The sequence below is a fragment of the Salvelinus namaycush genome, chromosome 15 (genome assembly GCF_016432855.1).
Source record: "Salvelinus namaycush isolate Seneca chromosome 15, SaNama_1.0, whole genome shotgun sequence".
Classification (NCBI taxonomy): Eukaryota; Metazoa; Chordata; class Actinopteri; order Salmoniformes; family Salmonidae; genus Salvelinus; species Salvelinus namaycush.
Genome location: NC_052321.1, coordinates 27,059,209 through 27,131,297, shown reverse-complemented (window position 1 = coordinate 27,131,297; position 72,089 = coordinate 27,059,209). Strand labels below are relative to the sequence as shown.

Here is a 72,089-nt window from a genome sequence, read left to right as displayed (position 1 = left end):
GTCAGGGTGTGAGTTGGGGTGGGTATTCTATGTTCTATTATTTGTATTTCTATGTTTTGGCCGGGTAGGGTTCTCAATCAGGGACAGCTGTCTATCGTTGTCTCTGATTGAGAACCATACTTAGGTATCCCTTTTTCACACCTGTCTATGTGGGAAGTTGACTTTGTTTATGGCACAGTCTTTAGCTTCACGGTTTGTTTTGTATTGTTTATTGTTTTGTTCGGCGTCTTTTCAAATAAAAAGAAAATGTACGCTCATCACGCTGCGCCTTGGTCCTCTTCTTTCAACGGCCGTGACATAATCAAGTTTATCATTTTAAAAGGCTAATTGATCATTAGAATGCCCTTTTGCAATTATGTTAGCACAGCTGAAAACTGTTGTCCTGATTAAAGAAGCAATAAAACTGGCCTCCTTTAGCCTAGTTGAGTATCTGGAGCATCAGCATTTGTGGGATCGATTACAGGCTCAAAATGGACAGAAACAAAGAACTTTCTTCTGAAACTCGTCAGTCTATTCTTGTTCTGAGAAATGAAGGATAGTCCTTCCAGTTTCTGGCCATGTTGAGTCTGTAATCAAACCCACAAATGCTTTTATTGCTTTAATTAGGACAACAGTTTTCAGCTGTGCTAACATCATTGCAAAAGCGTTTTCTAATGATCAATTAGCCTTTTAAAATGATAAACTTGGATTAGCTAACACAACGTGTCATTGGAACACAGGAGTGATGGTTGCTGATAATGGATAAATAATTTGATGTTATTTTAATGTATAAAATGTTTTGCTTTTATTTAAAAAACAAGGACATTTCTAAGTGACCCCAAACTTTTGAACGGTAGTGTATGTATGTGTGTGTGTGTGTGTATGTGTATGTGTATGCATTTGCGTGCTTGTGTGCATGTGAGAGGGGCAGGAAGGGTTGGTGAGGGTTTCGTGAACAGGGTGGTATTGGGGAGATGTGGATTTCTGCCCCAGCTTTCCCCCTACTCTCTATCTCCCCCTGTAGTGCATGGGGGGAAGCTGGGTGGGGGTTTTGGTGTGACCGTCTGGGCCTTGTCATGGATATACAGGTTGGGGGAACGCTTAATGTCATTCTCTCCCTCTATGTAGCCCTGCACCACCCCAGCCTCAGCCCCCAATTCAACAATACAAAATCACTACACTGCACACAAGGCGTTGTCATCGCAGGTGCAGCCCGAGATTCGCCAGGATAAATGAACGCTTCCAGCTCAAGATGGTTTTTTTCTTCTCTTTCCTTTTTTCTTCCCTCCCTATTTCTCTGAGTTGTTTCCAGGCAGGCAGGCAGGCAGGGCTTCAGTGCAGAAGGGGAACAGCAGGTCCAGATCAGCCCCACACATCACAGTGAAGCCGTCTTCTGGCTTCTTAAAACAGGTTTTTGTCATCACAAACCATCTCGACCAGGGGGCAATTTTAATACCTAGCTTCTTATGCCTGCCTCTCTGATTGCCTCTCTGCCTGCCTCTCTATCTTGCTGCCTCTCTTCCTGATTCCTTGCCTTGCCTGCCTGTCTCCTTGGCTGTCTGCCTGCCTCTGTGCCTGCCTGCATTTCTGCCTCTTTGCCCGCCTGCCTGCCCCTTGGCTCACTCCTATAAACTGTGGAGGGTAGCCAAAAGAACAGAACAGAGGAGGGTGTGAGATGGTCAATTTGCCAAAAGACTCTCCACGTATGTCCATGACTACACAGGAAGGCCTCTGAGCACCCATCCTGCGTGGTATGGTTCTCTCCCCGGTCAGGTGGTATTTTTGCTACAGGGCAAGGTGGAGGTGGGGGAGGAAGAAGGAGGTGGTGGTGTTGGGGGAGTGTACTGTAGCTGTAGCTGGTTTTCTCAGCTTGTTATAAGCTGGATCCCTTCCACACAATGCCAGCCAGGCATGAAGACCGCCGCTAACGATTCACTCCTGGGCATCTGGAAGTGAGAGAGCGATGGCCTAGCCCGGAATGCCACCCATCTCGGGGCCTGGTTAAGAAAAACAAACACCAGTGGTCAGAGAGAGGGGATTTCCGGTTAGAGTCATCTAATACCTCCCAGGAATCCCAGATTTCCCTGAATCCAGAGTGGAAGAGCCCAGGCCATCATAAGCCGCTCAGGAGCGCTATAATACCACTATAAGTTCTACCTTTCCGCATTACAGTCTGTCAGCTTAGCACCGTGCCTCCGTCTACCCCACTCTGTGCCTCTTTGGTTACCTCACATGAAGGAAAATTGAGTAGATTTCAATAGACAGGACTGGAAAGATCAAGTCAATTGCCATAAATAACTAAATTGGTCAATTCTCCATTTGCATTTTAGAATTTCTTGGCCATTTATATTTTTCCCCCCACAATTGCTTCCATTGTGTTAATCGGAGACGCGGTTGTCTGTCCCAGTATGTCTAACTAACTCTGGGGCCATGGCCCAGAGATAAGGTTGGGTTTTAAGGAGGGCATTTGGCATTGATCCCCCTCTCGGGGTCCTGAGACTGAGACTATGGTGTGAATTAGGTCGGGCAACAGGATTTAAGCGCTTAGACCCAGAGAGAGCCAGTGACAGCAGTCTGCTTGATGTCTGAGACCCGAGGTGACCGGATGATCATAGGAGAAATGGGTCGGTGACCCAGGTAGCGAGTGGCCATGTTGTAGGCCGGTGCCCTAATTATTTCACCAAGTCCTTTGCAGTGTACACTCTTAGAAAAAAAGGTGTTATCTAGAACCTGAAAGGGTTCTTCGGCTGTCTCCATAGGAGAATCCTTTGAAGAACCCTTTTGGTTCCAGGTAGAACCCTTTCCACAGAGGATTCTACATGGAATCCAAAAGGGTTCTATCTGGAACCAAAAAGGGTTCTCCTATGTTGACAGCTGAAGAACTGTTTTGGAACACTTCTTTTGGCATTATTAGGCAGACACAACCCAGACTCCTCATAAAAATCACTTACGGAACTTCCTATTGGCTGTTTAGAAAGTACAGATTCCTTTGGTGGTATTTGATGAGCTTCGGTCCAATTGCTTTTATGAGCTCTTTAGGTTTCTCTGATGAGATATCTGTGCACATTTGCAGACAGACCCGTTGCTTTGTTCAGAGCACAGTGTCCATAGCATGTCTCGTGTGCTAGGTGTGGCCCAGGCTGTTTACGTCCTTCTGGTCCTCCTGTTTTCCAGCAGAACACTATAATATAGTGTAACAGGGGTCAACATCCCACAGCTGGTTGGACTGGAGGATGATACGGTGCTGATGGAAAGCTATGGCTGGAAACAACACCTGACTCTGTACCACAGATCAAGCAGTACCAGCACTTCAGGTGAAAACCCTTTTCATTGCATGAGGTTATTCTTCTGATATAAACTTGGGAGGTGAATTGATGTTGTGCAAGGTTGTAATGTCTTCTGATTTTTTGTTGTTGTTATTCCATGTTTTACAGCTTCGATGCTCTGGAGCCTGGTGTTGTCGTCGCCATGGAGTGTTCGGACTCAGTCGGAACCAGGTTCCAGCTGCTGCGCAACGCTGACATCCTTCCTCCCATAGATGGTCTGCCTGTACAAGCACCACCTGGACTTTACACAGCTAGACAAACTTATCTTTTTGACAAGATCAGGAAGTTTTGCGACAAAGAGGCTATGGACGTCACATGCCCTGCACCAAAGTCAAGGGCAGGACAGAAACAGGCTCTCCGAATATAGATTCCCTTGTTCATGCGTGGTTCGGTGTAACGGCGTTCCTCCTCCTCTTCATCCGAAAAGGAGGAGTAGTGATTCGACCAAGATGCAGCGTTGTGACTTGACATTATATTTATTAAACAAAACCGAAAAACACGACAACACTTTAACAAACTACAAAACAATAAACAACGTAGACAGACCTGGACGACGAACTTACATGAAACACGAAGAACGCATGAACAGGAAAACTGACTACATAAAACGAACGAACAAACAAAACCGAAAACAGTCCCGTGTGGCGTAACATACACAGACACTGACACAGGAGACAACCACCCACAACAATCAATGTGAAAACACCTACCTTAATATTGCTCTCAATCAGAGGAAATGAAAACCACCTGCCTCTAATTGAGAGCCATATCAGGTCACCCTCTAAACCAACATAGAAACAGAAAACATAGACTGCCCACCCAAACTCACGTCCTGACCAACTAACACATACAAAACTAACAGAAAACAGGTCAGGAACGTGACATAACCCCCCCCTCAAGGTGCGAACTCCGGGCGCACCAGCACAAAGTCTAGGGGAGGGTCTGGGTGGGCATCTGACCACGGTGGTGGCTCAGGCTCTGGGCGAGGTCCCCACCCCACCATAGTCAATCCCAGCTTACGTCTCCCCCTTAGAATGACCACCCTCATTTTACACCCACTTAATTTAAAGGGTAACCTTAAGATAAGGGGCAGCACCAGGACAAGGGGCAGCACCAGGACAGAGAGATAGCTCAAGACAGAGAGGTAGGTCAGGATAGAGAGGTAGCTCAGGATAGAGGGGCAACTCCGGACTGAAGGGCAGCTTCGGACAGAGAGACAGCTCTGGACTGAGGGGCAGTTCTGGATTAATGACAGCTCCGGGCTGAGGGGCTGCTCATGGCTGGCTGACGGCTCTAGACGCTCATGGCTGGCTGACGGCTGACGCTCATGGCTGGCTGACGGCTCTGGACGCTCATGGCTGGCTGACGGCTCTGGACGCTCATGGCTGGCTGACGGCTCTGGACGCTCATGGCTGGCTGACGGCTCTGGACGCTCATGGCTGGCTGACGGCTCTGGACGCTCATGGCTGGCTGACGGCTCTGGACGCTCATGGCTGGCTGACGGCTCTGGACGCTCATGGCTGGCTGACGGCTCTAGACGCTCATGGCTCACTGGCGGCTCTGGACGCTCATGGCTCACTGGCGGCTCTGGCAGATCCTGTCTGGTTGGCGGCTCTGGCAGATCCTGTCTGGTTGGCGGCTCTGGCAGATCCTGTCTGGTTGGCGGCTCTGGCAGATCCTGTCTGGTTGGCGGCTCTGGCAGATCCTGTCTGACGAATGGCTCTAGCGGCTCCTGACTGACGAACGGCTCTGACGGCTCGGGACAGACGGGCGGCTCTAATGGCTCGGGACAGACGGATGGCTCAGACGGCGCTGGGGAGACGGATGGCTCAGATGGCGCTGGGGAGACGGATGGCTCAGATGGCGCTGGGGAGACGGATGGCTCAGATGGCGCTGGGGAGACGGATGGCTCAGATGGCGCTGGGGAGACGGATGGCTCAGATGGCGCTGGGGAGACGGATGGCTCAGATGGCGCTGGGGAGACGGATGGCTCAGATGGCGCTGGGGAGACGGATGGCTCTGGCCGGATAAGGCGCACTGTAGACCTGGTGCGTGGTGCCGGAACTGGAGGCACCGGGCTAAGGACACGCACCTTCAGGCTAGTGCGGGGAGCAGGGATAGGGCACACTGACCTCTCGAAGCGCACTATAGGCCTGGTGCGTGGTACCGGAACTGGTGGTACCGGGTTGAGGGCACGCACATCAGGACGAGTACGGGGAGAAGGAACAGTGTGTACAGGGCTCTGGAGACGCACAGGTGGCTTAGTGCGTGGTGCCGGAACTGGAGGCACTGGGCTGGAGACACGCACCATAGGGAGAGTGCGTGGAGGAGGAACAGGGCTCTGGAAACGCACTGGAAGCCTGGTGCGTGGTGTAGGCACTGATGGTACTGGGCTGGGGCGGGGAGGTGGCGCCGGAAATACCGGACCGTGCAGGCTTACTGGTTCCCTTGAGCATTGAGCCTGCCCAACCTTACCTGGTTGAATGCTCCCCGTCGCCCGACCAGTGCGGGGAGGTGGAATAACCCGCACCGGGCTATGTAGGCGAACCGGGGACACCATGCGTAAGGCTGGTGCCATGTAAGCCGGCCCAAGGAGACGTACTGGTGGCCAGATATGTAGAGCCGGCTTCATGGCACTTGGCTCAATGCTCAATCTAGCCCTACCAGTGCGGGGAGGTGGAATAACCCGCACCGGGCTATGCACACGTACAGGAGACACCGTGCGCTCTACTGCGTAACACAGTGTCTGCCCGTACTCCCGCTCTCCACGGTTAGCCTGAGAAGTGGGCGCAGGTCTCCTACCTGCCCTTGACCCACTACCTCTTAGCCCCCCCCAAGAAATTTTTGGGGTTTCTTCTCATGCTTCCTTGCTAGCCGCGTACCTTCATATCTCCGGTTCCCTTGTCCGGTTGCCTCTGCTCTCCTCAGTGCCTCCAGCTGTTCCCATGGGAGGCGATCCCTTCCAGCCAGGATCTCCTCCCATGTGTAGCAACCCTTGCCGTTTAATACGTCCTCCCATGTCCATTCCTGTTTCGTGTTCCACTGCTCGAACTTACGCTGCTTGGTTCTGGATTGGTGGGTGGTTCTGTAACGGTTCTCTAGCTCTTCCTCCTCCTCGGACGAGGAGAGGAGAGAGGGATCGGAAGACCAATGTGCAGCGAGGTATGATGACATGATGAATTTATTTAAACAAGACAAAAACGAACTATACTTGAATCACTAACAAAATAAATAAACGACGTAGACAGACCTAGACGACGAACTTACATGAAACACGAAGAACGCATGAACAGGAAAACTGACTACATAAAACAAACGAACAAACAAAACCGAAAACAGTCCCGTGTGGCGTAACATACACAGACACTGACACAGGAGACAACCACCCACAACAATCAATGTGAAAACACCTACCTTAATATGGCTCTCAATCAGAGGAAATGAAAACCACCTGCCTCTAATTGAGAGCCATATCAGGTCACCCTCTAAACCAACATAGAAACAGAAAACATAGACTGCCCACCCAAACTCATGTCCTGACCAACTAACACATACAAAACTAACAGAAAACAGGTCAGGAACGTGACATAACCCCCCCCTCAAGGTGCGAACTCCGGGCGCACCAGCACAAAGTCTAGGGGAGGGTCTGGGAGGGTCTCGGATGGACCAGTCATCAGCACTATCTGCAGTGCCTCTATTCAAATGACTCTCTCCTAACACACACGGCATACGTTGCTGCTACAAAAAAATATATATCCTGCTGCTCAGCCACTTTACCCCTGATTGTATGCATATAACTATCTGGTCTATCACTGATATTGATATTGTTCTGGTACATACTGCATATTATTTTATTTATATTGATGCTATTTCTGATATTGCTACTATACAATTAACCATTTGGCTGTACCGTTTACACCTTCTGTAGAGACCCATCCACTTAGCAAGACTTAGCAAAATATTGATATATAAAATTAATATTGATATGTGTGGTCATAACATGATTTTGTGACATACCACAACAATATCATGTGACTGTATCAAGAGTCCACCACATAAATATATGGCGCATGCATCTGTTTACGTACGGTTTATGTACTGTATGTACATGTGCACCTCACTCAGGTTTCAACTCAGGTTGCATGGCCTTAATGTCACGTTCCTGACCTTATTTCCCTTGTTTTGTATTTATTTAGTATGGTCAGGGCGTGAGTTGGGGTGGGCAGTCTATGTTATTTGTTTCTATGTTTAGGTTTGTTCGTTTGGCCTAATATGGTTCTCAATCAGAGACAGGTGTTTGTCATTGTCTCTGATTGGGAGCCATATTAAGGTAGGCTGTTTTCACTGGTTGTTCGTGGGTGATTGTTGCTGTGTCTGTGTTTGTTCGCCACACGGTACTGTTTCGTTCGTTCGTTCGTTCGTTCGTTCGTTTGTTCGTTCGTTCGTTCGTTCCTGTTCGTGCGTTCATGTTTTATATGTTCTCAAGTTCAGGTCTGTTCACGTCGTTTATTGTTTTGTAGTTTGTTCAAGTGTTTTTTCGTCTTCGTTTAATAAACGATAGTATGTATTCAAACCACGCTGCGCTTTGGTCCGATCCTTGCTCCTCCTCAGATGAGGAGGAAGACGAACGTTACACTTAACTTATGTATGGAATAATATGTTGTCACGACTTCCGCCGAAGTTGGTCCCTCTCCTTGTTCGGGCGGCGGTCGAAGTCACCGACCTTCTAGCCATCGCTGATCCACTTTTCATTTTCCATTGGTTTTGTCTTTTCTTCCATCACACCTGGTTACAATTCCATCAATTACATGTGTATTTAACCCTCTGTTCCCCCCCCATGTCCTTGTCCGTAATTGTTTCTTGTAGTGCTTGTGCACAGTATGCTGGTATTACCGGGTTTTGTTTAACCCATTTATTGTATTGTTCTGTTGACGGTGGTTTATGGATATTAAACGACACCGTTGTGAATCAGTTTTCGCTCTCCTGCGCCTGACTTCTCTGCCACCAGTACGCACCTCACTACAAATGTGATAAGTGCGTGTGTAACAGTATATAAAATATGCTAATGTACTGTTGTGAAGGCATTTGGGCAGGTGTGTAAAATACTACTTTTGTATTTTTTTTGGTGTATCTGTACATTACTTTACTATCTATATTTTTGGCAACTTTAACTTTTCCTTCACCACATTCCGAAGAATTTTTTAAAACTTTTTACTCCAAACATTTTCCCTGACACCCAAAGTACTTCACACACTTATCAAGAGAACATCCCTGGTCATCCCTACTGCCTCTGATCTGACGGACTCACTAAACACAAATGCTTTATTTGTAAATTATGTCTGAGTGTTGGAGTGTGCACCTGCCTATCCGTCAATAAAAAATAAAAACAATTAGGCCATCTGGTTTAATATAAGGAATTTGAAATTATTTATACGTTTACTTTTGATACTTAAGTATTTTTAAAACCAAATACTTTTAGACTTGTACTCAAGTAGTATTTTACTGGGTGACTTTTACTTCAGTCATTTTCTATTAAGGTATCTTTACTTTTACTCAAGTATGACAATTTAGTACTTTTTCCACTACTGGATGTGGCTGGGGGTTCTAGCATTTTTTCACATGACCCATCAATTTAGACAAGTGTGTCTGGGTAAGTGTCATCTAATATTTATAAAATATTTTGATCTGGACACTTTTCCTTATTGTAGGCTACTACCACTTTCAGTCTTAATCTTTACTACACTGCTCACTGTTTAGCACCTGACCTCACATGTGAATCCTTAAAGAGATGGGTGGGGCTGGCTTAAGAGGGTGTGAACAATGCTGAATGGGTGTAGACAAATGAGAGCTCTCCAGTAGGTACCAAAACATTCAAAGGCCCTTTTCTCAAAAGTAACTTTACAAGTTTAGCAACTTTAAAAGCAGATTTTTTCCCCATTGTTCCTCAGAAATGCAGTGTATGATATCACACTTTGTAGCTCTGAGTCTCTACTTTTTACCAATGTAAAAAATCTAATTTCAAATTTTGCTACAAAAGACCGAATCCAGCTGGTGAGTCACATATGTCCTGTGAGCACTCCAACCTCTCTCTAGGGTGTCTGCCCAAAGTGGGTGAAAACACACTTTGGTGATTAATTTGGTGATTATTCCTTACTTTATCAAATACATTTTACCAACACAAATATAATTCTTCATGTTCTGAATCGTTCAGTGGTGTCTTCTTTAACATATCATTAACATTATATCCAAAAAGTCGGATTTCGTAACCTAATACCCCTGGTAATAAGCACTGAGTTCTGTTGACAGAGCGATGCAGTTTACTCACAGCTACTTTTGAGGATTTTACATGTTGTGGTACCTGTCTTCAAAGTTGTTTCCGCAAGTCACAAAAAGTCAAATTAGGATGACACGAGCTGAATTAAATGAAAAAGGCTTTGAAGATAATAATCTTGCTATGCGCTCAGCGCTCTGTTGACATTTCACAGATACACTTGTTTTGTGAGAAATCTTCGAAAAAGACCAGGAATTTTTCAAATATGAAAATACTACATCATGTCTCAAAATTGATATCGAAAGATGATGAGTTCAACAGGAAAGAGAGCCTGTCATGTAGCCTTCATTCTCGTACAGCATCCAGCCTAGCTTATGCGATGCTATAGACATTTTCCTGATTTTTGACCACTTTTTTTCTCTGGTTAGTCACCCTAGTTTTAACTCCAATAACTTTTGAATGGATTATGATAGAGACATGAGTTTTGGACCATTGGTTTTCTTGGAAGATTATCTACACAATTACACAATTGTACCCATTGGTCAAAATATGCGTTTTTGATTGGACACCCTACTCTCTGGTGTCTCCAAGGCTAGACTTTAATGTGCTCTGGGGTCCCTGTGATGAGGCAGCTGTGCGAGTGTGTGTGTTAGAGTGTTTGCATTTGTGCATGCACGTGTGTGTGTGCAGACAGATGCCAGGGTGCCACTGGAGCCCATGTGACCTCTGGCCCTGGTGCTGCAGGATGGTTTGAATGAGCGAGGTCACCGCTTACCATGGCCTGATGGGAGTTGAGGCATCTGTCTCACTCATGATGAATAGAAAGCACCTGCACTGCTCACGAGAACCAGGGGGAGAGAAAGCAAGAGGGAGAGAGAGACGGAGGAGGGAGGGCAAGGGAGAACGTCCAGTTTCAATCAGCAACAAGAGACCTCACCTGCTAAGGAATGGAGCAATAAAACATACATCTAACAACCACACCACTAGCCCGACTCTACCGGCTCCCACCCATCTGCTGTCCTGCTAGCCTGAGAGGTCCAATCCTCCCTTGCATTACCACCCCCTCCCCTCTCCGCCATCTGAGATGTTTGTCTTGCTAATGTGGGGGACCTCTGGGAGAACCATGCTTAATGCAAGGAGACCGCTCGCTCTGCCGCTTGGGGGTCTTAATAATGGCTAACCGCTCGCCGGGCCGATGCTGAGGCCGAGCTGGGGGTCCGAGGGGAGAGGACGGGAGGGGAGGGGGAATTGGTGAACGGGGCCAAGAGAGAGAGAGGTTGGGGGATTGTTTTACAAACAGAATTCCTTTAATTAATCACCATGTTTGAACAGCTGGCATACTCAAGACAGCCCGTAACGGGATCCCTGCGTGGAAGTACGGATTACAGACACAGATTTTGGCAGACAAATATTAGCTGTCAAGCGCTGCAGCGGCCAGAGTGGTGGAGGAGTAGGGCCCTGTTTCCTGGAGGGGAGAGAGCCAGAGGAGGGGGGTTGCTAACATTGGTCCCCATAGGTCCTAACTTGACAGGGCGGCCTAGGGAGGTGTTGGGGATGACCCCCAAGGCTGGGGTGGGGGTGTGTGGGGACCCCCAGCCTGCACTAGGGGGCAGCCCTGGGGCCCAGGGTCAGTCCTGGAGTGATCCAACTACTATGAATTCCGAGGAGAGTGAGAGGGCAGTTAAAAGGGGGTTCAGGCACTGACATGGAGCCCTAAGCTCAGAAGACCCCTGTTAGCATTTCTGTACAGGCCTCACATATACAGAGGAAATTTGTTTTTACCTATACACTTCCTCTCTGTTCCCTCTTACACAGAGCAGCACGTCAGTGGTGCAAGAACATTCCGTAACCACAAAAAGGGTTCATAGCTAGGGCTGCTGCGGTGACCGTATAGGGCCGCTGCGGTGACCGTATAGGGCCGCTGCGGTGACCGTATAGGGCCGCTGCGGTGACCGTATAGGGCCGCTGCGGTGACCGTATAGGGCCGCTGCGGTGACCGTATAGGGCCGCTGCGGTGACCGTATAGGGCCGTTGCGGTGACCGTATAGGGCCGTTGCGGTGACCGTATAGGGCCGTTGCGGTGACCGTATAGGGCCGTTGAGGTGACCGTATAGGGCCGTTGCGGTGACTCAGCACTCTACTCAGCACTCTATTGTCTCTCTAATCACTCTGAAATCAATGCAAATGTTATTCAAAATCTAATCAAACACTTCATGAGAGCCCATGAGATCATGTTGCGCAACATTTCTATAGGCTATGCAATTGCGTAAGAAAACAGACTGGTGGCCGCTTAGAAAAAGAGGATCCAATCAGCTTTCTATAGGCTAGGCCGACTATATTTATTTCTCAACTTTCCTAATATTAAGCACATTGCTTATATTTATAACAGGAGTATAGCCTACCAGGCTGGCATGAAAATGAACCCCTCGAAAGCGGTTAGATGACATGTATTTTTTCCCACTGACCCTGTTTCAATACAGGTGCATGATAATGGTCCATTCTAAATCAAAACAAATGTCACACATATTATTTAGTACATGTAAAGACAAGATTAAGTCAAGAATAGTCTGATGGGTGACAATATTAGCCTATCACTTGTGAATTATTATAGTATGACTTGTGAATGATGCCCAGCATAGGAAACAATGCCTTTTTTTTGTGACTTTTTCTAATCATAGTCGCACACCTCATGTAGCCTAGCCCACAGGCCTATATGTTTTGATAAGGTTTGTATCAAATAATGTCTTAAAATTAAGCACATTAATCCCCTTTACAAGGGGTGTAGATCCTAACTGGCATACATAAGCAGCGCGTGAATTTCAAGTTTGGGGAAGATAATTTTCACTATAAAAATGCACCTTTATAATAAAAGCATTACATGAATAATTGCATTTGTGGTCACTTTTGATAATGGTGTTTTCCTCTAATGGAACATTCCTGCTTATAGCCTACTACTGTAATGCTCGTCGTTAGGTGGAAGAGAGGAGGACCAAATCGCAGCGTGGTACGTTTCCATATTTATTGGAACACTTCATAAACACGAACAAAACAATAAACAGAATGGCTGACGGCTCTGGCAGCTCCTGGCTGGCTGACGGCTCTTGCAGCTCCTGTCTGGCGGGCGGCTCTGGCGGCTCCTGACTGGCGGGCGGCTCTGGCGGCTCCTGACTGACGGACGGCTCTAGCGGCTCCTGACTGACGGACGGCTCTGAAGGCTCAGGACAGACGGGTCGGCTTAGAAGGCTCAGGACAGACGGGCGGCTTTGAAGGCTCAGGACAGACGGGCAGCTCAGATGGCGCTGGGCAGACGGGCAGCGCAGACGGCGCTGGGCAGACGGATAGCGCAGACGGCGCTGGGCAGACGGCAGACTCTGGCCGGCTGAGGCGCCCAGTAGGCCTGGTGCGTGGTGCCGGAACTGGTGTTACCGGGCTAAGGACACGCACCTCAAGGCTAGTGCGGGGAGCAGCAACAGGGCGCACAGGGCTCTGGAGACGCACAGGAGGCTTGGTGCGTGGTGCCGGAACTGGTGGTACCGGGCTAAGGACACGCACCTCAAGGCTAGTGCGGGGAGCAGCAACAGGGCGCACAGGGCTCTGGAGACGCACAGGAGGCTTGGTGCGTGGTGCCGGAACTGGTGGCACCGGGCTGGAGACACGCACCACAGGGCGAGTGCGTGGAGGAGGAACAGGGCTCTGGAGACGCACTGGAAGCCTAGTGCGTGGTGTAGGCACTGGTGGTACTGGGCTGGGGCGAGGAGGTGGCGCCGGATATACCGGACCGTGAAGGCGTACAGGAGCTCTTAAGCACCGAGCCTGCCCAACCTTACCTGGTTTAATGCTCCCCGTAGCCAGGCCAGTGCGGCGACGTGGAATAGCCCGCACTGGGCTGTGCTGGCGAACCGGAGACACCATGCGTAAGGCTGGTGCCATGTACACCGGCCCGAGGAGACGTACTGGAGACCAGATACGTTGAGCCGGCTTCATGGCACCTGGCTCGATGACCACTCTAGCCCGGCCGATACGTGGAGCTGGAATGTACCGCACCGGGCTAAGCACACGTACAGGAGACACCGTGTCTTTTTTTCCCGTATAACACGGTGTCTGCCCGTACTCTCGCTCTCCACGGTAAGCACGAGGAGTTGGCGCAGGTCTCCTACCTGACTTCGCCACACTCCCCTTTAGCCCCCACAAGAATTTTTTGGGGCTGCTTCTCGGGCTTCCGTGCTAGCCGCGTACCTTCATAACGCCGGTTCCCTTTCGCAGCTGCCTCCGCTCTCCTAGCTGCCTCCACCTGTTCCCCTGGAAGGCAAACCCTTCCAGCCAGGATCTCCTCCCATGTGTAGCAACCTTTTCCGTCCAACACATCCTCCCAAGTCCATTCCTCCTGACATCGCTGCTTCTGCTGCTGCTGCCCGTTACCATGCTGCTTGGTCCGGTTTTGGTGGGTGATTCTGTAACGCTCGTCGTTAGGTGGAAGAGAGGAGGACCAAATTGCAGCGTGGTACGTTTCCATATTTATTGGAACACTTCATAAACACAAACAAAACAATAAACAGAATGAAACCAACGACGCTACAGACCTGAACATGTGAACCTAGTGAAAACAAAGAACGCAATGAATAGGAACAATCACCCACAACAAACACAGACTACCTAAATATGGTTCCCAATCAGAGACAACGTAAAACACCTGCCTCTGATTGAGAACCATATCAGGCCAATCAGACACACCTAAACCAATGAGACACAAAACATAGAATATACCCACCCAGCTCACGTCCTGACCAACTAAACAAAGACTAAACAAAGGAAATAAGGTCAGGAACGTAACAACTACCATGTGCACATTGCTGCGCTTATAATGTGAAGAAATAGCCTAATAGTTTATCAACATTTTAAACTAAACGTTCTGATCTGTTGCTTCAGCCACATTGCGTAAAAAAAAAAGTTTGATGCTAGTGGTTGTATTAATTTGGGATCTATCGCATCCCACAACAGTCCCAGACTATGTTCAGAATATTTATTTCTCGCACAGAATAGAATAGGTCGACTTTTGTACTATGGGGGATAGCAGATTGACATAGGCTAGTGCTTTTGATGTTCATTAGGCCTACTCATCTTGATGGATCATGAAAAGTAAATGTGGACAGTTCTTCCAATATCTTCAATATGCACCTCGGAAGTGGATAAGGATGCACGCAGTTACTGTCTTCACTTGTAGCCTGTGAGAAAGACCTGATCACATGATAGTAAGTGAGAGGTGATTCGGAGCGCTCAGCACTCAGGAAGAAGGGCACAACAGCCACTGTCCGCAGAAGGCATTGATTTTTTTAGGGTGCATTACAGCCACACAAAGGGGATGCCGCCATGAAATTCTAGTGTGTACAGCCTGTGCAAAAAACAAATCAGAGCTCATGCCTTTCAATAAACTTTTTTCAAATCATCATTAGAGTCGCATCATGCAGCCTTACAATGTATTAAAAATCAAACATATAGTCCAACGTTTGTAGAACAACTAAAGTTACCTTAATAACTCTAAATTAAGCATATAGGAATACCTATTTCTTTGTTAAGCGCTCAACACACAATAGCTGTCACGTTTCTGACCTTATTTCCTTTGTTTAGTCTTTATTTAGTTCGTCAGGACGTGAGCTGGGTGGGTATTATCTATGTTGTCTGTTTCTATGTGGGGTTTCTTGTTTGGCCTGATATGGTTCTCAATCAGAGGCAGGTGTTAGTCATTGTCTCTGATTGGGAACCATATTTAGGTAGCCTGTTTTTGTAGTGTGTTTTGTGGGTGATTGTTCCTGTTCGTGTGTTCATCTGGTCTGTGTTCACTAGTTCGGGACTGTAGCGTCTTCGGTTCTTTCTGTAAGTTTGTTGTTTTTGTTCATTGTTTAAGTAGCCTATTAAAATATGGATTATCATCACGCTGCAGTTTGGTCCTCCTCTCTTTCACCCGAAGACAGCCATTACAATAGCCGGATGTGCACACTCCCTCAAATCGTTTGGAGAAAATATCCTTTCTATTTTATTCTGCTTTATTCAATTGTATTTTTCATACTATAAAACAAAAATCTTGTCTGCTAAATGAACTTGTGTAGCCCACAGCCATTTGACATAGCCAGATCAGGACCTAACATAAGGACAACTCAGAGTATGTTATTCTGTTCTTCTGAAATAGACTACATTTTCTTCATATCATGCCTCTTTAGACCTGTCTAAAGCAGATAATGGATTTATTGTGAAATGTATACATTCCAAAAGTCAGCATCGGTGGCTTGCAGGCAATGTTTGGAAGCCAGGACTTGCTAAATGTGTTTATGTTAATTAACGGTCAATTACCGTGAGACCGACAGTTATTTGCTTGACAATCACCGGCTAACGAAATTGTGACCACACCCCTAGTTATAGCTCATTCTAGAATTTTTGTGAGCCTGCTGTAACCATACTACCCATATGATCAAGGAAGATGTGAGCTCAAGTACGCTCTTCAACAACAACAAAAAGGCTTCTACCTGGAACCAAAATAGGGTTCTCCAATGGGAACAGCCATAGAACCCTTTTGGAACCATTTTTTCTAAGAGTGTAGTTGAGTGAGGGCAACACCATTTGACCTCGAAGCTAAGCAGGCATCAAAACACTCTAAGCCTCCCACAGGCACACATCACATCCTCAACCATTCCAGAGGAAACATAGCAGAGTAATTGCGTAAACTCCACCATTCCTCTCGGAGAAGACTTTCTCTGTGGCCCGCTGATGGAATTACTCAGACACTTAATTACTCATTAAGAATGTTGGAGAGCGCTCGCTAGCCAAAGATATTTACAGCATGGCTTTCAAAACCCTCAGTCCCTGTGTTATTCAACGAATGCTCATCCCAGCCACAGTCATGTTAGGCAATGTAGACCACTAGCAGGGTATGGCTGTTGAAGTAATCGGATATTCAACCATAAAACCAATAACTGAAATATACAGTAGAGAGAAGGAGGAAAGGACATACTCACCAAACAATAGTAGGTATAAAAAAAACAAAGACCCTGCCTTGAACATCTGTTGATTTTTCCATTGAGAGCCCCATAAAGTTACTCCACATAGTTTGGGGTGATTGTGGGGGTTTCTGTATGTATCCCTATAGAGCGGCAGTAGTTAGCTCAGTGAACTGTGCTCAGTTCAAAGCAGGGAGAGGAGTGAGCCGAGTGTTGAGGAGGATGATGTATTGGCCTGGAGCTCTTAGCAGACCACCGGGGTCACGGAACATGGCTTTGTTGTGTGTGTGTGTGTGTGTGTGTGTGTGTGTGTGTGTGTGTGTGTGTGTTTCAGGGTTGGAGTGAACACACACACACACACACGTATGCACACTATCTCACACAAATACTGTAAAAACACATATACATACACTGAGCACCCCTCCCAAAAAGTATGAAAACAGACAGTTTCCATGGCTCCAGTGTGCTATAAACCCATAGGACATTACTGATGGTTTTGTTTCTCTTCTGAGAGGAACCCTGTGTTGTGGGCGGTAGGGCTGGTGGGCGATGGGTAGGGAAGAACAGCCTTGTGGGGCAGCTTGGAAACACAACCAGGATTTCCCAGGATGCAACAGGCCTGCTGTTTTTGTTCTATGTCTGTCTACACTTGTCTGTCTCAGGATGTTCTCATGTCTCACTATCTACAGTAGCATGAAGTGTGGATGTGTGTGTGTGTCTGTCTGTCTGTCTGGCTGTCCTTCTTCTCCCCTCTCTTGCTCTCTCTCTGAGCAGTTGTTTATGTGTGCCTGTTCTGACTGAGCACTGCTTCAGAAGTGATAAACAGACTACAAGTGACGACACACGAGAGCGAGAGAGAGACAGAGAGAGCGCGAGAGAGAGAAAGATAAAGATAGAAAATGACCATCAGAGAGAGAAGAGTGGCTATGTAGTCCCATAGCCTGAGTATCGACTTGAGTCTGCTCCCTGCTCCCACGTCCCTGCTCCCCTCCCCAGCCAACCCTGCTCCCCTCCCCAGTCTGCAGTGGGAGAGAGAGGAAACGGACGAAAGATTTATTGTTGGGTCCTGACTTGTACACATTCCTGGTGTTGTTTTTCTCCCCTTGGCCCCCTTGGCCATACCAAAGGCCTCTAAAACAACAGCCTGTCAGGTTGTGACAGCTGGCTTCAAACAGCTCCTGCAGCACAGCAGCACCCCAAACCCTGGTTCCCATGCATGCAGCAGCCCCACACCGATGGGCCAATGTGTGGGGAGAGGTTGAGTGTACGTTTCTGTGTATCATGTGTGTACGAGTGTTTTGTGGCATGTGTGTTTCTGTCACAGGAGGCTGCTGAGGGGAGGACGGCTCATAATAATGGCGGGAACAGAGCAAATGGAATGGCATCAAACAAATTGAAACCATGTATTTGATACCATTCCCCTTATGCCGCTCCAGCCCTTACCTTGAGCCCGTCCTCTTCAATTAAGGTGCCAATAACCTCCTGTGTATTCTGTAGGGTGGGGTGGTGGGAGGATGGCTGGTGTTTGTGTTTCTGTAGATCGGCATGTATGTACAGTTTGTGTGTCTGTATATATTTATATGATACAGGGGCGGAGTCCTGATGGTGTTAGTGGTCTAAAACATTGTTTCTCTTGGGTGGTGTGTTTAAGCATACAGTGTGTTTGTGTCTGCTTCCTTGTGTGTGTGTCTGCACGCTTGTGTCTGTGTGTCACATTCATCTCCCCCTCACCTCCTTCCCCCCACTCCCAGGTGGCAGTGTGGCTTTGAAGCGCGGTTAGCCTCCCTCTCTCCCTGTGATTCCCCTCTACTCTGCCTGTCCAGGTGTGTATGGGCTGCACCCGGCTGTCTGAGAGAAAAAGGCCCTTTTTGTCTGAGCTCTGTCAACCAGCTCTGTCACACCATTGATCTCTCTGCTTCCTCCTCTCCCCTTTAGAGTGCTACCACACCTCTCAAATACTCCCCAGTCTTAGATGTAGGACCTGGGAGAAACCAAAGCCTATTTGGGGGGTATAGGTAGGTAGGTAGGGTGAGACTGTCCTTTTGCCACTAATCAGATAATTGTTTGCACTCTACAGGTGCTCGCCTCCTAAATGAGGTCACAGCTCAAGTGCACCTCTTCAGAGGGAGAGGGGGATTAGAATTCCTAGGAGTGCTGGGATAAGATGTGGAGAACACATACACACAGCACACACACACACACGCACACTTGCTAGAGGAGAGACATGCATATACACACACACTTAGCCTGTCAGTGTAGGAAGGCTACTGAAAAAGATCACAGTCATCATGCGACTTAACACACATATTCTTGTGTTACCTTTTAGGGGTCATGACTCTTATCCAAAATTCAACATTGCCAGCAGTCACCCGAGTCCTGGTTCAGAGGAAAACACTACTAGCTCTAGAACATGGATGAATCACCTTGCAAGGTGTATCCTTTTTTATGTGTGCACACGCTACTTGTTTTTAGCTTTACATCTGCTGTTCAACCCTCTACTTTTGGCCCACCTGCAAACAATAGGAGGGAAGAGAACAGAACAGAACAGAACATTTTGGGTTTGAGAGATCCCATCTGTCTTAATAATAGAAGAGAGAGGGAGGGTGTGTGAGAGAGATAGAACGACAGACAAACAGACAGACAGACATACAGACAGAGTGAAACACATAAACACATAAGAGGAAGAGGGAGGAGAGGGACAAAAAGGGGGGAAAGAATATGAGAAAGAATTAAAGAAAGAGGAAGAAAATAGGTGAAATTAAAACGATTTTATTGTCTTTGATCACATTGTCAGTTGGATATTTGGGGATTTAGGCTGCACTCTGTTCGACACTCGTAGCGCAGAGGCCTCTGGCTAAACTTTAGCCCAGATGAGAAATGGAGAGAAGATGTCAGACAATTACATGGAGATAAGAAGCCTGGTGAAGAATGGCCATGAACAGCCTGCTCGCCATCAGGCCCACACACAGACACAGACACAGACACAGACACAGACACAGACACAGACACAGACACAGACACAGACACAGTCCCATTGTCCTCCTTATTTGTTGGGGGGACATGCAGGTATTTTCATCCTGACATTTCCTGTGCTTTTGACTGGTTCATTGTGTCTCTCTCCACCATTGAGTCTACCGCCTTACACAAATCTACTTGATGTTTTCCCCCCTATATCCACAGGTATTTACATTCAAAACTCATTCACTGTTATTTTTCTCAGGAAGCTGTAAAGACAAAAAAAAATCTCCAGTAAATCCCACCGGGTTTGTAAAAGTATGGATTTGGTTGTTTTTCTGAGGTAACATTTTCAGGAAGGCAAGACCAGGCAGCCTCTCAGTGAGGAAATGTACGTTAGCGGATTAGGTGCAACATGGAAGGTTGAGGAGAGAACTACTTCCTGTTGTAACTAACTGTATGCTCTTCCGTAGCCAATTAGTGGCTAGCTGAATGAATGGACCGTATTGAGAGAGCTGGACCTATTAAAGACCAGAGCCAGGGATGTGAATGTTGGAGCCGGACCAGAGAACAGAGGCAACATCCAGACAGAGGGTATGTCTTATCTGCCGAAGGAGAAGGGAGAGGATGTCCCAGAAGCCAACCCCACTCTCAGGAGCCAAAATGGACACATTCTACACTAAATGAACGATGCCAACCCCATTCTCAGGAGCCAAAAGGGACACTGTGCGAGGTGAATGACGCTCCTAAATAATAGTACATTTGATTGGACAGCTAGCCAGCCTCTTGAATGAAAGAGCCTTATAATTCTGCTATGTAGACCTGAGTAGGATTGAGCGATTGGAAACATCATAGAGTCATGGCCTGTAAATGTTAGCTTTAGCTACTTTTACATCAACAGTTTACCCATGGCTAATTGGAACATGCCCCTCCACACCCCCTCCCACCACACACACACACAGGCAAGCAAGCACGTACGCACACGCACACACACACACACACATACACACACACACACACACACACATGGTCCACCAGAATTACGACAACATCTGGAGGAACTCACCCAATGCACAGACAAACGTTTCCTGGAGTGCACCGGAGGAACCATCAGAAGGGCTTCAAACGCACATACACATACACACACAAACACACACACACACAGACACACACACACACACACACACACCCCTGGTCACTGAGGACATCAGAGATCAGACGATTGGAACAAGGGGGGAACAAAGAGTGTCTCATAGCACTCCTCACCATAGAGGCACTAAAGGTTAAGTCTCTCAACACAAGGGCTGTCTTTCTTCTCTTCTCTTCTCTTCTCTTTTCTCTGAACACAGGTCATGTAATATACTGCCCGGCCCGGACCCACCAGGACACACAAAGAGCCATGGGGCATAGAGAGCTTCTTGTGAATCAATTTCAGAATGTCAGGGTCAGGCCGTCTGGCCCAATGAGAGAGAGGAGGGGGGCAGCTCCGACATATATGCATATAGACTCTACAAGCTCTATAAGAGCGAGAGAGTGAGAGAGACAGAGAGAGAAACAGAGAGAGACAGAGATGGTTGGTGTGCCTCTGCTATTCTGAGAGGAAAGGAAATACAGGGGGGAGAGAATGAGAAAGATAGAGACAGAAACATAGAGAGAGACTTTGAGATGAATGGGTGAGTCTGTGTCAAAGCAGAGCTAGATAGAGGGAAATCATGTTATTAAGTGGGATTGAATAATCACTGCGTCAGAGTGGGACTTGAAATCAAATATTCTCATCCAAATTTCTCAGAAATGCATCCTTCCTATGTAATAACTTCCTCAATGTAATCATCAATCATATATTTTTTTAGTCACTGTCATCAGTGAGTGGGTCATATCAGTTAACTATCAGAAATAAAAGAGGAGTTAAGGAGGGGAGAAAGGAGCTATCTTACAACACATCAATGGGTCAGGCACAGAAAAGCAACAGTGTGGTGACAGGAGAGAAGAAAAGTATCTCTTTCTCTTGCACTCTTTTCTTTCACTCAGTCGAACTATCCAGACAAACACTGTTAATCATTACCGCCCCCCTAACCTGAGACCTCACCTCTCGCCTCTCCCTCACTCTTTTTCCTGTTCCCCCTCCATAACCCCCTCATCCTCACCCCCTCATCCCCCCTCAACCCCACCACCCCCACTTATCCCTTCACACATTCCACTGGTGGGGATAGTTCCCCACTGCACCCTAATAATTCAATGAATTGTTCACAGGAGTTGGCTTGTCAAGTGGGTCTGATGTGTTAGTGTGTGGGTGCTGACTTCACAGATGCTCCTAAGTGGCCCTCTGACACTCTTTCACACACACACACACACACACACACACACACACACACACACACACACACACACACACACACACACACACACACACACACACACACACACACACACACACACACACACACACACACACACAGTAGACACATACACACGCACACATGTGCATATGCATACACATGTTCAATACACACTCATGGACATAGGTTTTCACACTGCAGTGCACACACACACTTACACCCTCACACACACACTTGCCACTGTCTCTTACATATTATCCTGCTTGCAGCACAAAGCTCTGAGGCCTGGGTTATGTAAAAGCATACAGAAACAGAGACAGTTGCAGTGCCTCGAGTGAACCAGCTAATGAGGATATTGACAGGTTCCTCCCTAAGGCACAGAGCTGCTACTATAGTAATAGCCCTTCAACGCTGACAGATTCATAATCAAAGTCTGTTTGATGTGGTTCCCCAACTCCGCTCCTACTTTGACTTCTCTTTTGGCAGGGGAACGTGTTCTTCAGAAGAGGAGAATAATTTCAAAGGACGGCAAATGGCAATTAACGTCTTCTTTCCATGTTTTACAGGCTGCTAATGTTGCACAATGTTCCTGTAACACTGTCTGGCTGGTATGTGTGCATCTCTTCGGTTGAGGATCACTACGATTAGGCCTTTTGCCATTGTCTTACTCCTTTTACAGAATATTCCCACGAAAACTGCAGGCCTATTTGGGTCAAAGAAACCCAATGTTTTCAGCCATATGTTTTGGCCTAACATTTGAAATACATGCTACCTTGTGTGTGTGTGTGTGTGTGTGTGTCAGGGGTTATATGCAGCTGGGACAGGGGGGTTCAGGAGAGTATATTATAGTATAGGCAGTCTAATTGAGCTAAAGCTGAGGATGTAGAGGTTTGGCTGGGGGTTGTCTTGGGCCTGTCCTCACCACAACACCACCCAGCCCCTGTGTTTGGAGAGGGTTTATTTTCAGCCTCTCTGTGGATGTTTAGCATGAAACCCTACCCTGCAATAACCATGCACTGAGCAAAAGAAGGGACATGTGGCCACCAGACTCCCTCAGCCTCCCTCCCCCTCATCTCTCCCTCTCTCTACCTCACTCTCATCGCTCCTGCTTTTCCTCTGAAAACATTGCGTCCTGCGGCATGAGCAAACATGTTCCTCTGTCATTCTGTGGAACTGTAGAATGGCGGGACTCCCTTTCTCTTTGAGGTGCACCCATAATACAACACTGCCACCTCTCTGTGTTTCTCAGATCTGGTATGACAACACCTCTGTTAGTTGTCTCTGGTCTTTTTCACACATTCTTATGGCTGAATCCATCCAGGAAAGAGGTGGGTCACGCTCTGGGGCAGTCAGGACACACCTCATCACATTGGAAGACACTGCCCTCTAGTGGTGAACAGATCAAGCACCCACGCGTAGGGACTGGGAGCATCTCAATAGTCAAATGACAAATAAAATTTGATTTGACACATGTGCCGAATACAACCCTAACCTTACAGTGAAATGCTTACTTACAAGCCCTTAACCAACAATGCAGTTTTAAGAAAAGACCTAAAAAAAAGTATGAGATAAGAATAAAACATTACTAAAGAGCAGCTGTAAATAACAATAGCGGGGCTATTATACAGGGGGTACCAGTACAGAGTCAATGTGCGTGGGCACCGTTGTCGAGGTAATTGAGGTAATATGTACATGTAGGCAGAGTTATTAAAGTAACTATGCATTGATAATAACAGAGAGTAGCAGCATAGAAGGGGGGGGGGAAATGCAAATAGTCTGGGTAGCCATTTGATTAGCTGTTCAGGAGTCTTATGGCTTGGGGGTAGATGCTGTTGAGAAGCCACTTGGACCTAGACTTGGCGCTCCGGTACTGCTTGCTGTGCGGTAGCAGAGAGAACAGTCTATGACTAGGTTGGCTGGAGTCTTTGACAATTTTTAGGGCCTTCCTCTGACACCGCCTGGTATAGAGGTCCTGGATGGCAAGAAGCTTGGCCCCAGTGATGTACTGGGCTGTCCGCACCACCCTCTGTATGCAAGGATCCTGGGACTAAACACCTCCCTCTGCAACTGGATCCTGGACTTCCTGACGGGCCGCCCCCAGGTGGTAAGGGTAGGTACATCCGCAACGCTGATCAACACGGGGGCCCCTCAGGGACGCATGCTCAGTCCCCACCTGTACTCCCTGTTCACTCATGACCATCATTAAGTTTGCTGATGACACAACAGTGGTAGGCCTGATCACCGACAACGATGAGACTGTCTATAGTGTTGAACACTGAGCTGTAGTCAATAAATAGCATTCTCACGTAGGTGTTCCTTTTGTCCAGGTGTGAAAGGGCAGTGTGGAGTGCAATAGAGATTGCATCATCTGTGAATCTGTTGGTGCGGTATGCAAATTGGAGTGGGTCTAGGGTTTCTGGGATAATGGTGTTGATGTGAGCATGACCAGCCTTTCAAAGCATTTCATGGCTACAGACGTGATGGGTCGGTAGTCATTTAGGCAGGTTACCTTAGTCTTCTTGGGCACAGGGACTATGGTGGTTTGCTTGAAACATGTTGGTATTACAGACTCAGACAAGGAGAGGTTGAAAATGTTAGTGAAGACACTTGCCAGTTGGTCAGCGCATGCTCGGAGTACACGTCCTGGTAATCCGTCTGGCCCTGCAGCCTTGTGAATGTTGACCTGTTTAAAAGTCTTACTCATATCGGCTGCGGAGAGCGTGATCACACAGTTGTCCAGAACAGCTGATGCTCTCATGCATGTTTCAGTGTTACTTGCCTCGAAGCGAGCATATTGGGATTTCTTGTAAGCTTCCGGGTTAGAGTCCCGCTCCTTGAAAGCGGCAGCTCTACCCTTTAGCTCAGTGCGAAAGTTGCCTGTAATCTATGGCTTCTGGTTGGGGTATGTATGTACAGTCACTGTGGGGACGACGTCCTCGATGCACTTATTGATAAAGCCAGTGACTGATGTGGTGTACTCCTCAATGCCATCGGAAGAATCCCAGAACATATCCCAGTCTGTGCTGTAGACAGCTACAAAATGTAGACAGCTACAAAATGTAGACAGCTACAAAAAATACAGATGAAAACTCTCTAGGTAGACAGTGTGGTCTACAGCTTATTATGAGATACTCTACAACAGGCGAGCAAAACCTCAAAACTTCCTTAGATACCATGCACCAGCTCGTTGTTTACATATATGCATAGGCCCCGCCCAGTGTCTTACCAGAGGCTGCTGTTCTATCCAGCCGATAGAGTGTATAACCCGCCAGCTGTATGTTCTTAATTTTTTCGTTCAGCCACGACTCGGTGAAACATAAGATATTAGTTTTTAATGTCCTGTTGGTAGGATATAACGTAAACTTACGTAAACTCGTACATCGCCTTGGTCCGTACAATTGCCCTTATTTTAGCGCCCCAAAAACGTAATACTTCCAGATCAACTGTAATGTTAATACCATTGTAAAGCACAATTTCTCCCCTTTCCAACATTATCAATTACATGACCTAAACGCTGCCCGTTTCTGCATAATTCAAGCAGGCAATGAGCCCCGTCGGGTCTTTTTAAAAATGGCGGGTGGGGAAGCAAAACTAATGCGTGATAGTGAGAAGGAGAGAGGTTGTGTGGGAAAATTGCTTTTTTTCACTCGATCTGTCCAACTTATCACCTTATCGCCTCTAAAATGTAAATAAAACTCTATAAAGAGTTTATATAATGTGTCATTACATACCTATTTGAAGGTTTGTGTCGAATTTGAATCGGGTTTTTAGGGCGGTGCTAAAGTGATCTTAGAAGTAAACAGCGGCTTTGAGAATGATGATCGCATGCAATGATGACGCAAAAAATGACTAGGTATTCCCCCTTACCCCCGTCACTGTCCATTTCTTGTTTTTAAACGATGAGAGAAGTGCTACACCTGGTGGAGAGAGATTGTAAGACAAAAATAGTTGCTTAATGCGTGCTGTACGTTACGACATGACACGTCACGATGTAACGGAGGGTCCGTTTTTTCAACTTTTCTCCAATACTATAGAGCCATTACCATGTCGATCAACGCTTGAATAGAAACCTAGTTCACACCCCCAATTTTGAAGTCAACACAGTCGCTACAGTCCCATTAGTTTTCTTTGTAGCCTCGTTTGAATGTTGCGGTTGCGCACATTTGTACGGAATGGGGTGATTTCACGTTACGTGCTTTCAGTTCGTCTAATTTATTTTCCAGTGATTGAACATTAGCTGGCAGGACAGAAGGCAAAGGCAGATTAGCCACTCTTCACCTGATCCTCACAAGGCACCCTGATCTTTTTCCGCAAAATCTCAGTTTCCTTCTCCAGCGAATGACGGGGATCTGGGCCTGGTCGGGTGTCTGTAGTATATCCCTCCCGTCCGACTCATTGAAGAAAAACTCTTTGTCCAATTTGAGGTGAGTAATTGCAGTTCTGATGTCCAGAAGCTCTTTTCGGTCATAAGAGACGGTAGCAGCAACATTATGTACAAAACAACTTACAACCAACTCGAAAAAACAAACAAATAGCATGCCTGGTTAAGAGCGGATTAGACGGCAGCCATCCACTCCGGGGCCATCACACTCCTTGTCTCCTTTCCGTCCTTGAAATAGCTGGGGTGTAACGATCGTCTTCGGGTGAAAGAGAGGAGGACGAAGGCGCAGCATGGTAAGTGTTCATGATGATGAATTTTAATACTAATCCAACAAAACAGAACACTACAAATACAAAACAACAAACGACGTGAACAAACGAAACAGTACCGTGTGGCGACAAACACTGACACGGCAACAAACACCCACAACTCAAAAGTGAAACTCAGGCTACCTAAGTATGATTCTCAATCAGGGACAACGATTGACAGCTGCCACTGATTGAGAATCATACCTGTAACGCTCGTCCTCCTCCTCGTCTGAGGATGAGCAAGGATCGGACCAATATGCAGCGTAGTGTGAATACATCTTGATTTATTTAAAGAAAGACGAACAAGAAGAACACTTGACAAAATAACAAATCGACGTGAACAGACCTGTACTTGAGAACATAAAACAAGAACGCACAAACAGGAAAGAACACACGAACGAACGAAACGAAACAGTCCCGTGTGGCACAAACACTGACACAGGAACAATTACCCACAAACAAACGGTGAGAACAGCCTACCTTAATATGGTTCTCAATCTGAGGAAACCTAAAACACCTGCCCCTGATTGAGAACCATATCAGGCTAATTAACAATGAACCCAACATAGAAACACATAACATAGAATGCCAACCCAGCTCACGTCCTGACCAACTAAACAAAGACAAAACAAAGGAAATAAGGTCAGGAACGTGACAGTACCCCCCCCCCCCCCCCAAGGTGCGGACTCCGGCCGCAAAACCTTAACCTATAGGGGAGGGTTTGGGTGGGCATCTGTCCACGGCTCTGGCTCTGGCTCTGGACGTGGTCCCCACCCCACCATAGGTAATCCCCGCTTCCGTGGCCTCCTTTTAATGTCGACCCTCCATATAAACCCCACTGGACTAAGGGGCAGCACCGGACTGAGGGGCAGCACCGGACTGAGGGGCAGCACCGGACGGAGAGACGGCTCTGGCAGGTCATGGCTGGCTGACGGCTCTGGCAGGTCATGGCTGGCTGACGGCTCTGGCAGGTCATGGCTGGCTGACGGCTCTGGCAGGTCATGGCTGGCTGACGGCTCTGGCAGGTCATGGCTGGCTGACGGCTCTGGCAGGTCATGGCTGGCTGACGGCTCTGGCAGGTCATGGCTGGCTGACGGCACTGGCAGGTCATGGCTGGCTGACGGCACTGGCAGGTCATGGCTGGCTGACGGCACTGGCAGGTCATGGCTGGCTGACGGCTCTGGCAGGTCATAGCTGGCGGGCGGCTCTGGCAGGTCATAGCTGGCGGGCGGCTCTGGCAGGTCATAGCTGGCGGGCGGCTCTGGCTGCTCCTGTCTGGCGGGCGGCTCTGGCTGCTCCTGTCTGGCGGGCGGCTCTGGCTGCTCCTGTCTGGCGGGCGGCTCTGGCTGCTCCTGTCTGGCGGGCGGCTCTGGCTGCTCCTGTCTGGCGGGCGGCTCTGGATAGGTGGCGCCGGATATACCGGACCGTGCAGGCGTACTGGCTCCCTTGAGCACCGAGCCTGCCCAACCTTACCTGGTTGAATGCTCCCCGTAGCCCGACCAGTGCGGGGAGGTGGAATAACCCGCACTGGGCTGTGTTGGCAAACCGGGGACACCATGCGTAAGGCTGGTGCCATGTATGCCGGCCCGAGGAGACGCACTGGAGACCAGACGCGTTGAGCCGGCTTCATGGCACCTGGCTCAATGCTCAATCTAGCCCGGCCAGTGCGGGGAGGTGGAATAACCCGCACCGGGCTAAGCACACGTACAGGAGACACCGTGCGCTTTACCGCATAACACGGTGTCTGCCCGTACTTTCGCTCTCCACGGTAAGTTCGGGGAGTTGGCGCAGGTCTCCTACCTGACTTCGCCACACTCCCTTGTAGCCCCCCCCCCCCCCAAGAATTTTTTTGGGCTGACTCACAGGCTTCCAGCCTCGCTTCCGTGCTGCCTCCTCATACCACCGCCTCTCGGCTTTAGCTGCCTCCAGCTCTTCACGAGGGCGGCGATATTCTCCAGGTTGTGCCCAGGGTCCCTTACCGTCCAGAATTTCCTCCCATGTCCAGAAATCCTGTGTATGTTACCGCTGCTGTCGCTGCTGCCCGTTACCCCGCTGCTTGGTCCTTGGTTGGTGGGTGATTCTGTAACGCTCGTCCTCCTCCTCGTCTGAGGATGAGCAAGGATCGGACCAATATGCAGCGTAGTGTGAATACATCTTGATTTATTTAAAGAAAGACGAACACGAAGAACACTTGACAAAATACAAAATAACAAATCGACGTGAACAGACCTGTACTTGAGAACATAAAACAAGAACGCACGAACAGGAAAGAACACACGAACGAACGAAACGAAACGAAACAGTCCCGTGTGGCACAAACACTGACACAGGAACAATCACCCACAAACAAACGGTGAGAACAGCCTACCTTAATATGGTTCTCAATCAGAGGAAACCTAAAACACCTGCCCCTGATTGAGAACCATATCAGGCTAATTAACAATGAACCCAACATGCCTACCCATGTGAGAGACGCAGGCTCGGTCTCAACCTTTAAGTCTTTACTGAAGACTTATCTCTTCAGTAGGTCATATGATTGAGTGTAGTCTGGCCCAGGAGTGTGAAGGTGAACGGAAAGGCTCTGGAGCAACGAACCGCCCTTGCTGTCTCTGCCTGGCCGGTTCCCCTCCACTGGGATTCTCTACCTCTAACCCTATTACAGGGCTGAGTCACTGGCTTACTGGTGCTCTTTCATGCCGTCCCTAGGAGGGGTGCGTCACTTGAGTGGGTTGAGTTACTGACGTGATCTTCCTGTCTGGGTTGGCGCCCCCCCTTGGTTTGTGCTGTGGTGGAGATCTTTGTGGGCTATACTCGGCCTTGTCTCAGGATTGTAAGTTGGTGGCTGAAGATATCCCTCTAGTGGTGCGGGGGCTGTGCTTTGGCAAAGTGGGTGGGGTTATATCCTTCCTGTTTGGCCCTGTCCGGGGGTATCATCGGATGGGGCCACAGTGTCTCCTGACCCCTCCTGTCTCAGCCTCCAGTATTTATGCTGCAGTAGTTTGTGTCGGGGGGCTAGGGCCAGTTGGTTATATCTGGAGTACTTCTCCTGTCTTATCCAGTGTCCTGTGTGAATTTAAGTATGCTCTCTCTAATTCTCTCTTTCTTTCTCTCTCTCGGAGGACCTGAGTCCTAGGACCATACGTCAGGACTACTGGGCATGATGACTCCTTGCTGTCCCCAGTCCACCTGGCCGTGCTGCTGTTCCAGTTTCAACTGTTCTGCCTGCAGTTATGGAACCCCTACCTGTCCCAGACCTGCTGTTTTCAACTCTTAATGATCGGCTATGAAAAGCCAACTGACATTTATTCCTGATTATTATTTGACCATGCTTGTCATTTATGAACATTTTGAACATCTTGACTCTCTCTAATTCTCTCCTTCTCTCTTTCTTTCTCTCTCTCGGAGGAACTGAGCCCTAGGACCATACGTCAGGACTACCGGGCATGATGACTCCTTGCTGTCCCCAGTCCACCTGGCCTTGCTGCTGTCCCAGTTTCAACTGTTCTGCCTGCGGTTATGGAACCCCTACCTGTCCCAGACCTGCTGTTTTCAACTCTTAATTATCGGCTATGAAAAGCCAACTGACATTTATTCCTGATTATTATTTGACCATGCTTGTCATTTATGAACATTTTGAACATCTTGGCCATGTTCTGTTATAATCTCCACCCGGCACAGCCAGAAGAGGACTGGCCACCCCTCATAGCCTGGTTCCTCTCTAGGTTTCTTCCTAGCCACCGTGCTTCTACACCTGCATTGCTTGCTGTTTGGGGTTTTAGGCTGGGTTTCTGTACAGCACTTCGAGATATTAGCTGATGTACGAAGGGCTATATAAAATAAACTTGATTGATTGATTGACATAGAAACACATAACATAGAATGCCCACCCAGCTCACGTCCTGACCAACTAAACAAAGACAAAACAAAGGAAATAAGGTCAGGAACGTGACAATACCAGGCCGAACTCAAAACCCCAACATAGAAAAAGACACAGACTACCCACCCAAACTCACGCCCTGCCCATACTAAATAAAGACAAAAATAAAGGAAATAAAGGTCAGAACGTGACATGGGGTCAGTTTCCCAAACACATAAAGACAGTCTTTAGCATTAAAATAATTATTTGTCCATTTCCTACTAAGATGTTCTTAGTGCTAAAAATTATGTTTGTGTTTTTCAGTTTCAATCAATCCCTAGACACTAAAGCCTTCCACATGCTTCGAAACGGCTAGCGCATTGCCCGAATTCGACTATCCAAACCGAACGAGTGTGCTCGGATACTCCCTTAAAAGACCTTTGCTTAAAAAACAAGAAGAAAGCGGCAATCGTACTGTTTGTCCATCTTGAGATGCCAAAGCCAGTATACACTTCGTCAAAATAGTCAAAAATAATCAAAAATAACTCAAGAAATCTGTCTTAAATATTAACGTTTTTGCTGAGGAAATCATAGTCACACAATTTTACATCTATCTAAGATGTTTGGTGCAGTATTTCTCAAATGAAAACATTTGCATGAAAATTGTTTTTTCTTGTTGAATGACAACAAACACTTAATTGAAGAATACCTACTGTTGACAAATCACCGACGTAGGGGCATAGACTTATTTGTATGTGAACGAACAGCCGAGAAAATTACTTCCCGAAGATCAAAACGAGAAAAAAACATCACAAATGTTGTCATAATAAACAGTATGCACAAACTGTTCCGGATGGGAAGCCTTAAGGCCTCCACCATGTTCCTTTCACCTGTCATGTCTTTATGGATAAGTGCATAAGAGGGAAGGATAACACTGCAGACTGATACTTCCCAGAGACTAGGAGCTGACCTGTAATCCACCTCACAGGTGCTTGCCTGACTCAAGGTTAGTATTTTCTTTCATCCTGTGACTGTATACAACTCTGTATGCAGGATGATTGCTTTCCAAACACACCCCATTGAAGAAATCCAAGATGACTGCCTTCAAGGACTGAGAGGCCATTGTCAGACAGGATTGTTTTTAGAGCTCGACCCCATCCCCTTCCCTGTGCCTCTGTGTTGGTACGGAGCAGAGGTGCAGAGGTCTCTGTGATGTGGTCATTAACTCCAGGGGTCAGGGGTCATAGAGAACATCAACATACAGTAGAGAGAGAGAGAGAGAAAAGAGAATAAGAGAGATGGACTGACAGAGAGAACTATCGAATTAGTGTGTAGAAGAGAAAGAACAACAGAAATACAGGGCTAGTTAGGACTAGCATGCACAGCTGCAAGCCCCACCAGCCCTGGTGCAAGTCCCACCAGGCCAGAGGCGCGTGTTGCCAGAGCTGGGATCACTCCCTCTAACTAATAAAGCACATCTAAAATGCCCAGGGATCCCTAGCAGGGGGACCAAAGGGCCGCTGGATCAGCAAACACCTGCTTCTTATGGTCCTTATGGTCCTCCGTTGGAGTGAGTAAGCAGAGTGGAGGACTTACACAACTTCACAGCATGCAGCCCAGGGACCAGGCAGGCCCCCTGTTAATGAGAAACACTCCCAGAACGCTGCTGCCCAGTTCTACTTCAGCTGTGAATTAAGTCAGGAGAATGTTCCGGAGACAGGCAGGTTCGGTAGAAGGGGGAAGGAGGTGCGTGTGTGTGTGTGTTAACCCTGGCTGTTGTCTCCTCTATAACATGAGGTCATTGACATGTGAACGGCACGGGGGAACAGCCCACACAGCCCCACAGTAACAAGGCCTTGTGTTTGCTTTGGTCACTCTCCCATGAATGGGGAATGGTTGTGTCATACATACAGTATGCTGCTTCATGCCTTAGACCTCAAGACAGTAGCCGAACCCTGACCTGGTTGGGTTATGGTCAATGCACTGGGTGGACAACAGGACCATAAGGTCAGGGTTTGGTCGAGAACTGTGCATAACCTTTCACCTGTCATTTTCTTGCACAATGACCATAATCCGGCCAGCATTACAACTGTTAGTATAGTTTAGAGTTTGGTGGTGAGATTTTGAGTTGAGAACATACTTGTGAAATGTTTGGCTCAATCATCTAGAGAAGTACAGTAAATACTAGTTCCACATTTACAGTGTATTCCCATGACTGAAAATATAACATAAAATACAACGCACAAGATGAATCCTGAGGAACCCATAGTTCTCAGTGAAGTCCCACAACATGGACAAGCTGTCGAGCTGAAGGCTGATATGGTTAGTGTTTGAGAATTGTTGTTTGCTCCTCTGGTCTTGTTTAGTCGGGAGTGTATGTGTGTGTGTGTGTGTGTGTGTGTGTGTGTGTGTGCGCGTGCGTGCGTGCGTGCGTGCGTGCGTGCGTGCGTGCGTGCGTGCGTGCATGGGACTGCTCAGTGGAAAGGCTGAGGCAGGGGGGCTGTGAGTGTGTATATACACTACATGACCAAAAGTATGTGGATACCTGCTCGTCGAACATCTCATTCCAAAATCACGGGCATTAATATGGAGTTGGTCCTCCCTTTGCTGCTATAACAGCCTCCACTCTTCTGGGAAAGCTTTCCACTAGATGTTGGAACATTGCTGCGGGGACTTGCTTCCATTCAGCCACACACGCATTAGTGAGGTCAGGCACTGATGCTGGGCGATTAGGCCTGGCTCGCAGTCGGCATTCCGATTCATCCCAAAGGTGTTCAATGCAGTTGAGGTCAGGGATCTGTGCATGCCAGTCAAGTTCTTCCACACCAATCTCTACAAACAATTTCTGTATGGACCTCACTTTGTGCACTGGGGCATTGTCATGCTGAAACAGGAAAGGGCCTTCCCGAAACTGTTGCCACAAAGTTGGAAGCACAGTATCGTTTAGAATGTCATTGTATGCTGTAGCATTAAGATTTCCCTTCACTGGAACTAAGTGGCCTAGCCCGAAACATGAAAAATAGTCCCAAACCGTTAATCATCCTCCACCAAACGTTGCAGTTGGCACTATGCATTGGGGCAGGTAGCGTTCTCCTGTCATCCGCCAAATTCATCCGTCTCCAGAGAATGTGTTTCCACTGCTTCAGAGTCCAATGGCAGCGAGCTTTACACCACTCCAGTCGACACTTGGCATTGCGCATGGTGATCTTAGGCTTGTGTGCGGCTGCTTGTACATGGAAACCTGTTTCAAGAAGCTCCAGACGAACAGTTCTTGTGCTAACGTTGCTTCCAGAGGCAGTTTGGAAGTCAGTAGTAAGTGTTGCAACCGAGAACAGACAATTTTTAAGCGCTTCAGCACTCGGCAGTCCCATTCTGTGAGCTTGTGTGGCCTACCACTTTGCGGCTGAGCCGTTGTTGCTTCTAGACATTTCCACTTCACAATAACAGCACTCACTGTTGACCGGGGCAACTCAAACTGACTTATTGGAAAGGTGTCATCCTATGACGGTGCAACATTGAAAGTCACTAAGCTCTTCAGTAAGGCCATTCTACTGCCAATGTTTGTCTATGGAGATTGCATGGCTGTGTGCTTGATTTTATACACCTGTCAGCAACGGGTGTGACTGAAATAGCCGAATCCACAAAATTTAAGGGGTGTCCACATACTTTTGTATATATGTGTGTGTGTGTTGGGGGGGGGGGGGGGGGGGGTGTAGTAGTGGGGGTTGTAAAGGAGCTTGACTAAACCGTGTGTTTGTACATAAATTGACGTGCAATTATGGAGATGTACACAGTCCCCCTGGTCTGTTTAAAAGATCTGGAATAGTTTCCTAACAGTTTCAAGATGTCCTACTCTGGCTTGGTTTCCAAATTTAAAATTGGGTTTGTTGTTTCAAGTTTTAGTGTCACGTGCACAAGTTCAGTTAAAATGGTTTTCTTGTTTGCTATATATTTATATATTTCAATATCATTAGTACTATAAAACATTTATAAAAAAAGTAGGACAAAAACACAAGAGAAATAGAAATAAGAAGAACACGAGAATGTAAGTAAGCTACTGTGTGTGTGTGTGTGTAGAGTCAGTATGAATGTGTGTTGAGTGTTATGTGTGTGTGAGAAAATGAAGTGTGTGTGTGTTGGGAGTGTCAGTGTGAGTGAGTGTGTAGAGAGTGTGCATAGAGTCAGTGCAAAAATACAAATAGAACGGTCAGCGCAGATATTCCGTGTAGCCATTTTGTTAGCTATTTAGCAGTCTTATGGCTTGGGGATGGAAGCTGTTCAGGAGCCTGTTGGTGTCAGACTTGTTGCTTCGGTACCGTTGCAGTGCGGAAGGAGAGAGAACAGTGTATGTCTTGGGTGGCTGGCGTCTTAAAACGATTTTCTGGGCGTTCCTTTCACACCCTCTGATATAGAGGTCCTGGATGGCAGAGAGCTTGGCCCCAGTGATGTACTGGGCTGTTCACACCACCCTCTGTATGCAATCGAGGGCAGTGCAGTTGCCATCCCAAGCAGTGAGCCAGGCAGTCAAGATGCTCTCAATGATACAAGTGTAGAACTTTTTGAGGATTTGCGGGCTCAAATTTCTGAGGGGGAAGAGGCCCTGTTGTGCCTTCATCATGACTGTGTGTGTGAACCATTCTAGTGATTTGGACACCAATGAACTTGAAGGTCTCGACCCGCTCCACTGCAGCCCCGTCTAATTTTAACTTTTGTATATATAGTGTATTTATACTCCGGACTCTGACATTACACATCCTAATATTTATATATTTCTTAATTCCATTAATTTACTTTTAGATTTGTGTGTATTGTTGTGTATTGTTAGATATTACTGCACTGTTGGAACTAAAAACACAAGCATTTTGCTACAACCATAATAACACCTGCTAAATATGTGTATGCGACCAATTACATGTGATTTGATTTGATCTAGGTGTGTGAGGGCCGTGTGGAGTGCAATTTAGATTGTGTCGTCTATGGCTCTGTTGGGGCTGTATGCAAATTGGAGTGGGTCTAGGATGTCTGTGATGATGGAGTTGATGTGTGCCATAACCAGCTTTTCAAAGTACTTCATGATTACAGATGTGAGTGCTACTCTGTGGTAGTCATTGTGGCAGGTATCCTTATAGTTCTTGGGAACAGGAATGATGGTGGTCAGTTTGAGATGTGGGGATTACAGACTGAGACAAGGAGAGCTTAAAAATGACTGTGAATATGCCTGCCAGCTGTTCTCTGCATGCTCTGAGAACGCACCATGGAATACAGTCCGGCCCCGCGGCCTTATGAGTGTTGACCTGATTAAAAACCTTACTCACATCGGTCTCGGAGAGCGAGATAAGTCATCTGGATCAGCGGGGGCCCTCATGCATGGCTCAGTGTTGTTTTTGTCGAAGCGTGCATAAAATGCATTGAGTTCATCTGGTAGAGAGGCATCGTTCAGCAGATCATGGCTGGGTCTTCCTTTGTAATGTTTTTATTTTTCCAGGTAAGTTGACTGATTACACGTTCTCATTTACAGCAACAACCTGGGGAATAGTTACAGGGGAGAGGAGGAATGAGCCAATTGTAAACTGGGGATTATTAGGTGATCATGATGGTTTGAGGAACAGATTGAGAATTTAGCCAGGACACCGGGGTTAACACCCCTACTCCTACGATAAGTGCCATGGGATCTTTAATGACCTCAGAGAGTCAGGAGACCCGTTTTAACATCCCATCCGAAAGACAGCACCCTACACAGGGCAGTGTGGAATTGGAATTTTTTTTAGACCAGAGGAAAGAGTGCCTCCAAATGCCAAAGGTTGGCATTTGACCATCAAGCATTCCAAGACGGGTGAACAATGGGTCGAGGCTTCCACTGCGCTAGAGTCAGCACACCATTTGCTGTTGATGAAAAGGCATAGCTCTCCCCTCTCAATTTCTCTGAATCCAATGTCCTGTCTGCTCGGTGAATGGATAATTCATCGAGTTAGATAGCCATGGGGGGTATCTTTACCAAAAGCCATGTTTCAGAAAAGCAGAGAATATTGAAGTTACGAGAGTCCAGTTGATAGCAAATCCACGATCAGGGGTCCTCCATCTTATTATCAAGAGACTGTACATCGGTTTTCCCTTCGCCTTAATCTCGCCAGGGCTCCCCTTCTCCTGCCTCTTTTTGGATTAAACGAAAATTGGGTCAGAATTACACAAAGAGCACAGGGTCGAAGTTGAAGTCGGAATTGAGGTTAGTAACTGCCGTTCTGATGTTCAAAAGTTATTGTCAATCTTAAGAAATTATAGCAGATACATTTAGTGCAAAAATAGATAAACGCAAAAATAATCACAAAATAGCAGTTGGGTCGGAGATCACAAGATGGCAGTCATACAGTACAGTGCCATCTTGTATTGCCCTCTTCGGTTGCGAGCCAACCTGAACTCACTGCGCAATTTGCAAGTTTCTTAGTTAAAACAAACTCTGAAAAAAAGAGCTGACATCCTTTTACAAGGTAGATGTACTGAGCCCCTTGAACTAGTGGCGTGTCCAGGGGGTGGCCCAGGGTGGCCACGCCCCAATCTGATATATGATTGGCCACCCCAGTGCACACCCCAGAAATTCTGAGATCTGATAGGTCGTCTCTGAAAATATTAATACATTTGACCAAGACGTGAGAAAGCATCCTAACGAAAGCATCCGGAGAAAGCACTTTGTAGGCTGAATGTCATTACACTTACGGGGTTTGTAATAGATGTCCCTATCCATTCAAATGGCAGGTGCCCAGCGCACTGTTCGGATGCTGCACTTATTTGGAGTACAGTAGACGAACGTGTGCAGGTAACCTACTTAACCTACCTTTTGAAGTGATTTGTTTGACAATCAGATGAAAACTTCATGGTTGTGTTCATGACACATTAAAAGGTAATACATTTTTATATTACATCTTTACTATAAAGCACATCAAAAAATGTGTGCACACATTAAAGGTCCCGTGAGAAAAAGACTCCCCCCACCGAATGTCATGGGTACAAACCGCACTCTGGATGGCAGTTTCAAGTGAATTTACTGCTGTATGCTAATACCCTTATATAAAATCCTGACCTTGAATGCAAATACTGTAACAATACTTTTTGGAATTGATTTATCAAATCAAATCAAGCTTTATTTATACAGTAAATTTCAAACATGGAATGCAACGCATTGTGCTTCACAGGAAACACAAATAAAACAAGGAAAATAAAAACCTAAATATTTTCTACACAACGAGGATAAAAAACAAAATAATAAAAAAAACAGAATGACTAAAAAGCCCCTAATGAAAAAGATAAAAAAAATGTGTGTTTTAAGATCGCTTTAAATATTCATGATTTATTTGAACAGGGAAATGTACCAAACCTAAGCTGAAGCATTTAATGCATTGAACCATCATAATTATATTGAAAAACCCCACCTTGCATCTATTAAGGTTCAAAATGTTATGGCCCCACCTCCACCTTGTCTCAGGGCATTTCGTATTATTCTATATGTAAATCGGAGACACTCCATATAAGGGAAGATACCTAGTCAGTTGTCCAATAATGTATTCAACTGAAATGTGTCTTCCGCATTTAACCCAACCCCTCTGAATCAGAGAGGTGCCGGGGGCTGCTTTAATTGACATCCACAGCGAACAGTGGGTTAACTGCCTTGCTCAGAACAACAGATTTTTACCTTGTCAGCTCAGGGATTCAATCCAACAACCTTTCAGTTACTGACCCAATGCTCTAACCACTAGGCTACCATATAGTATGCTAAGTTTTGTATGGTATGTATTCATTTGTGGATGTCCATCGGCCATTTCATATGTTATGGTACAAATTACAATTTGGATATGTTACGAATTTTTAAAAAGTGCAATATGTTACAAATTTGCTGAACGTATGATATGTTACGAATTGTAGCTAGGTGGCTAACATTAATGAGGCTATGGGTTAGAAGTTAGGGTTAAGGTAAAGTTTAGGAGTTAGGTTAAAGGGTTGAGGATTAGGATTAGGGAAGGGTTAGCTTATATGCTAAGTAGTTGAAAAGTTGCTAATTAGCTAAAATGCTCAAGTTGTCCGTGGTCAGATTCAAACTCACAACCTTTGGGTTGCTAGACATTCATGTTACCATACCAAATGTAACATATCACACTCATTTGAGTGTCCCGAATGTACTTTTACTGTGTTACGTCTAGTCTATGAGACCAGGCTGCCCAGCTTGGCCACCCTATTCAAAAATATTCTGGACACACCACTGCCTTAAAGTTGTTGAATGGAATACTTAGCTGACCTTCAGCTCTGTACAACAGATTTTGCAATTGTTTCATAAACATGTTTGGTTTATGCTTCCTGTTTATATAGTCTGTGGAAGTGGAGAGGACATTAAAATAGGATGGCTGGAACTGAACCATCTCCGCCTGCTGGTGATCCTCAGTCTCAAGCGCTGTAGGCAATGGCATCTCTCCCAGCTCGCTCTTTCTTTCCCTGTATCTCCCGCCACCACTCTCTAACAGACATACACAGGCCGTCATTGTAAATAAGAATTAAGCTGACTTGCCTAGTTAGATAAAGGTTAAATTAAAATAAAAAAAGCAATACTTAGTAATCAAACTTAATGTACAAAGTTCTCCAGACCAAAGCTCCTCTATAGATAGATGTCCTTTCTCCTTCTGTGTGACTCCTTCATTCATATCCCCATAGCAATTTCAACTATTCACTAAAGAACCCACAGAGGTCATTAAAACAGAGGGCTCCAGTATGGCATCCAAGGGGTTAAAGACAGCTACCAAGATTTGTAGCTGGCTTGTAATTGTGAGGCCCAGCGAGCGAGCAGGCTGGAAAGGGGGGGCTGGCTAAGCACATATTTCAGCCAAGTGTTCACAGAGTGCCTTTCCGGCCTGCCATGTGGACTCAATGATGGCGTCCAGGGGAGTGCTGCGTTCCTATGAAATATGAAATCTGCTGCCAGCCCCGAGCAGGGACAGACCACCTGCAAGCAAGCGTGGCATGCGGCGAACGAGGGGATCGGATGTTCCCCAGCAGACACACGCACACACAAACAGTTGCACACTCACAGAAATGATCTAAAAATTTCCCAAGCACAGATGCATGAACATAGACACACTAAACTTGAAAAGCATGTAGGGTGTACAAGTTATTCACATATTCACTGCTACTGCATGCATTCTAAATACCAACATGAAGTCACAAAGATACCTCCATTACTGTTGAATATATAGCTTTGTATTACCCTTCTCTAACTGCTGATAGTGTGACCAATCTCAGCGATACACAGCTGTGTCACATATGTCAGAGAGGTGACAGGACACACACAATCTGGATGAGCTGAACTGACCCTTCACACCCCTTACAGGGTTTCTGACCACTCTGGCTTTAGGAGTACAAGTACATTGTGGCATGCAAAGTGCAAGGACCCTTCATCTCACAAACTCAAAGGTGGGTATACACAAAACGACCAGCAGCTGAAAACAACGACCAAGAAAATAAGAAAAAGAACAGCACACGGAATGTCCAGAGCTCCGTGGAAGGAATTTAAGCCTTTTTGGAAAGGTGGCCAAGAAGATGACGGGTGCTTGGCGAAGGCCGTCCGTTTACACATTGTGCAGGCGGCCTCCCGCCTCGCCCGCCCAGATGTGCCTTTGTTTATGTGGAGCAGCGATCCTGACAGCCGGCCTGAGAATGCTCCCAGCAAACAGTGGAGGGCGCCGCCGTGGCCGCCACTTCGCTGGGAGAAACCAACCACTCTGGTTTTATCCTATTGTTTGCGGTTAACTACAGGTTCAAGCTCAGTTAGAAGTATTAGAACCATTAGAAGTAAAACAAAACAAACAAATTATCCCTTTGATGATTGTTTTGGGCGGTTGATAGGCCTAGTTCACTCCAAAACCAAGGTGTCTTACCAAGTGTCTTACAACCCTATAGTAACCCCCTGTATCAAATAACTTATCTGTTCAACTCCATCACCCCACTGACTGACCATCCCTGCCCTCTGTGACTCAAGCCAGATTGATATAGGACCGCTGAGACTGTGCCCATTGAGTTCAAATGAATCCTCTATGGCATGCTACATTGCTTTTGTAAATTTAAATACTAGGAAACTCGAAAACGTTGGACAAACTAACCGGTAATAGTAGTTATACACGTTCCACGTTCCGCGTTCAACCAGTTACCATTACCGAGTTTCTGAGTTCCGACTAGCACTTGAACGCGAAATTAGTCATTGATGTAAACGGTAAATTGAATGCATTTCTAAAACCCCACAAAATACTACTCATATGTTGTTTTGAATTAATTTCTTAACTTTGCATTGAGAACATGTGACATTTTTTGTTAAGTCAACGCACAATTAAATCCACTTAAAATTAATTACGACGTTCCTGTGACAACATACTGTAAACATGGCAAAACATTTCCTCTGATGTCACAACTTTCAATCCCATAATTCAGCGTGGCAGAGCCGGTTTTTTCAAGGCATCATGGCGGATCCCAGAGACAAGGGACTTCAAGATTACAGAAAGAAATTGCTTGAGCACAAAGAAATTGATGGACGCTTGAAAGAATGTATGTATCGTTTCTGTCAATAGCCAGGCTTTTACAGCCACAACAACTCTCCATGTAGCTTTGTCATCATAATGTAACCCTCTCCAGTTACCTAGCTAGACTAACATAGCTATAGTAGCCTTGAAAATGAGTTCAACGCCAGGTTATTTATACTAAACTGTCTAGTGTGTAACTGTTCATGTACCTTTTATTTATGCACAGTGTTTAGGAGCAAGCTAGTTTTATAACGTTAGTTAGCTAGCTAACTAGCTAGTGTTAGCTGACTTGGTCGACCAGATGATGATGATGACAGCCTGTGTGATGGCACACACGTAGTCAGTGTCAATCATTGTTTTTGTTTGTCTTTACAGTGCGTGAACAACTGAGAGAACAGACAAAACAGTATGAAAAATCAGAAAATGATCTGAAAGCTCTACAAAGTGTTGGACAGGTGACTGGAAATTTAATCCCAAATCATCAGAAGCCTTGATATAAGTTTTATTTTATTTACAAAGGCCTCTCTTGACTCCTCTCTAGATTGTTGGTGAGGTCCTGAAGCAGCTAACAGAGGAAAAATGTAAGTCCTAAATTATAATGAAAATCCCTTTGCTGTATATGATGTTGTTTTGTTGAATCTACCGCTAGGCCTACATGGATGAAAACGTTTAAATGTTCCTACTAGCTTGCATTGACTATATAGTGTGTAACGTGGGGTTTTCTTCTATCCTTTCGTGGAATTCAGTCATTGTCAAAGCAACCAATGGCCCACGATATGTGGTTGGATGCAGACGGCAGGTAGGTCAAAACCCTAAGCCACAACAAAATATTTACAAACAACATTGCAACTTGTATTTCACTTCCCATTTCATATTGATTATGCTTGAGGTGCCAACCTTATATTTTGTCACCCAGCTGGATAAGGCTATGCTCAAACCTGGTACTAGAGTTGCATTGGATATGACCACTCTGACTATCATGAGGTGAGTTGGTATACTCTCCCAAGTCTATAATGCCTTTTACTATTTCATATGTTTATCAAGCAAAACACCATTGTATTGTGTTAGCCTGCATCCGACTTTCTGCAACAGTCTCCCTATTGAAAGCATTTTAAGTAAAACAAATTATATATATTCTGCTTATAAGACATCTCCATGACCTATATAATCCGTAAGAACAAAGGCACACTGTGATGACATATTGGTGTGCTGTTCCCCCTTGCAGGTACCTTCCCAGAGAGGTGGACCCGCTTGTGTACAACATGTCTCATGAAGACCCTGGCAGCGTCTCCTACTCTGAGATCGGAGGCTTGGCTGAGCAGATCAGAGAGCTCAGAGAGGTTAGTGAGGCACATACACACACTTTATCCATACAGGACAGAGTTAGCTTTTTCTGGAGGCTTTTTGTCATTTGGGAAAAGTCCGCCCTCTCTCCTCCGTGACCAGGAAACCGATGTGGTCGAGGAGAGTGTCAATTCGTTACTAGGAAAATGGTCCTCACCTCCTCGATAGACTCCTTTTGGCGAGGAAGCACAAGTTTATCCTACCTGAGTCCTTCGCGGAAGAGTTTTGAAATCTGATACACTGCCTTTTTAATCAGCTATTGTTTTCTCGAAAGAAAAAAGCATGCAAACATTTAAAAAGCATATGCTACTTATCCTTTTATCTATAAAATGTTTTGCACAACTAGCTAAATGTTTTTTTTATCACTTTATACATTTATTTTGGGATTCCACCCTGTAAACTTAATTTGCCTGATGACGCACAATTGGAGGAGTCTCACTTCATACAAGTGTATTTTTCTCCTTATTCCCTCTACTTGCCACCTCTCCTCATTTTAAATGGAGGCCAGAGAGGAGGGAGGATGCAGGAGTTGAGCAAATAAAATTGAGCGTGCGGAAGATATTTATGGTCCAATTGTGAGAGGGATGGATGGTGATGCATTTTGCTACACCAACAATAACATATGCTGAACATGTTTTTGACAAATAACATTTGATTTGAAAATGTTGTTTCAGGTGATTGAGCTGCCTCTGACCAACCCTGAGCTCTTCCTGAGGGTGGGCATTATCCCCCCTAAAGGCTGCCTGCTCTACGGACCCCCAGGTGAGGAGATCAACTGGCCTGGTTCTCTGATAGCACTACATGTTAGCCTGAGGGCTGCTTTCCAGAAGCCAGTAGTATGTGCTTTATAATGTACTGTATTTTCTTTTCATGCTTTTCAGGAACTGGAAAGACACTTTTGGCCAGAGCAGTTGCTAGCCAGCTTGACTGCAATTTTCTAAAGGTGGTGTCCAGCTCCATAGTGGACAAGTACATTGGTGAGAGCGCTAGGCTGATCCGAGAGATGTTCAACTACGCCAGGGACCACCAGCCCTGCATCATCTTCATGGATGAGATCGATGCCATAGGTACATGAACTAGAGCTACAGACTATAGAAATCAACAAACTGACTGAACAATAGAGTTCCAGACACACACACACAAGTCTTTGTCTGTTTAACAGGTGGTCGTCGTTTCTCTGAGGGGACGTCTGCAGACAGAGAAATCCAGAGGACACTGATGGAGGTGAGTCTCTCAACAGAGAACAACCATAAGCTTAACTGCACACAAAGTACTACCAAAGATGGTTTAGTATGAAGATACACTACCATTCAAAAGTTTGGCGTCACTTAGAAATGTCCTTGTTTTTGAAAGAAAAGCACTTTTTTTTTTGTCCATTAAAAGAACATCAAATTGATCAGAAATACAGTGTAGACATTGTTAATGTTGTTGTAAAAGACAATTGTAGCTGGAAATGGCTGATAAAAAAAAAAAAAAGACATTTTATTTTCATGGAATATCTACATAGGCGTACAGAGGCCCTAGAAGGCCAGTATCCAGGAGTCGCCTCTTCACTGTTGACGTTGAGACTGGTGTTTTGCGGGTACTATTTAATGAAGCTGCCAGTTGAGGACTTGTGAGGTGTCTGGTTCTCAAACTAGACACTCTAATGTACTTGTTCTCTTGCTCAGTTGTGCACCGGGGCCTCCCACTCCTCTTTATATTCTGGTTAGAGCCAGTTTGCGCTGTACTGTGAAGTGAGTAGTACACAGCGTTGTACGAGATCTTCAGTTTCTTGGCAATTTCTCGCATGCAATAGCCTTAATTTCTCAGGACAAGAATAGACTGACGAGTTTCAGAAGAAAGTTCTTTGTTTCTAGCCATTTTGAGCCTATAATCGAACCCACAAATGCTGATGCTCCAGATACTCAACTAGTCTAAAGGAGGCCAGTTTTATTGCTTCTTTAATCAGAACAACAGTTTTCAGCTGTGCTAACATAATTGCAAAAGGGTTTTCTAATGATCAATTCGCCTTTTAAAATGATGAACTTGGATTAGCCAACACAACATGCTATTGGAACACAGGAGTGATGGTTGCTGATAATTGGCCTCTGTACGCCTATGTAGATATTCAATTAAAAATCAGCAGTCTCTAGCTACAATGGTCATTTACAACATTAACATTGTCTACACTGTATTTCTGATCAATTTGATGTTATTTTAATGGACAAAAAATGTGCTTTTCTTTCAAAAACAAAGACATTTCTAAGTGACCCCAAACTTTTGAATGGTAGTGTATGTAGAAACTGCTTCCCTGATAGAAATCCCAGATCACGCTTGTAGGCGATGTCATGGCAACGTTGGCTAGCTAAGCTCATGCGCAGAAACGCATCATCGGGTCTAATGGTCGTCTCGCGCCGACCTGCGCATGTGGAGGCTGTCAAATCAAAGGCACTCCTTCGATGTAAAGTTGTTTTTGACTAAAATGAAAACGTGTCAGTTTGTCACTTTCACAAGGTTGGAGTAAAAACATATTCAGCTACTTAAAGAGTAACTTTAATGAAAAAACATGTTTTTCATCAAAGACCAGATGTCTTAGTTATAGTGAAACTAGTGAATTCTAGTTTTCATTTTCACAGTTTGTTGCAAAGGTAATATTTTAGTAGTAGTAAATCTAGTCTTTTTGATCCTAGCGGGTCAACTCTATCATTGAAATTGTGGTGTAGAGGCACCTTGAAGGTACCTCTGTCATCTCAATGGAGGGGTTGGATATGAAATACACTCCCTTCTGGATGTGCTGGGTGGTACCACCTCAAGGCTCACTATAAAAGCAGGTGACAGCGCACCTTATTTGGCAGTGGTCTAGGTAAGTGGAGTGTGCCAATAGATTTGGCATGATGCTATGAGGATTAGCCGTTTATATTCATAGCCATATCCATCGTAAAAAGAAATAGATGCCAATTTTTTTTTTCAACAGCGGACTCCGCTAAGAAAGTTTGCTTATACAGTAGTTCAGTGGTTGTGAGTTCTAATCCCACATGGGGCAGATAGTGTCTTGTATTATTATACTTTTTTAATCCTTTATTTACAATGTTCATCCCATGCCCACACACTTCTAATTTTGAAAAGTGAAAGCATACTTGTGAGAGGGGTCACCCTGGCACTAGTGGAAGTTTTTTTATATATATATACAGTACCCAAGACTGATCTATGAGTTAATTTGACCTTTGGAAAAGAGCTACTGTGTAAATACTACAATGCGCTTTCAATTGAATTGAGCCCCTAATCTTCATTTTTAAGGTGGGGATTGCACTTTTCTTCCCAACACAATACCGCAATAAATGTGAGTCCACAGTTCAGAGATTGTTTTTGCACCTGATGAGAGATTCAAATTTAACACCGCAAGTAGCAATAGATGTCAGGAACTCTGTGCCTTACCACTGTGAGAACTGTCCGGAGCCATAATTGCTCACAATGCACATACTTTTTTTATCAGAGCATGCCAGCAGATTTCTGGTAAGTATGCTTTAGTGAGAAAGTGTTGGGATCAGTTACAACTACATTTACCCACCCCCAAAACTCCTATATTTGAGCAATTCCCTCCACCCACAACTTCTCACCTGAATGCATTTTTTTGTTTTTGTTTTAAGGGGTTGTGCCAAGGCTGAAATTGGGGTTCAGGTATCCTGTAAGTCATTTGCTCGAATATAGGTTGTGCCTTTTTAGATTGAGAAAAAAAAATAACCAAGGAATACATTTTCTCTTCTCTCATTGACTTCTGCTTTGCAATCGTTCCCGGAAGTGTTGGGCTTCTGGGTTAGAAACTCTGTGGTACTACTCATATTATTGAGCCTCAAAGTGTTAAAGGCTAAACCTGTAAACACTTGGTTTTATCAGCCAATTAAGACTGACGATGCTTACTTTTTCGTCTGTCCTGTCTAGCTGCTGAACCAAATGGATGGCTTTGACACCCTGCACAGAGTGAAGATGATCATGGCCACCAACCGTCCGGACACGCTGGACCCTGCCCTTCTAAGGCCAGGGAGACTGGACCGCAAGATCCGTATGTTTCCTCTCGAGACTTTTAACTATCCTGGTTTGAGAAGCATAGATAATCATGTTGCAAAAACCTTTGGTCCTGGTTCCATTTCAGCACCTAGTCACTTCCCCAAAGGGCCAGGGCAAGTGGCTGAAAAGTAACTAGGACTTGGTAAATGACAAGGAACAGCAGAACTCTTAACTTCTGGCTTTGTCTTAACAGACATCGAACTGCCCAATGAGCAGGCTCGGATGGACATTCTGAAGATACACTCTGGACCAATCACTAAGCATGGAGAGATGGGTGAGTTTAGGGACTGGATAGTGTGCTGTGGATGTGACATAATTTTGTGATGAAATTAAGTTGCATGTTGGGAATTTCATGGTGGGCTGTAACTTGAATTTCTTTGCAGATTACGAGGCCATTGTGAAGTTGTCTGATGGATTTAATGGAGCTGATTTAAGGAACGTGTGCACGGAAGCAGGTTAGTAACCTATCCAATACACTTTATAACTGTATATTTTACATCTTAAAAACAAGCCATTCACTCAGTCTGTTCCTATATTAGGGTTTGCACAAGGTGCTTAAAGTACTTGAATTTGGCACTCTGAAATTCAAGTACTAGAATACCTTGAAAATCTGTCATTTTCTCAAGTTGCTACTTTTTTAATTTTGATTTATTTCACCTTTATTTAACCAGGTAGGCTAGTTGAGAACAAGTTCTCATTTGCAACTGCGACCTGTCCAAGATAAAGCCAAGCAGTGTGACACAGACAACAACACAGAGTTACACATGGAGTAAACAATAAACAAGCCAATAACACAATAAACAAGTCAATGACACAGTAGAAAAAATAAAGTCTATATACAGTGTGTGCAAAAGGCATGAGGAGGTAGGCAATAAATAGGCCATAGGAGTGAATAATTACAATTTAGCAGATTAACACTGGAGTGATAAATGAGCAGATGATGATGTGCAAGTAGAGATACTGGTGTGCAAAAGAGCATGAAAGTAAATAAAATAAAAACAGTATGGGGATGAGGTAGGTAGATTGGGTGGGCTTTTTACAGATGGACTATGTATAGCTGCAGCGATCGGTTAGCTGCTCAGATAGTTGATGTTTAAAGTTGGTGAGGGAAATAAGTCTCCCACTTCAGCAATTTTTTTGTTTTGTTTTTTTTGCAATTCGTTCCAGTCATTGGCAGCAGAGAACTGGAAGGAAAGGTGGCCAAATGAGGTGTTGGCTTTGGGGATGATCAGTGAGATATACCTGCTGGAACGTGTGCTACGGGTGGGTGTTGTTATCGTGACCAGTGAACTGAGATAAGGCGGAGCTTTACCTAGCATAAACTTATAGATGACCTGGAGCCAGTGGGTCTGGCGACGAATATGTAGCGAGGGCCAGCCGACTAGAGCATATAGGTCGCAGTGGTGGGTGGTATAAGGTGATTTGGTAACAAAACGGATGGCACTGTGATAGACTGCATCCAGTTTGCTGAGTAGAGTGTTGGAAGCTATTTTGTAGATGACATTGCCGAAGTCGAGGATCGGTTGGATAGTCAGTTTTACTAGGGTAAGTTTGACGGCGTGAGTGAAGGAGGCTTTGTTGCGAAATAGAAAGCCGATTCTAGATTTGATTTTGGATTGAAGATGTTTAATATGAGTCTGGAAGGAGAGTTTACAGTCTAGCCAGACACCTAGGTATTTATAGTTGTCCACATATTCTAGGTCGGAACCGTCCAGGGTGGTGATGCTAGTCGGGCGGGCGGGTGCGGGCAGCGAACGGTTGAAAAAGCATGCATTTGGTTTTACTAGCGTTTAAGAGCAGTTGGAGGCCACGGAAGGAGTGTTGTATGGCATTGAAGCTCGTTTGGAGGTTAGTTAGCACAGTGTCCAAGGAAGGGCCAGACGTATACAGAATGGTGTCGTCTGCGTAGAGGTGGATCAGGGAATAGCCCGCAGCAAGAGCGACATCATTGATATATACAGAGAAAAGAGTCGGCCCGAGAATTGAACCCTGTGTTACCCCCATAGAGACTGCCAGAGGTCCGGACAACATGCCCTCCGATTTGACACACTGAGCTCTGTCTGCAAAGTAGTTGGTGAACCAGGCGAGGCAGTCATTAGAAAAACCAAGGCTATTGAGTCTGCCGATAAGAATACGGTGATTGACAGAGTCGAAAGCCTTGCCCAGGTCGATGAAGACGGCTGCACAGTACTGCCTTTTATCGATGGCGGTTATGATATCGTTTAGTACCTTGAGCGTGGCTGAGGTGCACCCGTGACCGGCTCGGAAGCCGGATTGCACAGCGGAGAAGGTACGGTGGGATTCGAAATGGTCAGTGATCTGTTTATTAACTTGGCTTTCGAAGACTTTAGATAGGCAGGGCAGAATGGATATAGGTCTGTAACAGTTTGGGTCTAGGGTGTCACCCCCCTTGAAGAGGGGGATGACCGCGGCAGCTTTCCAATCTTTACGTTTCTCGGACGATACGAAAGAGAGGTTGAACAGGCTGGTAATAGGGGTTGCAACAATGGCGGCGGATAGTTTTAGAAAGAGAGGGTCCAGATTGTCTAGCCCAGCTGATTTGTACGGGGCCAGGTTTTGTAGCTCTTTCAGAACATCTGCTGTCTGGATTTGGGTGATGGAGAAGCTGGGAAGGCTTGGGCGAGTAGCTGCGGGGGAGGCGGAGCTGTTGGCCGGGGTTGGAGTAGCCAGGAGGAAGGCATGGCCAGCCGTTGAGATGCTTATTGAAATTTTCGATTATCATGGATTTATCAGTGGTGACCATGTTACCTAGCCTCAGTGCAGTGGGCAGCTGGGAGGAGGTGCTCTTGTTCTCCATGGACTTTACAGTGTCCCAAATCATTTTGGGAGTTAGAGCTACAGGATGTGAATTTCTGCTTGAAAAAGCTAGCCTTTGCTTTCCTGACTGACTGCGTGTATTGGTTCCTGACTTCACTGAAAAGTTGCATATCGTGGGGACTATTCGATGCTATTGGAGTCCGCCACAGGATGTTTTTGTGCTGGTCAAGGGCAGTCAGGTCTGAAGTGAACCAAGGGCTATATCTGTTCTTAGTTCTGCATTTTTTGAACGGGGCATGCTTATCTAAGATGGTGAGGAAATTACTTTTAAAGAATGACCAGGCATCCTCGACTGACGGGATGAGGTCGATATCCTTCCAGGATACCCGGGCCAGGTCGATTAGAAAGGCCTGCTCGCAAAAGTGTTTTAGGGAACGTTTGACAGTGATGAGGGGTGGTCGTTTGACCGCGGACCCATAGCGGAGACAGGCAATGAGGCAGTGATCGCTGAGATCCTGATTGAAAACAGTGGAGGTGTATTTAGAGGGCAAGTTGGTCAGGATAATGTCTATGAGGGTGCCCATGTTTATGGATTTAGGGTTGTACCTGGTGGGTTCCTTGATGATTTGTGTGAGATTGAGGGCATCTAGCTTAGATTGTAGGACTGCCGGGGTGTTAAGCATATCCCAGTATAGGTCACCTAACAGAACGAACTCTGAAGCTAGATGGGGGGCGATCAATTCACAAATGGTGTCCAGGGCACAGCTGGGAGCGGAGGGGGGTCGATAGCAGGCGGCAACAGTTAGAGACTTATTTCTGGAGAGGTTAATTTTTTTAATTAGAAGTTCAAACTGTTTGGGTATAGACCTGGAGAGTATGACAGAACTTTGCAGAGTAAAGTACTTGAAGAGTACTTGAATTAGAACTATCAAATATGTTAATATGAAAAATATTAGGGAAAAAAAATGTATGGGTCTTCCAAATTAATTTCCAGGCAGACTACCGAGTTTTATTTCCGCACGTGTTTCGCGCTCTGGATGCCAGGCAAGCTTGCTCATTCCACCTACACTGCCACTCAGCCAAGCAGGTACAGAACTGACTGATTAGGCGCTGCCAAATGTCACATCGATAGCCAGGCAAATGTAGATTCAAACTTGCCTGCAGGATATTGATGTTTCTGAATGGGTTTTGCCAGACCTAACCAGGGATGTAGTGGAGGGTGAACGCCGTTTACACCATTATTTGGGAAATAGCGTTTACTCACCTTTTTGTTAATGATCATTTACCCACTTATTGCGTTCCCAGCGTTGATCACCGCTCTGAAGGCTTCTTGATCAGAGTTCTAATCTTGCCTACCTCTGCGAACGAGGGGAATCATAAATTATTCATGTATGCTTGTTATGTTCGTCTGCTACCCCGGATTTGCCTTGTTAGCAGCACATTCATTTGCCACTCTGTCCAGCGGGAAACTCCTCCCACGACATAGGCCGAGAGGTGAAACGAACTACCTCAGCCCAGACCTACTGTGGCAAGTAGCAGAGAGACGTCACTGACAGTGAGAATTATTTTAACAACCCTTGACTTCAACAGACATCCCCCAAACAAACCAACCCCTGACTCTCAGCGAATGAGTGTACAACTGGTAAATTGTCGCTGATATTTCAGTCAGATGTCTAGCTAGGTAGCGCAAGGGCTCCGGCTATTAGCCAGGCAGCTAACTATAACTACCTGGCTGGAAGGATGAAGTTAGAAGCTAACGTTGAACGAAGCCTGACCATTAGCATGAGCAGTTGACTGAAATTAAGGTAGCTATAATCAAAAGATGGGCTACTATAAGTTATCATAACAAAATGTTTTTTCTTTATTGAGAGTAGTGAGACAGACAGTGGTGTGTCAGGCTGTAATGAAGGAGGTAAAGGAGATGCACAGAGAGAGGAAGCATTGACGTGAGCAGGGAGTGAGGTTAAGCCTTGATCACACCGACAGCATCATTGCATTTTGGTACACCAGAAGTACTGTACATTCATTTCCAATGGAACACTGCGTTTGACTTGCAGCATTGCGTTGCAGAGGCAGTTGCAGTGCGTTCTGTGTAGTGCATACCTTGGATTTATCGAATGTATGCATAAACGGCTTGACAGAAATGGTAGCAGAAGGTGAATGTTGAACTTTTGTTGTACACACGTCCAGATGATGCTGCGTACCAATTGCTCAATCACGCTGTAGGTGTGATTGAGGTGTTAGTAGTACAGTGGTTCCCAAACTAGGGGGTCCGGGACCCATGTGTGGTCCGGGACCCATGTAAATAGGGTCCTGAGAGTCTTTAATCTTATCCAACACATTCACAACTTCTTTCTCTTCAAATGGTTATAGAATACAACATTTTAGAGTCAACTAAGGGTCTTTTCCACTGTCAGAATTCATTTTCATGTCTGTGTTGGGACAGCCTGTGGGACCTAACATTTTGTGAATTATAAAGACAATTTTAAATATAAAGACAATATATTATGTACACTGAACAAAAATATAAATGCAACAATTTCAAAGATTTTACTGAGTTACAGTTCATATGAGGAAATCAGTCAACATCATCAGTCCTGACTTACCACTCGTGTATGTAGTCAAACACGTATTATTGAGTAGAACTTTTTAAGGTAGTAATGAATAGTACGTTTTTTCTTTTTTTTTCTTGAGGTTGTGGCGATATACTGTCATCTGTTGGCGACTAGAAACAATTTCATAATATGACCTATTACAAGTATATACAGTTGAAGTCGGACGTTTACATACACCTTAGCCAAATACATTTATACTCCATTTTTCACAATTCCTGACATTTAATCCATGTAAAAATTCCCTGTCTTAGGTCAGTTAGGATCACCACTTTATTTTAAGAATGTGAAATGTCAGAATAATAATAGAGAGAATGATTTATTTCAGCTTTTATTTATTTCATCACATTCCCAGTGGGTCAGAAGTTTACATACACTCAATTAGTATTTGGTAGCGTTGTCTTTAAATTGTTTAACTTTGGTCAAATGTTTCAGGTAGCCTTCCACAAGCTTCCCACAATAAGTTGGGTGAATTTTGGCCCATTCCTCCTGACAGAGCTGGTGTAACTGAGTCAGGTTTGTAGGCCTCCTTGCTCGCACACGCTTTTTCAGTTCTGCCCACAGATTTTCTATGGGATTGAGGTCAGGGCTTTGTGATGGCCACTCTAATACCTTGACTTTGTTGTCCTTAAGCCATTTTGTCACAACTTTGGAAGTATGCTTGGGGTCATTGTCCATTTGGAAGACCCATTTACGACCAAGCTTTAACTTCCTGACTGATGTCTTGAGATGTTGCTTCAATATATCCACATAATTGTCCATTCTCATGATGCCATCTATTTTGTGAAGTGCACCAGTCCCTCCTGCAGCAAAGCACCCCCACAACATGATGCTGCCACCCCCGTGCTTCACGGTTGGGATGGTGTTCTTTGGCTTGCAAACCTCCCCCTTTTTCCTCCAAACATAACGATGGTCATTATGGCCAAACAGTTCTATTTTTGTTTCATCAAACCAGAGGACATTTCTCCAAAGTACAATCTTTGTCCCCATGTGCAGTTGCAAACCGTAGTCTGGCTTTTTTATGGTGGGTTTGAAGCAGTGGCTTCTTCCTTGCTGAGCGGCCTTTCAGGTTATGTCGATACAGGACTCGTTTTACTGTGGATATAGATACTTTTGTACGTGTTTCCTCCAGCATCTTCACAAGGTCCTTTGCTGTTGTTCTGGGATTGATTTGCACTTTTTGCACAAAAGTAGTCTTTAGGAGACAGAACGCGTCTCCTTCCTGAGCGGTATGACGGCTACGTGGTCCCATGGTGTTTATACTTTCGCACTATTGTTTGTACAGATGAACATGGTACCTTCAGGCATTCGGAAATTGCTCCCAAGGATGAACCAGACTGGTGGAGGTCTACAATTTTTTTTTTGAGGTCTTGGCTGATTTCTTTTGATTTTCCCATGAAAGCCATGACATAATTTTCTGGAATTTTCCCAAGCTGTTTGAAGGCACAGTCAACTTAGTGTATGTAAACTTCTGACCCACTGGAATTGTGATACAGTGAAATAATCTGTCTGTAAACAACTGTTGGAAAAATTACTTGTGTCATGCACAAAGTGGATGTCCTAACCGACTTGCCAAAACTATAGTTTGTTAACAAGACATTTGTGGAGTGGTTGAAAACAAGTTTTAATGACTCCAACCCAAGTGTATGTAAACTTCCGACTTCAACTGTATTAGTGCTCCAAGAAGTACTTGAAAGTCCTTGAGTTTGACTTGTCACAGTCTGTATGAACCCTGCTATGTGTGTTTCCCAGGTATGTTTGCAATCCGTGCTGACCATGAGTATGTGACCCAGGAAGATTTCATGAAGGCTGTTCGCAAGGTTGCAGATTCTAAGAAACTGGAATCCAAGCTGGACTACAAGCCTTTATGATAGTACCACCAACCAACCTATCAGGAGATATATGGTAATTTGAGTCTGGAAAGAGTAAAGGAAGAGACGACAAAAGCAAACATATTTGTGTTTTTACTGTATTCCAAATGTATATTTCAAAGACATCATTTTAGATGTTTATTTAATACAGACTTATGTGGTGAAATATATGGTTTGGTTTTTATTTTCGTATTTTGCATAAGAATACATATTTAAATAAACTGTCAACCATCTTATGTCCAATCATATGATTCTCTTAATGCCCATTCAGAGTTTACTGAGTAATACACCAGTCAGTGTAAAATATCCTTATGGATTTTTGGAATTCAGAGTCAGAACCACAGATGTACTTTTCATTTTTGCATTCGACAGTTTCACTAGTCTGATTCAAGAAATGGTTGAGATTTATGGCTGACTTTGTACCATATTAAAGTTATCGTCATAACTCCACTAAATGGTGGAGAAGCCAAAATGGAAATTTCTGACTTAAAGGGGCAAATTGTATTTGCCACAAACATTTTTAGACTTAGAAATTATTGATATGTACCCATTGACTCTTGAAGAATATAACTTATAAATGCCTCATGAGCTTAGTTCAACTGTCGTACCCCATCAGAACCCAAAATATAAGCTTGTTTTACTCATGTTTTTAAACAAAGTAAAGGTAAACAAACACTATATAGCCTCAACATGGTTACAACTATAATTTTGATATCATGGAAGGTCAGTCCTTGCATCCATAGCTTTGTCTATGAATTTGAGCGGTTACATTTCTGCAGCCCCATCCCTCAGCATTTTACAGAAATAGCTGCGAGACACACTTTGTTATTGTTTCAATTGCTGATTGCTGCTTTAAAATTAATCGTATCACTACAGGTTAATGTGCCTTGTCGTTAACTGTAAATGTCTTCACTGGCCAGCACAAAAATGTTCCTTCTGTCTTTGATGTTGAATTTCAGAAAAGATGCCCCTCTAAAACTACTGCTGCAATAAAAATGTCACCCAATCAATATATATGCTGTCCCATTTCTTGATCCAAAGAAGGTGTTCCATGATGGAAAAATAATAGCTCCAACATGCTTTCAATCAACTTCTTTCAGGTTATGGAAAACATAATCTAATGTGGGAACGCCATAAAGAGCTGTTTTGCGCCCGGTAAGGCAGCCACAGTGTTTGGTCGCAGCTTGTGTGTTTACTGTTCAAATTACTTTTGGATGTATGTAAATTGTCTTCTGTCTCTAAATGTTGTTTATCACTAGCTGCACCATATCACCAAGTAACATTCTGAGTATGTGTAAAAGTACAGTGCCTTCAGATAGTATTCATACCCCTTCATTTATTCCACATTTTGTGTTACAGCCTGAATTCAAAATGGATTAAATGTTTTTTTTCTCACAAATCTACATGCAATACCCCATAATGACAAAGTGAAAACATGTTTTTGGAAATGTTTGGTAATTTATTGAAAATGAAATGAATAAGTATCTCATTTAAATAACTATCCACACCCCTGAGTAAATACTTTGTAGAAGCACCTTTTGCATTGATTACAGCTGTGAGTCTAAGAGCTTTGCACACCTGGATTGTGCAACATTAGCCCATTTTATTATTTTCAAAATTCTTCAAGCTCTGTCAAATTGGTTGTTGATCATTGCTAGACAACCATTTTCAGGTCTTGCCATAGAGTTTCATGTAGATTTAAGTCAAAACTAACTCGGCCACTCAGGAACATTCACTGTCTTCTTGGTAAGCAACTCCAGTGTAGATTTGGCCTTGTGTTTTAGGTTATTGTCCTGCTGAAAGGTGAATTAATCGCCCAGTGTCCGTTGGAAAGCACTGAACCAGGTTTTCCTCTACGATTTTGCTTGTGCTTGGCTCCGTTACGTTTCTTTTTTATCCTGAGAAACTTACCAGTCCTTAACGATTACAAATATACCCATAACATGATGCAGCCACCACTATGCTTGAAAATATGGAGAATGGTATTCAGTAATGTGTTCCTTTAGTGCCCCCTTATTGCAAACAGGATGCATGTTTTGGAATATTTTTTTAAATCCTGTACAGGCTTCTTTCTTTTCACTCTGTCAGTTAGATTAGTATTGTGGAGTAACTACAATTTGCTGATCCATCTGCCATTTTCTTTCACAGCCATTAAACTTTGTAACTGTTTTAAAGCCAACTTTGGCCTCATGGTTAAATCCTTTTCTTCCTCTCCAACAACTGAATTAGGAAGGATTCCTGCATCTTTGTAGTGACTGGGTGCATTTATACACCATCCAGTGTAATTAATTACTTCACCATACTCAAAGAGATATTCAATATCTGCTTTTTTAAAATGTATTTTTACACACCTACCAATAGGTGCCCTTTGCGAGGCATTGGAAAACCTCCCTGGTCTTTGTGGTTGAATCTGTGTTTGAAATTCAGTGCTCGACTTAGGGACCTTACAGATAATTGTATGTGTGGGGTACAGAGATGGGGTAGTCATTTAAAAATCAAGTTAAACCCTATTGCACACAGAGTGAGTACATGAACTTATGTGACCTGTTTTAAGCATATTTTTATTCCTGAATTGATTTAGGCTTGCCATAAGAAAGGTGTTGTATACTTGACTCAAGACATTTCAGCCTTTCATTCTGAATTAATTTGTAAACATTTAGAAAAATATAATTCCACTTTGACATTATGGGTTATTGTGTGTAGGCCAGTGAATTACATTCAGGCTGTAACACAACAAAATGTGGAAAAGGCAGTATGTGGTGTATAAAGGTCTAAAATCTAGAAGTATTGCCACAAGGTGGTGCTAGAATACTAGTTTGAAGCCAGGTCATTTGTATTCTGTTCAGCAGAGGACAGTGAAGTTGTAATAAAATGTGTTCTAGACCTCGTCTGCCAAATGGTTGCTGTGTCCCAGAGCTTGAGACAGCATCCTGTGTATGACACTAGGAAGCTCCCGCTTGAACCTTTTACATGGCCTTGTAAATATTGTATAGGGCTACTTTAGATGTGACCTTCACATTTTCAATATTGTTGTGGATTCTTGATCTTAACCAGTCACATTTGTATCTCAATGTATTCAGAAAAAGAGCCTTATAGCTTACTCTGGTATCATCATCCCCTCCTATTATGCAAATATAATTGCAATATTTGAAAATCAATTGTACTGTATATTTCTTTGGACATGTTAGTGAATTGACACTGGATATTCTGACCTGAGTTTCATAACATAAATCATTACGTAAAGGATAAATAAGCAGACAATGGTGTGACTTTTTTGTTTATTCTGGTTTAAATTTGGAGCTGGTGGCCCACTACCAAATTTTCTGAGCAAAAAAGAAGAAAAAAAACTAGCAAATCAGCTCCAAGTAATTTTAATTATGGAAAACTTTTCCAAAGTATTCCCATGCATAATAGAGCGATATATGTGACCGTATACAAATGTAATCAAGGTTTGAAATGATGTTCTGATTTGTAAAATGATTTGTAATTATGTTCCGGCCCCCTGACCATCCGCTCAAGAAAAAATAGTCGATCCAAGTCATATCACCATAGCGACTAGCAATAGCTATGTTTCCATTAACTTGTCCAGTGATTTTATTGCTGTTAACATTTAGAAAGTTTGCATAGAAAATAGATGTGACAATTGCCTGCTATGGTGTCTTTCCATTTAACTATCTTGTATCGATAAAAACAGATGGAAGTAATGACGTCACACCTGCAAAACCCAGCATGGATGGAATGCAATCGTGGATCGACCATTTGCCAATTCTGGCAAATGCCAGATGGGCTGGACAATTATTATTTTTTGGTTGTTGTGATGAGCGAGCCACCCTCCGCTCCCCCATGTGTTTGAGAGAAAAAATTGTTCTGATAGTATAATGTTTCAAAATGCAATTTTGGGAAAAACACTGCTTTGGAAGCTTCATCCCCTTGTCCTTGTCAAAGAGAGGAGGGTCTCAGCTTTCTGTAGGTATAATATGTATTTTTCAACTCTCAATATTCAGCCGAATAGCAACTATTTTACAGCCAAGATATTTGATATGGCTATGAGATATGGAGTGGTGTGTGTGAAATGCGTACCGGCCATTGCGAGAGCATATGCCTATAGGTCTTGTGTAGTAGGCTACAACTGCAAAGTTATTTTAGGACATTACATTTACTGTTGTATGAATGCATGACTACTAGCAGTGGGTATTATATTTAGAGTAGGCAATCTAGTTAATGTGTTTTGAGTTTCCATTTTCCCCAAATCAATTAGTTTGATATTAGTTGGTGCACATAAAGACGTATGTAATTCCTCTCTATTGAACAAAAAAATCTGGAGTCCTATTTGGACAGTAGACTATAGCAACTATAGTCTAATTGTCAACCCAAAATTCACGACAATCACTGGATTAGGTTGCACATCAAAATACTGTATCTTCAATCAGGCATTCCTGCTTGGACGTGTTAGATAACTTAATTATTTCATACCTCAGTAGTCTTTATTATACTTCTTAATAAAGAATGAATTACTTTACAAGATGAAGACTTATGATTTGGGTCTGACTAAATCACGGGCTGTTGCCACCAACTGTACAAAGTAGTGGCACCAGTGACACCAAAATGTTAGTCTGGAGCCCTGTAATACACTCTTTAGGGAAATAAAGGGTTCTTCGGCTGTCCCCATATGAGATCCCTTTTTGGTTCCAGGTAAAACCATTTTTGGTTTCAGGTAGAACCCGTTTGGGTTCTATGTAGAACCCTCTGTGGAAAGGGTCCTACCTGGAACCAAAAAGGGTTATCTTATGGGGACAGCCGAAGAACAATTTTAGGTTCTAGATAGCACCTCTTTTTTCTAAGAGTAGTAATTAACACTTAGGGTAGGTGTTGATTCAGGGGGAACACATATGACAGGGACTAATTTCTATTAGGTATTAGGCTTAAAGCTGCATTATGTAACTTTTTGGGCGACCCGACCAAATAAAGATAGCAATGTGAGTTATTGATCTGTCTTTCTCATTGAAAGCAAGTCTAAGAAGCGGTAGATTTGTTCTATGTTCACTATTTCTATGCTTCTTGTTCTTATGTTTAGTTTTTGCGTCTTTTACTTTCTTTTGTACACCAGCTTCAAACAGCTGAAAATACAATAATTTTGTTTTTGGAAAATATATTTCACAGCAGTTTAAATGGTAGAATGATTCCCTACACTGCACTTGCTTGTTTTATCACATAAACTGAAATTAGGTGAACTATTATCTATTTTAGCAACCAGGAAATGACAGAGTGATTTTTGCAGTGCAGTTTTAAGCAGACAGACAGAGAACAAGAAGAAGCATAGAGTGACAGCAACAAAAAAATATGCTGAAACAGACAGCACAACAGGGAGGAACACAAAATGGCTAGAGCAGAGGCGCACAGTGATGTGGGCTGGTGTGGATAAAATGCCAGGGCAGAATTCGTGTCCCAGTCCGCCCCTGAATGCATTCATTGACGAATATTTGCCCCATATTCTAATAATTCACCACATGGTGAAACTTGCAGTGAAACTTGCACTCATGTAGATCTGAAATAATTGGATGGTGAAATTTGCCAGCCAGCCAGGATTGCAAGGCGAAGCAATTCAGGCGTTCTTGAAAGTCATGACAAGCCGTGCCCTGCAAAGAAACGTGTTTATAGTTGAAAAATTGATTTGGCAAGCAGTGTAGAGTGGAGCCTTATAGTTACGTGCTTTATTCAATTTTTCTCAATAAGGAAAGTTCGACAAAATAATCCACCCTTGTTGAACGATACAAATGTTGTCGACCTTTAGAAAATGTATCCTATATCCGACGTTTCCATTACACATGTCGCAATGATTTAGTTTTTTTGCGACATTGCTTTTGTCGAATTAACCTGGGGCAATGGAAACCTGCCAAAGGAAGAGCGTGATGCAGTATCTTTTCTATTTCCAATCAAATTGTTCATCCCTTGCTATCGTCAGCGCGGGTACGAGGCACCTGTCATTTGATTGGTCCGTAGTGATGCTGCTTCCATTTAATAATTTGAACCCCGGGTGAAGGAGGTGTGTCTTCAGCGACAGTACACGCCTCTTACATAAAAGTCATTTCAACTAGTCAGGATATCAGATGGGCAAAAATACTTGAGGGTTGTTTGTTTCACTAAGGTCACGGCTCCGCTTCGATTTCTACTCTCTAAAAAACGCTTGCGTTTAATCTTCTTGTGACAGGCGTTCCGTTGTGGGGGAAATATACCATCAATATCAGATTAATTCCTTGATCATCAGAATCAACTGCAGGTGTGAATTCATGTCTGTATATTCTCCCCAAATATACTGGTAAGTATTATTTTTGTAATGATTTTTTTTTTTAAATTACACCTGCGATTTAATGACTTCTATGTTGCGGATTTTTTTTACATTTTTTTTACAGAATTTCATTGTGATTTTTAGCATTGTTTTTATATTTGCTAATGGGTATAGTCAAGATAACTACGATTTTCCTTTTTTTATGTAAATCGTCAAAAGAAGCTAGGCTATTTACTCCTTCAAACAATCACACATGCACTCTTGAATGTGTCAAAGTGCAGTTAGTGGATTTTTTTTTTTCACAACGTGTAATCCACTTGAAAGAGAGCAGATCGCAAACAAAGCACTGCTCTGTTTTTCACATGGTGACAGGTGTCAGGTGGCCCACCAAGACTGTCTATCCAGGTGTGTCTGAGGATCACCTTTTTTCCTTTCACAAGGGGACATATATGGGCAACCCAATGTTTTCACGTTGCTATGGGAGCATTGAGATGCAATAGCTTTTAGTCAGACTACATACAATTGCAGAAGTAAGAACATAACATGAGCTTACCTTGGTTTCTCGGCAAGCAAAGATGCAACAATATGAGTGTTAAACCATATGTAAGACTGTATCACATCATTTGACCTTTAGTGGTTGGACTACTGACCTTTATTGGCAGGCTACTGTGGTAGGGTGCTATAGAGGAAGATGGAATGACCCTCTTACCCATTCACAGTCGGTCCATCACCTAGAGGAGGCTTGTGACTCAATCTCTCCATTTTACTGTGTACTCCTACCTCTATATAGGCTAGTAACATTGCATCTAGGTTAAGAAGACTTTGTCCAAAAACTTCATGCAAGACTTTGTTTTGCTTCTGTTTTTGTTTTTTTACCTCTGCAAGTCTCGGTTTGCCTGCACCAGGAAGTGAAGACCCGACCCTGTTACTTACTGTAACCACAAAGCTTCTCGTCTGCGCTTTCAGTGTGCTTCTCTGTTCTTCAGAGAATCTGCTACATGGGGGATCCTTTTGCTTAGATCTCTTGATTATTGTTTCCTCATGCATTGCTACCTAATGTAGTACTTCTCTGTTCCTTTTTCAAAATGTTTAGTTGTGTTTCAGGTTGATAAAATCATGAATTATATAACTGCAGTCCAATGGGAGGCATTTGATAGCTTTCCATGTTTTGCCATGGGCAGTTGTTGCATTTGTAGGTGTTACACTTGTATTTTTTTTTAAACAAGAACATGTCATTCTCCTATAAATTGATCAGGTCATCATGGACTAAATGCCTCTATTGTGGCATCTTTTAAGAAAAACATGTGGCATGGCAATATGTCATCAAGTTGAGTTGGAAGTAAACATGAGATAAACATAAGCTTCTTCTGCCCAGCCAGTAACACAGTAAGTGTTTCCTGTATTCTGAGAAGGCTGAGCTCCATAAAGCAGCCTATGGACTAAAGCGGTGATCAGGACATGGCCCATTCATTCCAACATGTTTCAGAGAGAGTGATGCTGGCCCCCTCCCACCCCCTACACACCTACAGGTTGTGACTTGGCCACCAGGCAGCGATGGCATGGAATGTCAGCAGCTGCTTCGTGTTGTCGCCCCTGCACCTCAGATTTATGATGCGCGTAGCATTGGGAGGAGTAGAGGGGAAACCATGTCAATTATGCAACATGTAATATCCCATCCTGTGCACTGAGTCGCATTGCTATGGGGATATATGTTTGTTCTCCATCAGCACCTTGGGTGAGCATGGGTAGACGACTTGGTAGACAACTTGGCAGGAACTATGTACCCACAGACAGACCTTCACAAATGTGCCATAATGATTCCCAAAAGCCCATCTAGATTGAAATAATCCCCTCACTTGGCCTATATCTTTTAAAAATGCAGCAGGTGACCTCTGATCCTTCGTTTTTTATTTGTTTAGCCTGGACACGTGTCAGTCTGAGATGTGTCTCATGCCCATGCCAGACCTCTGACTGGAATTGGTCTAAGGCTGGCATTAGCCCATATGAGCATGTGACTATGTACAGTATGTAGGCCTAGATGTTCCTGTGGACAGTGCTAAAGAGGGTCACTGTAGTGCCTGATCATGTCACATGCCGATTGAAGATGGGATGACAAGTCCAGCCAAAAGTTCTACTTGGCAATACTACTACAGACTTAAACCTTGTGAAATTACCTGAATGGGCCTGGTCAGTCAGAAAGCAGCCATCCCAGGTCAATCCTGGTGAATAATTTAAGATCCTAGGTCAAATCTGGACTGCACGTTTTGAGTATATTTGGAGTGCCGTGACTGATCTTTGGCAGTGGGCGTTTTAGACAGAGGGTTTGAGGTGCCCTTATAGAATAAATGTGTACTTGGATGGGTCCTGCTAGGGTAGAAGTAGGAATGCAAGACATTTGGTCTCTTGGCCTCTGAATTAGTTGACACAATGGCTGCAAACTTAACTGGAAGTGTTTCCTATCTGCATCCCTGACGCGAGCCTGTGGTAATCCATTATCCTCATCAATTTGAAGCCTCTTGATTATACTTAGCATGGTTGCTTGAGGCAGACATTTCAACAAAAAAGGACACATTGCGTAACCTCGAGCAGACACATTATATCTAAATGTATTTGAGTGGTATGTTCTCTCCCCGAGTCGAATTGTTACGTGTGCTCCTCCACTTCCTTGTCATTGTGCCCCTTTAGGTTTTATTAGGCTGACGTTCTGTTATTCTTAGCTGAGCAGGATGTTTGTACGATCCCAGAGCAGAAATATGACTGGCAAAAGCAGTGTTTATCTTTCTCCCCTCTCTTCTGCACAGGTCTGTACTGTCACCGCTCTGTGTCCATGCGTCTCTGGCTTACACTATGTCACTCTCTCCCCTCTCAAGAATGAAATGGGTTCAAGAGCATGTCTTTGCTGACAATTTTTTTCTTACACTCAACCTTGCATATCCTTTGGACTAGTTTTTATTTGTAGATTTCCGGCTGATGTCGTCACCGACTTGATTGACTTGTAAAAGTACCAGATGATTCCAGAAACCTATTCTGCCCTTTGGTCTTGGCTTGTGCGTTTCCCCTGTGGCTCCCACCTGCACAAAATTATTTTAGCTTCTCCCAATTTGTATGTGACACATGGTATGCAAACTTGGGAATGGAAATATTGATTGATTAACAGCAGTAGCCATTGCTTCGGGGTGTGGCAATGCACATGTTGCTCTGTAAATAGATTTTTCGTGCGCATTTCTGCTTTTCAGTTTGAAGCCATTGAGACTCTTTCTGACAGATTCAGAATAGATGAACACTTTATTGTATATGGGATTTGTTCCTTATCCTAAAGAATGTATACATCTGCCTCGGTCCTATATTATGGTACCAAAAGGCTTAGACTTTCTACATGAAAGTGATGTTGGAAAATGTGGATGACCTAGGGCCTTTATTTACAGTTATTGGATTGACAGAAGTTTTAAAGATTTTTATCTGGAACTTAATCCCTGTACATCGAAATACTGGATGTTGAGCTCCACTTGTTTTTTGCCAGTCAGAGTATGTGAATTTTTTTATTTTGGTGCTTTCTAAACTGCCGTCACTGACGTGTTCTTTTGATGGAAAGTCTTGATTCCCATTGCAGACTGTCTTAATGTTACTGTGCAGGGATTAATAGTTTCTTGAATGATGATAAACGTGGACGTCTTGGAAAGAAGAACTCAACAAAGCAGTGAAGTAACATGAGAGAGTGGCAAACTATGAGTCATAGGAAACAGCTCTATTTTTGCCCACAACCTCTTATGGTGAAAACGTTTCATGCTCCGATCACAGAATGTTCACAAATCGAGAGGTGCCACTTTTTTAATTTCTTCATAAAGGGAGTCTGGAAGTCTGGGGTTCACAGCTCAGGGTCTTCTCTGAAATTGTACACAGGATTACTGTCAAAATACCTCTGGGGAAACTTGACAAGTATTGGGAAAATATATATTTTAATTTGAGATGATAAAGAATTTAGGCTCCTTTTTTAAGTGCACTTCATAGGTTTACCTAAAATGTTTTACTGGTCATGTCTAGAGTATGTCGAAATGGCTAACCACTTAACTTTCCATCGTCTCTAAAATAAACATGTTTTATATATATTCAGGGTTAAAAGTAGGTTAATGGCACCCAATGTTCTACTTTTTTGTGGAAACAAATGACTGACTTGTTATATTTGGACCAAGTATGTGCTTGTGCTGCTCATCTGATGCAGGTGGTCATCTACAGTATGTTCTGTTTCCTGTCCCAGTTGTAGTTGTCCTATAGTGGGTTGACCACCCTGACCAATAGTCCTGTGGACGCTGACCACTGTGCCACCAGGCTTTAAATAGAAAGCGTGAGAAGAACGCTCTGCTCGGCTGACATCTTGGTTCTCAAACATCCCAAGAATAACTTTTCCTCCCACAAAGTGCCTCAGTTCAATCCCACTGTTAAGTCATTTCTTAGTGCTTCAGCATGTACAGTGCACTGAAGTGGATAAACAACATCTTGTTGCTTCAACTAAAATGGAAAGTTCTGTGAACCTTTTGATGTAACCGAGGGTATTGGGTCTGTCCCGTGTTATGGGTTCCAGTCAAATTGCACTGCACGCCCACAATGCATTCTTGCTATGACTGTCCCCTCACTGCTAGTTAAATCATACCTCATCTTGTATGAAGACATGGCTACTCAATGCAAACCACATCTTGGTGGTGGTGTAGCTTTGCTGTGCACTACATTTATGCTGCATAGTCTGTCAGTGGTCAGACTAAATATAAACAACTGCATGCATACAGACCAAACAGAAGACTGAACAAGGCTTATGCGTAGCTTTTTCATTGCAAACACAATACCAAAGGGCCTTATCTCATGCACATCAACTACATAAAAGTCATACTCGGTCATCTCACTAAATGGACTGGATGAATTTGCATATTACTTCCCAAAGTAATAGCTACACGTAAATTATATTACACCAACCTATCAGTTCTTCATTGTGCAGCCTTGTACAGCACCATTATTGGGACACATGTACCTGCTCTGTGTAATGCTCCTCAGTGTGAAAGTTTGGGACTAACAGTAGATCCTGAATGGTGGAATAACCCAGTTCTTTCCCCTATGTCTCTCTCCAGCCCAGTGTTTGTGCCGAGCGGAGACATGACTGAGGTGATGATCAGTAGCACCCCCATGGAGGACATGAGGCTTAGCCCCAGCAAGGACCGGCTCTCCTTCCAGGTAACACGCACACACAAGTTCAAGTTTCCACTTTGTTGTCCCAGAGGGGAATTGGTTTGCTGCTAGATCATGGTCCATAAGGGAAGGGGAGGGGAGGGGAGGGGGGTGGGGGCAGCAGAGGGTGTAGTAGTTTTTAATTGGTGTATGTCACTGTTCAAATGTCCCCACCACTATTAGTAACCCTCTGAACAAAAGGATGGATTAGGGACAGCCAAGGCTGTTTGTTCCATTATAGCTCTTACTGTAAGCAGCTCACCCAGGGGACTATGGGTAAGGAGTGGTTTGTTTTCCAATCAGGAGGTCTAATCATCAGCGTTATTGTTGCAAGTTATGCAAACAAAACCTTTTTTAGGAATTTAGGGGAGCTGTTTAAGGAAAGGGTAATGGTGTGGTGGAATAATTTGTATTTGCCTTGTGGTGGGGAGGAGTGCAGCTTTGCACGGAGTTAGAGATGATTGCAAAGACTTTAAAAACATGCAAAGGAAATGAATAGGAGTTTGTAGAATCGCAATGTCACAACCCACAGAGAGGCAACTTTCTGAATAGCAAGCCATCAGGTGGCCTTGACAAGTTTGATTTGTTTCCGCTGCTTCTGTTTATTACTGGCGGGTCAATGGCTCATCTCTGGAAACAAACAATCAGGGTCATATTAAGGCCAACCCACTCCTTTATGATGGTCTGTGACTGTATGTGTCAGAGTTGACCCAGAGGATGCAGACTGACCCTGTAGGAAGGTGGGCTGCCTGCCCCTCACCATTTACACACCAGCTGTGTGTCTGTCCTGTGAGTATAAGGAAGGAGGTGGTGAAGGTCTCTTCTCTGCCCATGAGGATGGACAGACAGCTGGGTGATTAACAGTTAACTGCTTCCTCCTCCAAATTTGTTGGCTTTGGTCCAATTTGTGAGTCCATCACCTGCATGCCAGCTGTGTTTCTGCAAGGCAACATGGCATTTATCGCTGAAAGAGTGATGTAAGGAATGCAGTTTTACAGAGCAGAGGAACTGGAGGTTGATTATGTTACGGAGGTGAGAGTTTCTCTGTGGCAGCTTCAATTGGTGTTCGAGTCAGCGCTGGAGTGATTCCTGATCCACCCCCCCACCGCTACAACCCAAAATAGCTGCCATTGTGCCTCGCTGGCGACGCGTTGCCGTTTCCTGTCGCTGGAAGTAAAACAAGCTGTGACGTGTTTGCTGGTGGTCTTATAGCAAGGTTAATCTCTGCCCAAATCCCCTCGGTGATGACGCATAGACATTAGCAACTCAGGCAAGGAGATACGCACACATGCACTAACACACACACACATATACTCACCATCTCTCAGACCTGCACTAACATACACGTACTCACTTAAACACACATGCACTGACTAACACACATGCTCACACTCTCACATACCCACACACCATAGGAGGCTGAGGGGAGGACGGCTTATGATAAAGGCTAGATTGGAGTGAATGTGACGGTATCAACCACATGAAAACCACGTGTTTGATACCGTTCCATGTATTCCGTTCCAGCCATTACTAGGAGCCCATCTAAACATACTGAAACACAGCCGTTTTCAGAACATTTTGTTCCTCTCTTTCTCTCATCATCCCCCTCTCATTGTATTCAGGGAGACTTGGACACAGCTGGACCCTCTTTCTCTCCCAGCCACTCTCTCCCCCTCCCTCTCTTCCTCCCCCTCACACTCTCTCCGTCTATCCTTCTCAGCCTCATCTAATGCTTTCTTTCCACTGTGCTTTTTGCCCAGACAGCGACATCGCTTTCCCCTTCCAATGTCTCCCACTGAAATATGCAGATCTAAAAATATTCTTCCACTTTATCCAAACATAAAAAATGCTGTTCTTGGACCAGGAAAGGCTTTTTTCTTCTTTTTTTGTTGTTGACATTTCTCTTGTCTTGAGAGCAAAAGGAAGGCAGGGAATGCATGTCATCTCTCATGCCCTTCATTTTATATTCCAAAAAATCAGCAAGTCTGGCATTGCACACCCACAATGCATTTGGGTCTAGGTTTCACTGCTTTTTTAATGATTTTTGTCAACCCATTGCTTAGCTTTCAGTATCATCAGGGTATTGGTTGTTATTTAGTCATCCTGTCACAGAGTAAGTAAGCATTTAATTGTACTGTGTATCCTGTGCATATATGACAAATTAACTTGACAATATCTATCACCTTGATTTCTTTTGGTTAAGTTATTAGTAAGGTCTACGTCCTTAAAGTGTGCTTGTTTTTTTGTTTCTTGACGATAACAGACTTGCTGTAGGTTTTCAATGCTATGACTTGCTCTTGTATAATCTCCCCATTTGTCAGTCACACGGGGTTGGATAACAAGTTGTAAGCACTTAAAAGCAGCTTTGGCACCATGCCTTCCAAAGCTGTAAAATGTAGCACGATGCCACATGAAAAACTGTGACCAGACCCAAGGACACCCAGGACTTTAAGTGTGTTTTTGTGCTTTCCTCAGATCTTTCCAGACCCCTCAGACTTCGAGCGCTGCTGTAAGCTGAAAGACCGCCTGCCCTCCATCGTAGTGGAGCCCACGGAGGGGGAAGTGGAGAGCGGTGAGCTGCGTTGGCCTCCTGAGGAATTCATTGTCAGTGAAGAAGAGGAGAAGGAGAACCATGACAAAAGCCAAACTGGACAGCCAATGCAGAACAACCAGGACTAGAGGCCAAACGACAGACCCTACTCCCACCTACATCCCACTCGCACTTAACCACTCACTGAGTGACTAGGGGCATACATGTCAGTGATGCTCACTTTCCTTCCCTTGACACCAAAGCATCACTCTCAAGAGAAGCAATATGCATGCTTTACCTTATCTACTTTTTGGATTTCACCTCTGTTGCTTAACCACACACACACACACCATATGTATGAAAATACACACACACCATATGTATGAAAATACACACACACACCAAGCACCCCTGTGTCTCACCCTAAAATGGAGGTCCAGTAAAACGGTGGCAGCTCAGTGTTCCATGGACAGATCTAGTACTGCAGGAGACTACAATTCCCACGCCATTTGCCAAATCTGCTGGCCACATGACTCCAGAGACTCCTTATACCCAGAGACTACTGCTTTGGTACGCAAGTGGATTTCTGTTTTTCATACCTTCCTTCGATATATGGATTGAAATGTACATGACTACGATTGCCATTGCCGTCTGTGGATCTCATAGTCTGTCTTTAAAAGTCTTGTGCGTATGTTGGTGGGGTTTGTTTTGTTCGTTTCGGTGGATTGTGATGACTGACAGGAAGTAGGGGTTACTGTGAACAACACAAAGAGACCGTTAGTCTCCATTGGGCAAAGGAGTAACTTTTACACTGAGATGGAAAGAGAGGGAACTCTTCCCTACTTCTATAAAAGTTCATTATATGTACAGTATAATATGAACTCTGGTTGTGCACTGAAACGCTCATCTGCTTTGTTTTTTTCCCTTGTCTTGTCCCCCCTGATGACATTTGATAAGTATTGGAAGGGGGGGGGGGGAATTAGTCAATATGAATCAATATATTTTTTTAGATGTAGTGATTAAAACCAACAATGTCACTAAAATAGACAGACTCAGTGAAGGACATTTTTGCCCTCAGAGCCAATACCTGAGGTTATTGTTGATTGGTTTATTTTGTTATTGTCACGAAACATTCATGAGACTGAAATTAGTTCTAAGTGATTCTCACCAGAGCGCCGAGTTCACTGATCTCATCTTCACTGATCAGCCATTATGTCACCCTCAACCAGTAAGGTATATCACGATGCAGGGCCAGGGACTTGGCCAGCTACCTCTTGTACATTTCTGTACAACTCCCAATTTTCCAGTTCATAAAACAGGCATTGGTTCATGGCAGTGGAGGCTGCTGAGGGGAGGATGGCTCATAATGGCTGGAATGGAGTCAATGAAACTTGTTCTCAACTGGTTAAATAAAGGTGAAATAATAAAAAAATGGAATGGTATAAACTACATGGAAATCACGTTTGTTTGATACCATTCCATTGACTCCATTCCAGACATTATTATGAGCCGTTCCCCCCTCAGCAGCCTCCACTGGTTCATGGACTCTGTTCTCTTACTAACAAGTCATCCACAGTAGCTTCCTTTTATAATCTTAAAAACAGTTACTGGTATCTGTCCGTGTTTTGTTAAAACCAGTTAGTTGACCCTGACTCATAAATTGCCACCTGGTTTGTATGCAATTTGTTAAACTAATGATGTTTTGCCATCTATTTCTCTATTCTACATCACCAGCTGTTCAGCCTTCTTGGAAAGATGTTAAAGGCATGATGTTTGCTGAAAAAAATAAGATACCTTTATGTATTGTTCTGATACTGTATATGAAGCTTTCTGTATGTCTCTCCCTCTGTAAATGGCATTAGGGCTCTGTCCAGAACATCTCCTTTTCTCTCTGCTGTCACCCACAAGTACTGTGCTTTGTTTTTGTAAAGCTCAGGGAGGATAGCTGCCATTTTGCTAATTTTTGTTGTTGTATTTAGATCACTTTACTCTGACGAACAGAGGTTGTAAATAAACATTTGAATTTGCTTCCAACTGTCTGACTGATTCCTTGTGCTATGTCAGAGGTTGCAGAAGCAGATCCAGTGCTATTGAGCAAAATACACTTTCTGGGGAAACCCTATAGTTCATCATTGTTTTCAACAAATGCACTTTTTTTTCTTTTGTTAAATTTTTATTTTATTTATTCCCCTCACCTGCATTGTTTACAGAATCTGGTGCCTTTTGTTTTACTTCCTGTACATCATTGCGTCTCTAGCTTCTTGACATATATATATATATATATATATACAGTTGAAGTCAGACGTTTACATACACCTTAGCCAAATACATTTAAACTCAGTTTTTCACAATTCCTGACATTTAATCCTAGTGAAAATTCCCTGTCTTAGGTCAGGATCACCACTTTATTTTAAGAATGTGAAATGTCAGAATAATAGTGATTTATTTCAGCTTTCATTTCTTTCATCACATTCCCAGTGGGTCAGAAGTTTACATACACTCAATTAGTATTTGGTAGCATTGCCTTCAAATTGTTTAACTTGGGTCAAATGTTTAGGGTAGACTTCCACAAGCTTCCCACAATAAGTTGGGTGAATTTTGGCCCATTTCTCCTGACAGAGCTGGTGTAACTGAGTCAGGTTTGTAGGCCTCCTTGCTCGCACATGCTTTTTCAGTTCTGCCCACAGATTTTCTATGTGATGAAGTCAGGGCTTTGTGATGGCCACTCCAATACCTTGACTTTGTTGTGCTTAAGCCATTTTGCATCAACTTCAGAAGTATGCTTGGGGTCATTGTCCATTTGGAAGACCCATTTGCGACCAAGCTTTAACTTCCTGACTGATGTCTTGAGATGTTGCTTCAATATAGCCACATAATTTTCCATCCTCATGATGCCATCTATATTGTGAAGTGCACAGTCCCTCCTGCAGCAAAGCCCCCACAACATGATGCCACCCCCGTGCTTCACGGTTGGGATGGTGTTCTTTGGCTTGCAAACCTCCCCCTTTTTCCTCCAAACATAACGATGGTCATTATGGCCAAACAGTTCTATTTTTGTTTCATCAGACCAAAGTACATTTCTCCAAAAGTACGATCTTTGTCCCCATGTGCAGTTGCAAACCGTAGTCTGGCTTTTTTTCTGGCGGTTTTGGAGCAGTGGCTTCTTCCTTGCTGAGCGACCTTTCAGGTTATGTCGATATAGGACTCGTTTTACTGTGGATGTAGATACTTTAAAACCTGTTTCCTCCAGCATCTTCACACGGTCCTTTGCTGTTGTTCTGTTCTAAAGTATGTTCACCTCTAAGAGACAGAACGTGTCTCCTTCCTGAGTGGTATGACGGCTGCGTGGTCCCATGGTGTTTATACTTGTGTACTATTCTTTGTACAGATGAACGTGGTACCTTCAGGCATTTGGAAATTGCTCCCAAGGATGAACCAGACTAGTGTAGGTCTACAATTGTTTTTTCTGAGGTCTTGGCTGATTTCTTTTGATTTTCCCATGATGTCAAGCAAAGAGACACTGAGTTTGAAGGTAGGCCTTGAAATACATCCACAGATACACCTCCAATTTACTCAAATTATGTAAATTAGCCTATCAGAAGCTTCTAAAGCCATGATATCATTTTCTGGAATTGTCCAAGCTGTTTAAAGGCACAGTCAACTTAGTGTATGTAAACTTCTGATCCACTGGAATTGTGATACAGTGAATTATAAGTGAAATAAACTGTCTGTAAACAATTGTTGGAAAAATTACTTGTGTCATGCACAAAGTAGATGTCCTAACCGACTTGCCAAAACTATGGTTTGTTAACAAGAACTTTGTGGTGTGGTTGAAAAATTTGTTTTAATGACTCCAACCTAAGTGTATGTAAACTTCCGACTTCAACTGTGTATATATATATATAACAGCATAGACCACACTTCCTGTTTTCTAACCTCCCCTCTTCTCAGACACTGAAATTATTTTTGCAACCTACTGAAACGCATTGCTGATTCTGAAGTGAAGATTTGTGAAGAGTGCTATGAACAGTGACATTATAGTACAATGAGGGAAAACACACATGCCGATACTTTACAGCAGGGGTACCCAACTCTTACCCTACGAGGTCCGAAGCCTGCTGGTTTTCTGTTCTACCTGGCAATTAATTGCTCACACCTGGTGTCACAGACGGGCCTAATTCAGTCCCTGACTAGAGGGGAATAATGAAAAAAGTGCAGTGAAATTGGCTTTGAGGTCCAGAGTTGAGTTTGAGGGTTTTACAGGAACAAGTCAAGTCTGTGAAAACACACTTTACAGATGACTCACTGCTTTGTACTGATAAACATGGTCTGGTCAAGTTTGTTTGACTTGTACCTGGAAAAGTTCATCAAAGGTGAAGAGGGCATGACCTGAGGGGGACAAGGGCCTCTTAGATTGGCCAGGGGGCACTCTCAATGTCCTCATACAAACTTTCTG

General features: G+C 44.4%; 2 protein-coding genes across 2 annotated transcripts; both read left to right on the top strand.

Moving 5' to 3' along the window:
* Positions 1-40,877: 40,877 nt before the first annotated feature.
* Positions 40,878-53,836, top strand: LOC120059913 (26S proteasome regulatory subunit 10B). Its single transcript, XM_039008991.1, has 13 exons — positions 40,878-40,976; positions 41,327-41,406; positions 41,493-41,532; positions 41,698-41,750; positions 41,868-41,935; positions 42,177-42,291; positions 42,970-43,057; positions 43,177-43,362; positions 43,458-43,519; positions 46,217-46,337; positions 46,536-46,616; positions 46,726-46,797; positions 53,485-53,836. The coding sequence occupies exons 1-13, from the start codon at positions 40,892-40,894 to the stop codon at positions 53,601-53,603; spliced, it is 1,170 nt and encodes a 389-aa protein (XP_038864919.1). The 5' UTR covers positions 40,878-40,891; the 3' UTR covers positions 53,604-53,836.
* A 5,887-nt stretch (positions 53,837-59,723) lies between these two features.
* Positions 59,724-69,660, top strand: LOC120060388 (protein LBH-like). The gene is made up of 3 exons (XM_039009676.1): positions 59,724-59,919; positions 65,007-65,109; positions 67,579-69,660. Exons 1-3 carry the CDS (start codon positions 59,891-59,893, stop codon positions 67,780-67,782), a joined length of 336 nt encoding a protein of 111 aa, XP_038865604.1. The 5' UTR covers positions 59,724-59,890; the 3' UTR covers positions 67,783-69,660.
* Positions 69,661-72,089: the final 2,429 nt, after the last annotated feature.

Bases quoted from the DNA above. Each gene is read 5' to 3' on its own strand.
- LOC120059913 (XM_039008991.1), top strand. From the start codon at position 40,892: ATGGCGGATCCCAGAGACAAGGGACTTCAAGATTACAGAAAGAAATTG. The intron at 42,292-42,969 runs GTTAGTGAGGCA...ATGTTGTTTCAG, and splicing joins AGATCAGAGAGCTCAGAGAG to GTGATTGAGCTGCCTCTGAC. The intron at 43,058-43,176 runs GTGAGGAGATCA...CATGCTTTTCAG, and splicing joins CCTGCTCTACGGACCCCCAG to GAACTGGAAAGACACTTTTG.
- LOC120060388 (XM_039009676.1), top strand. From the start codon at position 59,891: ATGTCTGTATATTCTCCCCAAATATACTG. The intron at 59,920-65,006 runs GTAAGTATTATT...GTCTCTCTCCAG, and splicing joins TATTCTCCCCAAATATACTG to CCCAGTGTTTGTGCCGAGCG. The intron at 65,110-67,578 runs GTAACACGCACA...TGCTTTCCTCAG, and splicing joins AGGACCGGCTCTCCTTCCAG to ATCTTTCCAGACCCCTCAGA.